Source organism: Lasiosphaeria miniovina (assembly GCF_030549165.1).
Source record: "Lasiosphaeria miniovina strain SMH2392-1A chromosome Unknown B0T26scaffold_3, whole genome shotgun sequence".
NCBI lineage: Eukaryota > Fungi > Ascomycota > Sordariomycetes > Sordariales > Lasiosphaeriaceae > Lasiosphaeria > Lasiosphaeria miniovina.
The window spans coordinates 4,295,393-4,353,234 of NW_026848222.1; the positions used below are offsets into that span (position 1 = coordinate 4,295,393).

Sequence of the window (57,842 nt, forward strand, 5' to 3'; positions counted from 1 at the left end):
AAAAAGGGGGAGGAAATCGAGCGACGTGCTCGTAGAGCCGGGTACCAGCCAGAGAGACATGAAGGAGAGAGGGAACCAAAAGGGAGAAGAGAAGAGAGAGAGAAAGAGTATACAAAGGAAATAGAAAGCCACGACCCCGGTAAAACTCCTCTGCTCGCCGCCTTCAATGACTCCTTCCCTCCCCGTCGTGTGTGAGACCCCCATGTGATGCATGCTTGCCCTCCCGTCATGTCATGCCATGCCCCTGTAACATATCAACCCAACCCCCCTTCAGCGCCAGAGTTCATGAACAAACAATAGGAAACGAAGGAGCGAGAAGGGAAAGAAAACTTGACCATAGTGCGAGATGTACGTACAAACATCCGCTTCATGGGGCAGGAGACAGAGAGATAGCCTACCACGGCCACTGATTTCCGTCTCTCTTCCAAATCTAGAAAACAAGTAGAACCCTACTGCATAGTTCACATCCCAACGTGCTCCTCACATCGCTGCCCCAAGTCTCTTGCTCTCCCACCCGCTAAACCAAAGAGCCAGCCAGATATTCGGGAGCCGGCCGCGCTCGGGGGGGCGGAAGTTCAGCCCTCGTCGTAAGATTCATAGTGATAATATGCTGATCCCCCTCCAAAAAAACAAAAGCCAACCCCCAACCCCAAGAATACCGAAATACGGAAAAAAGACAAGAAAAAGACAAGAAAAAGATTCAAAAAAAATATGACCAACAGAACTAGACAACGTTGCAGAGCAGCTCGGCCTCGAGGATGAACTTGCCCTCCTTGTACTTCTCGGCGTTCTCAAACGCCTTGTCGTACTTCCAGCCGACAATTTCCTTGCACTCGCGGCACTTGATGTCGCGCACAATGTGCCGACCCGTCGTCATGTGGCGCTCGTCGGGGTCGAGCGCGTCGACGTTGACGACGTTATTGAACAGGTATGCCTTGCCATGCTGACCACGGAAGTTCTGCCCGCTGTCTGTTAGTTGTCTTTCTCCGACATAGAATCCCCTCTATATGACATTCAAACGCAACGCAACGTACCCGGCTTATAATGTCCAGGTGGTTCGCTAGGTGCGCCTTGCAGTTCTTGCACCCGTATATCTTGTTCCCGTCCAGGTACGTGTTGTACTTGAGACCCATAGCTGCTGTTGCTGCTACTGCTGCTTCTGCTTCTGCCGCCCGTGGCGATTCCAGCTCTAGCTCAAGCCCTGGTTCTTGTTCTTGCCCGGGCTCTGCTGCTGCTGCTCTCCGCCGCCTCGCACCGTGCGTGCCGCCCTCGAACTGGTGCGGGATGAGGCGGGAAAGTAGCCGGGGTTTGTGAGGCTTTTTCAGCCGCAACTTGGAATGGTATACGAGGGACGCCTACTGCGACTCGGGTGTACGTGTGTGTGTGTGCTCTTCGTACGTGCGTTATGTGTTTGTCACTGGTTCGTTCGGTCGCTCGATAGTCTAGACAGCCGTGGCACCGGTCGTGCGAGGACGATATGGTATAGACTGTCGTGTGGTAGATGGTCGGATACGGTTCGTCGGCTTTGTGGTATACGGTACGGCGGCACGGAGAGTAGGATGGAAGGCGGGGATGGGGGACAGGCAGCAAGGCAGGCTGCCAGTAAAAAGAAGCAAGATACGTAGAGACAAGGCAGAAAGGCACGGGATCGAGAATCGGGGATGCTTCGGCGGGCACCTGCTTCGCTCTGTTCAAGGGGCTGGCCTCCCCTTGGAACTCTAAAACTTAAAGATAAGGTATGGGCGGTACCTACGTCTCCAGGAAAGGCACCAAAGACATGCAGTGGAGGTCGCGGGGAGCTGGCCGAAAAGCCGCAGGACAGGAACCGGAAGTGGCATACAATTAGGTGGGTGCTTCTATCAGTAAAGGTGCAATCGACCTTTTCTCTGCTTGCTTGCTTGCTTCAGCGTCTGTCTTGTCGGGCCTTTATTGAAAGTTACTATAAGGAGGCACGGAGCTGACGCCAGCTCGGGACAGAAGAGAAAGCTTGATCGGTCGAGCGGTCAACTTGGGTCCTGTTAATGGGCTGGGCCAGGGTACTGGGCGATGACGGATGGGGGTGTGAGGCAGGGTTAGGTTAGGTCCGCGGCGGGCGACTGAGGTCGGGTGGAGGCGGATGACCGTGCCAACAACTGCAGTGGCAGGCATGGGGAAGGCCGCCTGGACCACGCCTCCCATTATGATTGGCCCGGCGTTGAAGGGTGGGGGCAGGTGAGGCTGCGAGCAATCAGCTGAGCCAAGGCCAGGAGTGCATTCAACAACCTTAGCCAGCCGTCTAATTCCTCAACCCAACAAAGCCCGCAATCTCAGGACGGTTACCAAGTCGACAATGCGCTTCTATCGGACGTGCAAAACAAAACATGACCGGTTCCATAGGGCGATTCTGTCATGACCAGGTTGCAGTGACTAGTAAAGAAAGGGACAAGGTATCCATAACTTAACGGAATACGGATAAGGTGTGGCGGCGGGGTGTCTTACTCTACAGTCAGTTGGTGGTCCACTTGGCCACTGTGGGCAAGGCAATGAGGTGATGTTCCACGTGCTTCTCAACTTCCGATACCGTTTGTTAATAAAGAAAGAACAAGAGCTTACGCGTTTATCTGGAGAGCATTAAAGCTGAATCCTATGATCGCCAGCTGATGTTGTTTTGGTTGGCTTGAAACAGCACAGGATAAATGAAAATGATTTTTATCCATTTGTTTGGATTTGACAACAATCACGCGTCTATTCCGAGATGCCGGACGCCTCGTTCAGAACAGCTCAAAACATGTACAAGAAGTGCTCCAGTTTCCCCAGATCTCCCCAAAAACAGTTGACAGCATGGCCAGATATGTACGCCGCCGGCCTGTGCAACGCGAGGGGGCGGCATGAATATATACACACGAAAAACACGCCGACGTCTTTATGCAACGCCAAACCAGATCAAATTCAGAATGTCAACTCTACCATCTACCATGAAAACGCCTCTTCGACAAAGTCGACGCTGCCCTGGTATTGCCGGTTTCTTGCCGCGCTACGCACGTCGTCGGAGAGCGCGCCAGGGCCGCACACGGTCACGGCGAGCGTGCCTATTTGGTTCTCCACCTCCATGCCGAGCAGCCTATCGATATTGGGACGTCCCGGGAACATCTGGACCGTGGAGCTGGGGCTGTGGATCTCCTTGGTCGACCGCGGCCGGCTGACGAAGAGCATGATGCGAAGCACCTCGCGGCGCTTCTCCATGGCCAGAATCTCCGTCATCCACGGCCTGATCCATTCCAGGTGCTCGGGGGTCTGAATGATCCAGACCAAAACAATTTTCCGCGTCGCCGCCGTGCCGTTGCTGTAGCCCGCAACCAGGTCGCGCACATGCGGCACAGCTTGCGTGATGCCGATACCCCCCGCAAATAGCATGACCGTGCCGTACGAGTGCAGCCGGTGCGAACCCCTATATGGACCCTCGACAAAACACTTTGTCGAAAACTTGCCGTCCACACTGGCGGATGCCTTGGTGTAAAGAGCACCAGTGAATCCAGTCCGGCCGCGGATGATGAAGGACACGGTGGTTTTCTTCACGGATAGCACGTCTTGTCGGTCCATAGGGAGCTTCTCGCCGCTAGCCGCATCAGTCTCGTCGCTCCAGGCGACGGTGAACGGGTGCGATTGCCAGTAGCCAACCGAAGGCATGTAGAGGTAGGCGTGTTGTCCCGGCTTAAACTCCCACGGGCGTGCCATCGTTACCGTTACGCGGCAAGCGCCGCCAGGAAGGGCCTCGACCAATGTCCGGGTGCCGCCTGCACCAATATTGCGGTACCCGAGACGGATGAGACGGGCAACACGGTCAACAACCCAGAGAACAATGACTGGAAAGAGGTATCGAATTTGCGGCAGCTTCTTAATGTCCAAATGATAGTATACCCCAATGATCGAGAGGATGGCGAGAGCGATATGGGCTAGCTTGAATGTCTCGTAGTATGAGTGCCTAAAGATGCTCGCCGCCTGTATGCTGATGGCGATGAACGCGCAGGTTGCGACGAACCCCCACATCAAGTATGGAGTGCCGAGGGTCTTCTGGAAAGCGGCGTTCCATCCACCGTTTGCGGCATTGCTGACGAGATAGGCAAGAGTGTGAGCGACGGATTCGAGCATGACGATGCGACCCAGCCATCGGTGGAGGAGGTTGAAGGTATCAAACGAGATACCAATCAAGTTAATGAGCGGGTTGTTCCTGCCGGCCATGAGGAACAACGGGATCATATTGACAATAGCCAGCACGCCCGTCCGGTTCCTGACGAGGGCCGCGACTGTCCTCATGGGGCCCGAAAAGTCAATGGTGATGACGCAGAAGGCGACGTTGGTGGCGAGGTAGCCAACGAGGAACACGAACTGGAGGCGCGAGGGCAGGGTGCCGACATTCAGAGCAGAGCTGAGCTGGAACTCACGATTATGCCGTTTCCTGAACAGAGGCGCATACTGGATATTCCGCTTAAACCAGGCAAACCTATGCGAGGGTATCGCAAAATATCGCTGAGTATCGTTGTTTAGGGACGACACGGTCCGGATGTATCTGGCAAGCACCGTGGTGAATCTCCAAACGAGGAGTGCCGCAGATATGGAGCCCAGGACAACGAGGAGGTAGTTGGAGAGCATGATGTTCACAACATCGGGGTCCACGCTCGCCTTTGCCCCAGCAGCGGCCCCTGCTGCAGCTCCTCCCGTCGCTGCGCCCGCACCCGCCGTACCATTCCCGCCGACGGTCGAGTTCGATGGGGAAGACATGCTAGCCCCTGTGGAGAGAAAGAAAAGAAAGAGCGAGACCGCAGTGTGCGGTGGTTCGTGGGTCGACTGCAACAAAAATCGACGATGCCGGCACGTCTCAGATCCAGATCCAAGTCATGTGTCGTGGTTGGTGGCAGATGCGCTGGTGTGTTGCAGTAGACAGCTGAAATGAGTGTTGTGCGTAATGGTGCTCCTATTCGCCCTCCGAGTCCAGCGCGGAGTGTCGATAAGAGACCGCTCGATATGTCTTGTCCAAGTCGGGCAAATCCTCGATCCTGGGTTCAGGTGTGTTTAGATCGTCCAGATCGTCGGGTTTACTGATGGATCGAGAAGAAAAATATCGTCCAGCGGATGAGTTCTTGCCGTCGAAGTTCTTGCCGTGGGGGTCTGTATTTCTTTTTACCAGTTTGTGGAGTTGTTGTTGCACAGTTACTGGTAGGACACGGAAGGAATGAGAAGTAGATGTTGAAACCCTGGCGGGGTGTTCAGAAATGGAAATGGTGAATAAACAGAAGTTTAAAGGACTGACGTGAAAGCACGGCGAAGGTGCAGGGAGGACGATGGAATGGAAAAGAGGCTCGTCGACCAAACTGAAAGAGGACTTGGTCAAACAAGAAAGAAGAGGCCTGGGAGGCTGGGTAATATGAGTGACTCCCTTACCTGAGTATTATCCTGGGTCAGATACGCACGTTAGGCGGGAGGAGGTACGGACCTGCAAGTACCTATTTCGCACCTCGGAATGGGCCCAAGGAGGGAGGTGGAGTGGAGATGAGCGCCCCTCCTTAGCTCCCGGCTTACATTACGCCACCAAACAGTGCTCGGGTGGCGCCCAGGGGGTCCCCAGCGCCCCCAGGCCCCTCCCCTCAACCCCTCCCCTATAATCCCGGGGCAGCTGCCCCTTTTCGACCGAACGGAAAATTGGCCCACTCGACATGAGATGCGTGGCTTGCTTCTGTCTTGCTTCCTGACGGCGCCGCGTCACTCAAACTGCTTGCATGCAGGCAACTTGGGCAGCTCTGCTCATCGTCCAGTACCTTACTGAGCACGTAGTCCCTGGCTAGACAACCCCAAGGCCTGATTACCACCGTCTCTGGCTCCGTTTGTGGCGGATAGAGCGGCTAGCGGCGACAACCTTGGGTAGCCAGGTCAAGGGCAGCACGAAGCACCTAAACCGTTGCACCTAACCGCCTGGGGCTTCATGCCCGGAATGCACATAGGATCCGGGATACAGTCCGCACCCAAGAGAGACATGGAATACAGTATCTACTTCTACCTCTGCCTCCGCAGGAAACCCTTCACAGAGCCGAGAAATGCTTGGAATACGTAAGCATGTGGATCGCCAACCTACTGAATGCCTCGGAGAGTCGGTTCCAGGATCGATGGCGGTCTGGTTCACCGTTCTCGCTGCCCGTTGAAGACCAGCAAAATGCCATGCGGGTCGTCCTTGCGAACCACGGCAATACGGCGCAGTGACGCCGGGAAGTCCCCGGCTCTATTTTGCTGTTCGCGTCTTGGAAGCTTGCAGTCAGTGCCGGCGAGAAACCTGGCCAGTCGTCTGGCTTGCAGCGGGCCACTCCACGCGGCCATATGAGATAATGGCGAATCGCTGGCGCGGAAACGGATCTCATCGCCAAGACTCGAGAGGCTTTTCTGTCGAATCGAGGGGCAACTGATGAGCTCCACGCACGGGCAGAGCTCTGAAACGACGCACCTTTCGGGGCATCAGGGGCCCCTCCCCTTGGCAGATCTTAGCGCATCCCAACCGCCCATCCACAATATCCACAAATGCTTGGCTGTCCTCAGCCACTCGAGCCCAGAAGGACGCCCAGAATCTCCCCCACCGCCTAGGATCGGCCGCCGCCCTACCAATCACCGCGCTCGCCGGGCCTGCTGCTACCCTTCAAAAGTTCAAATTCTCCTGGGGCACAGCAGGAAGCCACTCATCAAAATCGAATAGGGGTTTTCAGGTTCTTTGCCCGAGGAAAAGTCGGAAAGATATGCCGCCTCACGACGACACGACAGGCCTAAAATTACAGGGCGCAAAGGTAGCGAAAATTGGAATACAAAAGACAAATACCTTCTCAACTGCCCGGGGGGATTATTACTGACACCAAGATTTGAACCTGCCGAGTCCCGACTGGTGGAAGATGACTTGATCTTCTTTCTTTCCCCTCGCAGTTTCGCATGTCACGTCCGCTGCTCTTTTTGGACCGTCGTTACAATTCTTCCATTTTGCTTCTTCTGGCCAGGGCGACGCGTGTTTGCCAGGGCCAGGCGTCGGCGATCATTCCTCGTGCGACCACACCCGCACCACACCGGCCTGTCCTGTCTGTGGTCGGACTGGAAATCGGACGATCTAAGGGAACGGGGGGGGGGCTGGCAATGGCAAGCAAAGGTAGCCAGCCATTGCACGGGGGTAGGTATTTTCTGGTTTCTCGGTGCCACACCAGACGTCCCTAACCAAGGTAAGGTATCATTGTGTAGACTGGCAGACTGGCAGACTGGCTACCAGGCAAGGCATCGCGTGCCTCGTAGTGCACATCACCAGCGCCCCCCCCCCACTCTGCTCGTCAATGCAGCGGGTACGGCGAGGTTCGATGTGACCTCCGCAATTCATGAACGAGGCACAGCGAGCGAGGTGAGGTTTGGTAGCCGTTTACCTTTTTCCTTGATGATCCTCCGGCAGAGGGGTTGTCTAGTTCGGGCCCGATGATGGATGCTAGCAGCGAGAAGAGGACCACGACTACAAACGAGAGTGGGGTATAAGCCTACCGACCGACGGCATATCCATCCATGGAAACCCATCATGTTGGAGATTCTCTGCATTGAAACAGAGCCGCAAATAGCCAGAAATGCGCTGCGAAGCCAAGTGGGACTTCTCCGACACGAACACACCTACCCCTAACTCCCCCCACCTTGCCGGCGTGCGGGTGCTCGGCAATGAATTGGAGATTTCCAAACAGAGTCTGGAGTTGGAGAAGGCAGCGTGCGTGCTTGCTCCCCGGAATCAGACGAGATCAGATAACCGCCTGACCCCCCGAAATGTGTCGACGGCGTTGAAACGGTTCGCTGTCCGCCCATCCGTCTGCCTGTCCGTCTGTCTGTCCAGAATTCACATGAACATGCGCAGAGAAAGAAGTACGTGACCATGTCTTGCGTCATCGTATCGGTTTCCGAAACCCCCTCAGCTGTGTGCAAGCTTACGACATATGCCAACCACCTGGCCAGTGTTTGGCTAAAAGAATGGGACCGCGTTTGGGGATGGAAGTGGGCAAGTCGAAGCCGCTGACTACACCCTCTGAGAGTTGTGATGGTTGACGCGCTGTGCTTTCCCCGGTTGAGACGCGTAAGTGAAGAAGGAAAATCCAACACGCACGTGTACTCGCACAGCCCCTTCTCCTTTTTGTGGAGAGCAAGCCAATGGCATGTCGAAAGAAAACAGCACTCTCCCACAGTCAACTCGATAGACAGCAACGCGGCAGCCAGATACCGCCCCGTCCAGAGTCGCCGACTGAGAGTCCCCACCGGGACTGTAGTTAAGTCCTGCAAAAACAAACATGCGTAAGACACTAGATTCCTCGCAGGGTTACATTTGTATGGACTTCCTTTTTTCTTCCAACTATCTACCAGGTAGTAGACCAAGAGCCACCCACTACCCACCACTAGTTCGGTATCAAATGGCGGTGGGTATCAGATGAAGGTGGAGATGGAGATGGAGATATTGGGGGTGGGGATGGGAGCAAACATCACCACGCGACCACTGCATGATGGACAAGTGAACTAATTCATTCCTTGGAGGGCAACTCCACGCGAAGGAGGTAGCAGCAGCGAGGCCGTTTCATCGTTCGCCAGCTTGGCTTTGCTACGTACGTACGTATCTATCTACCGGTACCTTGGCTACCACCTATCTACATACGCCCTGCATTGAGGGAGGGCATGTCGTGCCGGCGATGGTGATGGGGATGATGACGATCCCAGGTAGGAATGTGCTCTTTCCTGGACGTTGTTCACCTCGTGCAGGTTTCTGAATTAGGTGGTGGGATGATAGGAGAAGATCCCTTTTCTCTATTCTTTCTTTCTTCCTCCCTTACGGTTATTTCTTTTCCATTTGCCACCGGCCAAATCCAAGTAAAATCCATTGGCTGTATGGCATAACGGTAGTGCCGTCTATTGGAACTCACAAATAGTCATACACCTTGAAAGTGGTTGCGGAGGAACGTAGTTCAAAAAGGTCTGACACTTGGTTCGAGTCCAAGTGCGGTCGAGGATTTTAACCAATGACATATCGCCAGGATGCGATGTACAACTCTCGTCCATCGAGTTGTAGCTGCCGGGCGTTCTTACACCTTGGCCTTGATAAGGCTCCATGCGCTCGCTAGTGGATAGCGTTAACAGCCTGGCGGTTTCCTTTTTGCATGTACCTGTTCGGGTATAAGTTAGCGATTCTACGGTGTAAGATCAATGACGATAGTAATAATATTGCAATTTTCGCCCATTACATGCTTGTCGCTGTTTCTTCTTGCTGGTGTATGTAGTTTGAAGAGATGTGCAGTTTGTCCCATACACTATGGCCTGTTATGCTATCTATCTTCCTTATCTACCACACCATACCTCGGGTACCTAGTCAAGGTAAAGCAGTCTTCTTAGCAGTGGCACGTAGCATATTGACTGCTCCAAATCTACTACCTTGTGATTGCCACCGGTCTTCCGCGCCAACAATGCCGTCCGGCCGCCTGCCGGAGTCACCCTGAACCCGACCCGGAAATGCGGGAGACAACAGGCCGGGACTTGTCTCAGAACGGACCACACACGCGCGTGCACACACTCGCAAAGTACATTCTATGTAGGTAGATTGGCAGAATAACAAGTAAGTATTCCGTAAATCAACATTTCTTCCTATATGTACAATGCATTATACATGTATTTTATTCCCGACACTCCCCCATACTTAAACCTTCCTCTCCTCGCCTAGGTAGCAAATGCAAATAAACGTGGCGGGAAAACAGGGGCGAGAATGAATATGCTTTGGAATAGCATACTGTAGGTATCAGTAACTGGAACTACTGTCCTTCGTTTCTGTCCTTCATTTCTGCCCTTCCTTCTTCTCCTCCCCACAGCACGCTGCCCATGGCATAATCCATGTACTGACTCCATGCATCTTCTTTTCAATGGGAATCCCCGCATACGCACGACATGACACGACCGTTCATGCGTGCTAGTGTTTGGCCGACAGGCAGGCCACGCGTTTTGTCGCTATTATTTCTTTTCCGTGGATCGAGGGAATATGTCGATGGCGCTACATAGCTCGGCAAGGCAGGAGGATGGGTAGGTAGGTAGGTATGCGATGTAGGTGTATGCAAGTTTTCTGTCCTTCCCCATGGTGCTCTGGGTTCTCTCAATACTACTGCTATACGTGCGGGCAACTGTGTTATTGTTGCGATGCTAAAGGGGCTAGGAAAATCATGCTCCTTGCTGTCATGCTATGCGGGAAAAGGGTGCGGCGGGCTAGTAGACGAGACTGAGCTCGTCGTCGCTGGACTCATAGTGGCTACTCGTGGCGTTGTTGCTGAGGCTAACGCTGCTATTCCTGCTACGATGGCAATGCAGTGGTTTGGCAATGGTGGCTGTGTGAGTGTTGGTAGTGGACAGTCGGCCCCTCCTCGGCGCGAGGGACAGCAGCGAGCCCGACGACGTGGAAGCACGCAGGGAAACCCTCTTGCTGCTGCTGCTGCTGCTGCTGCTGCTCGCGGGCCGCTTGCTGTCCTTGGTGCGGCCGGGGGGTTCGTGGAAGGAGAGCTCGTCTTCGTCCTCGTCCTCGTCTTCGTCGGGGCTGATTTCATCTTCGCTGAAAGGGAGTGGCTGATCATGTCTCCGCTGCTGCTGCCGCCGCCGCCGCTGCCGACTAGGACCGTAGTTTGCCGCTGCCCGTGACGAAGAGAACAGCGTAGATGCTAGGTTTGCCTGGTCCGGGGCAGAGACGATGGACGTTTCAGTGCCCGGCGACGACGACTGGGATGGGCTGTCGTCGTTGTCGTCGTCGTCGTCGTCGGCCTCCGAGTTGATACTGCTGCTAGTAGTATCGCTCTCGGCCTTGCTTTCGGCCTCGGCCTCTGCCTCGCTATCCGGCGTCTGACGACGCGTCCGTGACGTGGTCCTGGTCCCGAGTCTCAGGACGCGCGTCACGGCCGCGGGGAGCTGGCTGCTGCCAACAGCTGCACGAACTGGAAGACTCCTGGTTTTGGCCAGCTGCCTGGTGAGCGGCCGTGCTGGGCCGACAGGGCTGGCGACGGCAACCCACTCGCTGATGCCGTCGTCCCAGTGGAACCCGGCGGACCATGTCTCCCTTTTCTCGTTGCCGCCTGTCGTGCTCTGCCTCGTCCCGGCGCCGTCTCCAGGGGCGCCGGACAGGGCCTGGGCCTGGGCCTGGGCCTTGAGGCTCTCGGCAAAGGCGAGGTGGCGCAGGTTGCCCGTGTGCTCGGCGAGGTAGAAGGCGCCGTCGACGCGCATGTTGGCCAGCGCGTTGGCGGGCAGGCGCAGCGTGGCCAGCCTGTCGCAGAGCTGCGCGAGGTGGTCGTTGGGCGAGCTGCTGCTGCTGCTGCTGGCCGTGCCGGTGCCGCGGCTGCAGCAGTGCGCGAGCGCGCTGGCGAGCCCCACGGTGGCGTCGTATCGCCGCATCACGCTGTCGTTGCCCCGACAGTCCACCACGCCCTTCCACCCCCCCTCGACCACGGCCGCCGGGCCCGAGTCGGCCGAAGCCCCGGGCTCAAAGCACAGAACCTCGAACAGACTCATGATGTACGTGCCGAGGTCTTGGGCGGCGGCTCCCGCTGTGCGTCGGCTCTGCAGTCTGTCACTGCACGTACGTATGATGCACCACACTCGGCTACTGATAACATCATGCCTGCCTCCTGGCCCGCCCTCGGCGCCCTCTGTACCGCCCTCGGCGCCCTCTGTACCGCCATCGCCACCACCACCGTCCCGTCGGCCAAGCAGGACCATGGACCCGAGCGCGGCGGCCCACGCAACCAGAAGCTTCTGGGCCTTGTCGCCGGGCTCTCCCCCAAAAGTTCCCCTACGGTGCCTGGCCGACGCCAGCCGGCAGAGCTGCTCGAGCGTTCTGGCGACGAAGTCGGCTGCGTGCTGGCAAGGCTGGCGGTCGGCGACGCGCCGCACCGCCGCCGAAAACAGCGCCCGGAAGTGGCCGGTCAGGATCCAGTCGGCGGGCAGCAGGCCGCTGGACAGCAGGGCCGCGAGCCTGCCGAGCAGCAGCGGTTGCCCACTCTCGGCATCGTCTTCTTCCTCCAGCGCCCGGAGAGCGCGCAGCGGCTCGAGGTCGGGCGACGCGAACAGGTTCTCATGCGGGCTGGACGGGCGCGGATACTGACGCAAGACAAAAGCATCAACAAGACCGGCAAGCTCGGCGCGCGGCACGGCGTGCTCAAGACGGCACAGGCGCAGCAGCGCGGCCGCAGCATCGTCGTCGAACAGGCCCTCGGCGACGGCCTCGGCGACGACGCGCAGGCCGTGGGCGCGCACGACCAAACATAAATGGCGCCAGCCGTCGGCGACGCCCAGCGCCTCGAGGTCCGAGTAGACGTCGAACGACAGGTCGGGTTTGTGTAGGGTTGACTGCGAGCCGTGCTTGGCCTCGGCGTCGTGCCGCTCCCACGCCTCCAGCGCCGCCACGTACTCGGGCACCCGCCGCAGGCACATGGCCAGCAGCGACCGCGGCCCCGCCACGCGCGCGTTGCGCTGCCGGCTCGTCGCCCGCAGTAGGGCGTCCAGCGCGCCCACGGCTCGGCTAGTCGGGTCCGACGACGCTTTGTACCGCTGGTGGTGCTGTTGCTGTTGCTGTTGCTGTTGCTCAGCGGCCGGGGCGGCAGCAGCGGTACACTTTCGCCCCGCCTCGTTGCACGCCGTATCTATCCCGGGCTGCTGCTGCTGCCTGGGCGTTGGCGACGAGAGCTGGTGGTTTCGCACGCGGCGCAGGAAGGGCGTCGGCAGCACGGCGTCCTGGGCAGCCGGCCTGTTACCGGCCAGACGGCGCTGCCGCCGCAGCGGGGGCGTGCACACGGCGTCGTCGGTGTCGTGACGCGCTGCTGTTGCTGCTGCTGCTGCTGCTCTGCGGGATGGTTTGCTGGAGTATTTGTGGCGGATCTTCTTCCTGTTGTCGGGCAGGCCGGGCTCGGCGTCTGGGTGGTGCCTCTTGTTGCCCGGGACGCTCGTTGATGTTGATGTTGATATTGTTGCGGGGCCAGAAGATGTTGTGAGCAATGCGCCGTCGGGGCCGGTCGCATGGCTGCGCATCCTCTCCTTTCTCAGCGCCGCGACGTGTGCGAGCAGCGGCCGGAGCAGGCGGTGGCATCTCGTCGCCGTCCACGGCTGGGCCTGTGGCAGTGTTGGGTGTGTTGACTTGGGGCCAGTGCTCCGTCCGGTTGGCGGCAACGACTGCTGATCCATTGCCGCGAGGAGTAAGTAATCTGAAGGGCAGTGTGTGCAATATGCTATGATGGGCGACGGGACAAAGCTGTCAGGCCAGGGCTCATGAGAATGGCGACATGAATGAAGAGAAGAAAAAGGCAAAGAAAACTGACAAAAAAGGAGGCAAAATCGGGTTATGCCATGTCTTGTATCATGCATGCAATAATTATTGAAAAAGCCGTGGACGTTAGCACCGTGTCGTTGAAAAAAAAAAAAAAAAAAAAGTCACCGTCGTCGTCGTCGCTGTAATGAGATGTGTTACGAATTCCATGTTTTCTTTGTTGGATGTTTACCTGGCGTTGACACTTTGGGCCTAGCCGCCTGCATGGTGGGGAGTCAGACCCATGTAACCCACAGCTTGTCTGGGGCGTCTCGCTCGGATTGGTCGGCTTCTGGGCTTCAAGGCGGCCCCCCGATTCGCTCCGACCTAGGTCCCCGTCAAGGTGCTTGACTCGCCAATGGGCCGGCTGTTCCCGCGCGAAAATCTGCGGGCATCGTAAAAAAAAAGTTGGCAAGGTGCTGCACGAAGATCTGAAAAAAATTTATAGAGTCACCGGATGCCCTGAGTCCGCCCGCCAGCCATTGCCCATACCTACTACCCTCGCAGTCGTTCCCTTTCCCGTGTTCGACAAGATAACGAGTGCGTGCTACGGATTAACTATTAATTACTCATCTAATTGGGCGTTTCTTTTCTGTCCGTTCACTTTTATCTCTACCCCGTACTTCCTGTTCATTCTCCAATAACACGCGGTTTTTTTGGGGGGTTTTTCTTTGGTTTTTTTTTGCCCGGAGTGTCCATCACCAAGAGAAAAAAGCACAATGGCTACGACATCTTCAACAAACGGCACCAATGCCACACCTGGTACGTTGCATGCTGCAACGTCTCTTCTCCCATGGCCCTACCCCGTGTCGACTGACCTAGCTCCCGCCAAACAGCCAGCCCGGCAGCCGATGCCCCCATAAGTCAGGACTTGTCCGCTGAGACGGCAACGACAAAGCAGTCGCCAGACGACGGCGCGGAACAGGTCGAAGATGGTGCGTACTCCTCGGGAGGTCCAAGTCCCGTGTCGTGCAGCAGGAAGACGCTGTCTAACATGAATCTCGACCACCAGACGTCCCCTTCGTCGTTACAATCGTCCTCCCCCACGACCCCAAAACATTTGAGCTGCCCGTACGTGATTCGCTCCCTCCCAGCAAGCCCACCCACCGGCTTGCTGGGAAAGGCCGAGAGAACCCCAAGACCGGGCCATATGTTCTAAGAAAGCGCAGGTATCTTCTTTGGAACCCATCCACGAAATTCGCCAATCGATAATCGAGCACCCTATTGCCGTCCAGTACTCGTGCTTCCACCTCGAACACAAGGGCGAGCGACTCAACGACTTTCTTCAGGTCTCCGAGGTCAATGGCCTCGTCCACGGCTCGGAGCTACATGTTGTCGAGGACCCATACACAGAGAAGGAGGCCCGCATCCACCTGATCCGCATCAGGGAGCTTATCGGAGCCGCCGGAGACCGCACCGACACCATCCAGGGCATTCTCGCTGGCACCTCCGTTTTCGACGACGTCGTGCCCGAACACCTCCTGTCTCTGGGACCCGACACTGACGCCGACGCTGAGGCTAAGGCCGCTGAGTATGACTTCAACGCCGCCCCTTCGCTGTCGATCCTGCTCCCCCGAGATACAGAGCCAGCACCCAAATCCGTCAAGGGCATCTCGCTGTCCCCGTGGAACCCCCCGCCCGCTCCCCTGCGCCAGAGGGGCCACCTGCTCTACCTCCTGGTCCTGACCAACGAGGGCGAGCAGTTCCAAATCACTGCACATGTCGGCGGCTTTTTCGTCAGCAAGTCAACCAATGCCAAGTTTGATCCCTTCCTCAAGGCTGGCCCCAAGGGAACGTCGGCGCACTCCCTCTTCACCCTGCTCGGCAAGATATCGCCGTCGTTTGCCGCATCCTACGCCGAGTTCCAGGAATTCACCAACCGCAAAGACCCCCTAGCCACTTTTCAGGTTGGCAACACGTTCCCCTCGGCCCCGTGGCTGGTTCCGTCTTCTTCTTCGCCGCTGTGTGCCCACAGCGCCGACCCCACCCGGGTCCAGGAGACCTTTCTGCTGGGCGGTGCCGAGAACACAGATACACTGAGGGACTGGAACGAGGAATTCCAGTCGGCCAAGGAACTGCCCAAGGACACGATACAGGACCGCCTCTTCAGAGAACGTTTACTCTGCAAGCTCTATGCCGACTACAACGACGCTGCTACGCGCGGAGCCGTTCTGGTTGCTCGTGGCGAGGTCGCGCCCCTCAACCCCACCGAGGGTCGGGACGCCCAGATCTTTGTTTACAACAACGTCTTCTTTTCGTTTGGTGCCGACGGTGTCGGTACCTTCACCACCGAGGGCGGTGACGAGGCGGCCAGAGTTGCTACGGGCAAGGATGTCCTCGGCGTCAAGCTCGTCAACCAGCTTGACATTGAAGGATTGTACACGCCGGGAACCGTCGTCGTTGACTACCTAGGCAAGCGCATCGTCGGCCAGAGCATCGTGCCCGGAATATTCAAGCAGCCCGAGCCTGGCGAGAACCAGATCCACTACGGCGCCGTCGATGGCAAGGAGAACGTCGCCGCCGATGAGCGATTTGCGTCTACCTTTGCCAAGGTCGCACAGGCCCTGAGGGTCAAGAAGCACGCCGTGTGGGACAAGGAAAACAAGCGCTTCGATCTTGAAGCCAGCGTTGAAATGAAGGGTCTGCTTGGTACCGACGGCAGGAAGTACGTGCTGGATCTATACCGCATCACGCCCCTAGACATCGCCTGGATGGAGGAGACCGCTATTGAGGGCGCCGAATACCCCCACCGTATGACGGTGCTGCGTCCCGAGCTGGTCGAAGCCCTGGGCAAGCAGAAAGCTCGCGAATACGTCGAGGCCGAGCTTGTAAAGCGCGGAAGCCTCAAGAAGACCACCAACGGCAACGCAGAGCTGAAGGATGCTGAGGCGGACCAAGAAGCCGAGGCGGAAAAGATTGCGACGAACGGCGAGACCAAAGCCGAAGATACAGAGATGTCGGTCGACAAGACTGAATCCGACGTCAAGGCAGAGGTCGAAGAGGAAGCCGAGAAGACGGACCGCATCGACATGGCCGAATTCAATTTCACGCTGAATCCCGACGTGTTCAGTGGCCAGCTTCCCCAGACCGACGAGGAGAAGGCCGAGCTGAAAGAAGACGAGGAGAATGTCCGGGCTGCCTGCGCGTACCTCCGCGATGGCGTTATCCCGCAGCTCCTGTACGACCTGAAAGAGTCAGACATTGGCTTCCCCATGGACGGCCGGTCGCTCACTCGCCTGCTGCACCGCCGCGGCATCAACATGCGCTACCTCGGAAAGCTTGCCACCCTTGGCGCCGATAACAGCCGTGTCGAGTGTCTTTCCAAGCTCTGTGTACGCGAGATGATTGCGAGGTCCTTTAAGCATGTCGCCGCAAAGTACCTGAAATATCTGCCGCTGCCACTGACGTCTCCCTGCTTTTCCCACCTCTTCAACTGCCTTCTCGGGTCTCGGCTGAATCCCAAGCCAGTGCCCGACGTCGATGAGTCCCTCCCGAGTCTTTTCGCCCATGTAGATCTCGCTTTTGAGAAGGTCACGCCCGAGAGCTTGCGGGAAGACATCGAACACGAGACCCTTCGCCGGTACAGATATACGCTCGAGGACGGCTGGTGGAGCCAGATTATGCCCCTCCAGATGCTTCGCGAGGTCTCGCTGAAGCTGGGACTCCAGCTGCAGACGAAGAACTTTGTCTTTGCTCCCGAGGCCGGCGAGCCCGCGCCCGCGCCCGCTGCCAGTGCCCAGGCCCAAGCCCCGACCCCGGCAGAGCCGGCCAAGAAGAGCAAGAAGAAGAAGGCGCGCGATGGGTCGCCCTCTAGCATCGCGTCGTTCACGGTCGCGCCGCACACCTTCAGCCCTGAAGATTTTGTTAACGTCGTGCCCCTCATCAAGGACTCGTGCCCCCGCAGCGCTCTGGCCGAGGAGGCCTTGGAAGCCGGCCGCCTGTCCATCTATCAGAACAACAGGAAGGTCGGTGAGGATCTCCTGCTCGAGTCGCTATCACTGCACGAGCAGATTTATGGTCTCGTCCATCCCGAGCTTGCCCAGATGTACCACACGCTCTCTCAGCTGTACTACCAGCTCGACCAGAAGGAAGTGGCCGTGGAGCTCGCCAGGAAAGCCGCCATTGTTGCCGAGCGGACCGTTGGTCTGGACTCGGCCGAGGCCGTCTTGAACTACCTCAGCCTCAGCCTGTTCCTGCACCAGCGCGGCGAGAGCAGGGTCGCGCTCGTCTACGCCAAGCATGCGATTGACTTGTGGAAGATCATCTACGGATCCGACCACCCCGACACCATCACCACCATCAACAACTATGCCGTCATGCTCCAGAGCGTCAAGGCCTACCACGAGTCGCGCCGGTGGTTTGAAGAGTCGCTCCGCGTCTGCGAGCTGGTCTTTGGCAGGCAGACGGTCAACTCGGCCACCCTACTGTTCCAGCTGGCCCAGGCCCTTGCGCTCGACCAAGACTCCAAGGGCGCCGTCACCCGCATGCGCGAGAGCTACAACATCTTCCTGTCCGCTCTGGGTCCCGAGGATAAGAACACCAAGGAGGCGGAGCACTGGCTGGAGCAGCTGACACACAACGCCGTGTCGATCGCCAAGCAGGCCAAGAATGTCCAGGCACGTAGCGCCAAGGCTGGCTTCCGCATTGGCTCGCTGGCGACGGGCGCCGGGCAGGAGCTTCCTGGAAAGATAACGCCGCCCGCTTCTATGGACAGCCGCAGCATCGACGATCTTATCAAGTTCATCGAGGGGGGCGACAAGAAGAAGGCCAGCGGCGGTGGCAGCAAGAAGAACACGGGACGCAGCAACCCCAAGGCCAGGCGGACTAGCGGAGCCGTCAAGACTAGCCCTTAGTCTGCCTGCTTCCATGTTTTCGTTCTCGTTGTTTACAAACCCCTCAGGGGGTCGGAGCCAGCCTTCCCTTCCCAGCGGACCCGGCAGGCAGTCAGACGCCTCTTACTACGCCACTCAAGCTACAAAAAAAGAAAAAAGGAAGAAAAAACCCCAATCGCTATACCACGGGTGGGTATGAAGAGCCTCTTTTGAACCGCCTGTCTGGCAAGAGGCGTATAACAAACAGCTGTACCGGCGGCCCTTTCTCCTCTCTCCAGACTGTGTGTAATTATTTTGTAAAAAAGAAACCGGGGAAATGGGCATTGTATGTACATAGAAATAGAGGCGTTTGACGAGAGACAAAATTTGGAGGGGACGAGTCCGAAATAGACGGGTCTGAGAGGGTGAAGAAACACTTTTTTACACGTTCACAGCACAGTACATATATATATATATATATATATATATATGTGTGTGTGTGTGTGTTTGAGTGTATGCCTACCTGTCTGTCTGTCTGTCTGTCTACTGGTGCCGGGTTTTGGGTTTGGCTTGGTTTCGTTTCCTTGTATAAAGCAGCGGCATTGTTTTTGTTAAAATCTCATCTCACCTCACCTCACCTCACCTCATATTTGATTCGATTTTATTTTATTTGAGTTGCCACCAGAATTCGAACCGCGGGTGGGTTTGGTGGGTTGTTGTCGCATGGTGGCCCCCCGAGGTATAGAAATATAAGAGAAAACAGGCGGACGAGGAGAGATTGTTGTGTCTGTCTATCTTGTTGATACACGAAAAAGCAAATCTTCACTCTGCCATTCGCTAGCTGCCTTGCCTACCTAGGCTGTAAAAATATGTACATAGATAGATACAGTTATACATTAGGGATGTCAATTCGCTTTTTTTACCTCCCTCGGCGAGCGAGAAACCTGTAGGGGAGGCGTAAGAAATTGAGATCTCTCTTCTCTTTGTTCCGTGCGTTTGCCACCTGATAAATTTTGCACATGAATACAAGCAAATGTAAGTCGGGAAGCTACCCAAGTGTTGTTGTTTTTGTTTGAGCGAGCGTTACCTTGTTTCTCAATCTGGGTTTCGGTAAATTTACCGCCCCCCTTTTTTTCTAGTGAAGGCCGAGTTCTACCTACCTAGGTAGTCTCCTGGGTAGTGAAAGAAAAAGGGGATAAAGAAAAGGGAAGAGCAAAGTACTAAAGGGAGAGGGCTTCACACAAAGGAAGTCGGCCAGGCGAGGTAGAATCACCCAATGTAGAATAGTGATTACAAACTCCGCAGCGAGGAAAAACTTCCCTATTTTCAACCCCCTCCTTTCCGTAATTATCACAGTCCTCGGGAGGGAGGATCAACGCGCGTGTCGGTTCTGAGTTTTTTTCCTCCCTTACGGAAACTGTTCCCCTTTGTTTGTCGTCGGCTGGTGGCTGGGCTAGGCTGGGCTTCCAGGTTGGCTTTGCGGGCTTTGCGGGCGGGTCTGTGCCTCGCTCCTCTACACAGACCTGGACCCTGGAACTTGATTGTCTCGCCGAGTCTGGAAGAATTTCTAGTGCGCTAGAAAGTAAAACAATAGAATAGCCTAGGCTAGCTAAAACCCCTAAAAGAAATATAAATAAGAAAGTAACCGACCCAGCAAGGGCTCTATCTCGGTGCACTAGATAGTGGATTATCGAAGTGGGAATTCCAGGGACAGAGCTTCCTCACATCCCCTCCCCCTCGATGCGCAAGCAAGGTACCTAGGGTACTGGCCCGGGGAGGGAACTAGGGTAGGTATGGTAGACAGGAAGCAAACTGATTGACTGATTGATTGATTGATTGATTGATTGACTGACTGATTGCCAGTCTGGCTGCATTGAGGAGAGATGCGAGGTGCGTATACTCCGTCCCCCTTGGAATTGGTGTCTCCGAAGGAAGGGAAAAGCAATCAAGTGGACAGCCAGGCGCACGGAATATGCCGATTTGTTGAGATGGCTGGTGTCTTCTATCTCTAGAATAATACCCCAAAAGTCCCGTGACTTACGATTGCCGAGAAGTTCCCTTTGCCAAAGCAAGCAGGGCTCTGGCCGCGAATACCCCCCCTCAATAGATAAATATTCGGACCAGAGCGAAAAAAAAAATGGCAAGGTTGGGCGGCTTTTAAACGCTTTTCTTTCTTCTTTGGTTTATTCCTGCCCGCCCAATTCTTTGAATGACGACAAAGCTTGACCACGGGCAGCGCCCCCGGCACGTGCACCCCACCTTAACCCCCCACAATTCAACAATCGGAGAGCCGCAATTGGGCAACATATGTGCGGCTTACCTGCGCGTGCCTTTGAGTCGGGGCGACGCGAAAATCTTCGAGTAGAGAAAGCGTCGTGTGGTCAATTAAACAAATCACCATCTTAAGTTCGTTCTGCACTCTTCTTCCAAACTCGCGGATTGTCTGCCCTCCACCAGTCCCCCTTGACCCAAAGTCCACAAAGGAAAAAAAACAGGGCATTTTGGCCGCCACCACTCGAGCGCTCCCAGGTTTTTCCCAGCTCTCTGGTGTTTTTTTTTCTCAAGCCCGCCAACCAGCGCCTGGCCGCTGCAAAAGTTGACCACGCTTGCTCGCTCGCTGAAACTGTCAATTGAATGCGCCGCATCTCTGGCCTCCCTGCCTGCACTAGGAACTGCGGTAGCTGCGGGCATTCTAAATTCTTACCACCACGCACCACCCACGCCAACACCCCTCCCTCGTTACCCATCCTCACCCCTTCCAACCTGCGAATACATCTTGATGATCTAGCGACGTCCTGCGCCCAACCAGCGCCGCACAGCCGTTCGTCAAAATGCCTACACCCCAGACGCGAGCGCAGCGTCCTCGTCGAGAGCTACGCAGCGATGCCATCGCAGAGCCCTCGTCGCCGTCGCGCCCCCAGAAGCGTCGCAAGAAGGTAAGGGGCCAGACTAAGTCGCCAAGCTTTTATTGACTTTGCGATCGCCCTCCTTTCCTTTGCCTTCCAACCCCCTCCCCTCCCCGCTCCCGCCCGTCCCCTTCCTGTTATTGCCCGCCCCTCCCCAATCGATACAATCGCATTGAATTTCCATTCGCAGTTCCCGGCTAACCCCGCCTGCTTGTCTGGATAGAATGACGATGCGCCCGTCGAGCCCGAGGAGGAGAATTCGTCGCTTGTCGCAGATCAGTCCGGCGTCAACGAAGAGGACGAAGACCAGCTTGTCACGCGCGTAACGCACCATCTCGCCGCGCCCGTGGACGCCGCGCAGGCCAGCAGCGATCATGCCAACAGCATGCACGAGTCCCACAAGGAGGGCGTGCAGGCCTACGCCAAAATCGCCGCCCAGGACTGGACCTACTATGTCAAGGCCCTCACTGTCAACATCGGCCGCTCCTCGGAGCCCGCAGCCCAGAAGCGGCCTGACCAGGATGGCGACGCCGACCCTGCTGTGCACATCGACCTCGGACCCAGCAAGATGATTTCGCGTCAGCATGCGGCTGTCTACTTCAACCACGACGTAGAGGAGTGGTGGCTGGTGGTCAAGGGTCGCAACTCGCTCAAGGTGGACGGCACGCTTTGGAAGTCGGGCCAGAAGGGCCCTTTGCGGAGCGGCGAGGTCATTGAAATTGCCGGCACCGAGATGATGTTCGTCCTGCCCATCGACCTCAGCCCGCTGCATATCCACGAGAGGTACCTCGAACGGGCGGGTCTTGCAAAGCCCGGCTCTCCCTCGTCGTCTCGCCCGCCTCGCCGTCCGCTGCCGTCGTCGGGCGAGGCTCAGGCACTGCAGTCTAGTCCTCAGGTCAAATCCTCTCGTAACCAGGGCTCTGGCCCTCAGAAGACTCTGGCTCCGGCCCCGCCTGATTATAAACGCCCTGGCACGCCTCCATCCGCTCGGAGCCGAGCTGCTGCTCCCCAAACCTCGCCGGCCGTTGAGCAGACACCGTTGATGATGATGACTGGTAACCACGATGCCGACCTGAGCTTGGATGAGAACAAGCACATGAAGCCGCAGTATAGCTATGCGCAGATGATAACCCAGGCCATCACTCACACGCAGGACGAGAAGCTTAATCTCAACGGCATCTACAATTTCATCACCAGCAGATACTCGTATTATCGCCATCAACCTCCGTCGGGCTGGCAGGTATGTTTCTTGCGCGAGCGCATTGCTAACCCGATCAGTGCTGATATCCCTCAGAATTCCATTCGGCATAACCTCTCACTCAATAAGTCGTTTGAGAAGGTTGCGCGCTCTACAGACGAGCCCGGGAAGGGCATGAAGTGGCAGCTCGTGGCCGAGACGCGCGAGGATATGATCCGCAGCGCCTACCGGGGCGGCCGCGGCGGCCATCGAGGCTCGTCCAACCCGTCGTCGCCAAGCCAGCTGAACTACATCACACAGGGCCCGAGAGACATGGCGGCTAGAGATTCCGTCTCAGCGCGCAAGCGCAAGGTGTCGCCTTCTGGCTCGCCCCAACCGCGCTCGGCGCCGGCAATTAGAGGCTCGCACCAGACGCCCGTACGTAGCTCTCGCAAGCCCCTCCCCGACGAAGCGGGAACGGGAGCCGACGGTAGCCCTCTACCTCGCCTCCGCAAGAACAACGCCTCGAGCACGCTAGGGGCCTCGGAGAATAACAACGTGCCTGGTTCCCCGACGTTGACGTCGTCATACCTACAAGAAGACGGTGCGTCCTTTGTCACGCCGGCACCACACCGAGTTCATCTCAAGCTCGCTCCCCCCAGCACGGCCCAACGGCCCAGCCAGCACATGCCGACCAGCTCTCCCGCTCCGTTCTGGAAATATGCCGACATTGGTAGTACGCCGCTAAAGCCCACTCAGTTCGACCTAAGCCCGTCGAAGCCGCACGGGGCCCTGCCGCCCCAGAGCAGCAGCCCAGCTCCAGCGCGGAGCAAATCGCCAGTAGCGAGCCCGACGCGGCCCAGCCGCGCCGTAGTGGACGACCCCCCAAGCCCAACCGCCGAGATTGAGGAGGACCAGGGCTTTGATCTAACCAAGTATGCACCTAGCCAGTCCCTAATGCCGTGTGATGTCTCTCGCTAACAATTTACCAGGGGTTTTCAGAGCATTGGCAGCTACCATGCCCCGGTCGGGCACGGCAAGCAGGTTCAGCCGCCGGCGACAAACGGAGATATCGTCACCTAAGTGGCGGCATGTTCATTTTCCGGATACAGAGCCACCCTTTTCTCTTACTATCTCGGAAGGAGACTCTTTGTATCACGTGTGCGACTGTTGTATCAATAGAGGGATGAGGATGCTCGCGGCTCTGGAGGGACGCCATCTAGCACACTTGATCTTTGGCCGGGGCCGATTTTTTTTTCTCGTTCTTTTCTTTTTTTGCAAAAAGTCCAACCGCTCTTCTGAGGTTTTTGCTAGATACCTAGATACTATGTTCGTATACAATATGGTATGTGGCACACGGAAAGCGGCTAGTCGGTCTGTTTCCACGTTTTGTCGTGCAGAGATGACAGGGCGGCGGAGGCGGCGACAGCGATTGACGACGACCACGACCACGACCACGACGACCAAAACGATGCCACGGTGGAAATACCAGTAACCAACCAACCACCATGGGCTGTGTCTTTCGCTTCTCCTTGTCCTTTGGGCGAGGCTAACGGATGCAAAGCAAAGGGAACGAGGAAGGGAGAAGAAAATTTTCTTTTTTCTTTTTTCTTATTTGGATGGAGGCGTTTGGGAGAGGGTTCCATGGATTCCGATGGATGAATAGATGCGGATGCGAATCTACACCTTTTTTTTTCTTCTCATTATTTAGTTTAGCACTTGGGCGGGGGCTGCTGGGACCACTGGATTGGACTTGCCAGGTCAGGTTAGGCCAGACAGACAAAGAGGCGGAGAGGCAGATGGTGGGCGAGAAAAGGGGGGAGACCAGAGAAGACTAACTCACTTCGTCTCCGCCGTCTGCTATTTACTCCACCAACTGCGCAGTCTTTTCCAGTGGCTGGTATGGGCAACAACAGCGGGGAAGGGATAATGAGTGGGCGGTTCGTCTTGGTCTTGGGCGTTTGGTTCTGGCGGCGGTATCATCATTATCAGCTTCTTTGCTTTTGCCTTTTTTTCAGCTAGTTTGCTAGTTTCTTAGGTCTTCTGTTCCCTCCCCATGTTATTACTATCTACCTACCTTACCTACCTACCTTCCTATTTTCACAACCTACTCATTATTACCCGTTAGCTATGTAATGGGACAGCGCATCGTCATCACTTCATGTTGGTGGGAATTCTGTGTTGTTGTTGCTGCTAGGAGAGATTTGAACCGAGCTTTGTCTTCTTTGCTTGTTGCTCCTGAGATTAATCTCTTCTTTAACTCCTTTGTACAGTACAATACAGTACAATGACTATACCGTGGTGTTTACTGCAAGTGTCTGAGTGAACGGTGAGTGGCAACCTAGACAAGAAGTCGGCGGTTTTTTAAATAAGGGGCTATCTCCTGTCGACTGTCTCGTTTCTGCTTTACAGGTCTGTATATACGCAAGCGATCCAGTCATGGCTGGGGAAGAAGTTGAGACATCATTTTGTTAACTAGGATCGTCTCTTTTGAACGCGATTCCAACGACGTTTTGTTCCCCCTTTTGTTTTATTTTGACACAACCTGATCGGTCTCAAGCCCAAATATAGAGATGATATGCAGTGTGGCGTATGCGTTAAGGTGCCTACCGTGAAACCCTCCTAGGCATTACAGGACGTGCCGACACTATAGCCCACCAGTCCTAAGCCATTTCATGAAATTTAACTCCTAAGCAAAGAAGAGCCTTTACCACATTTGATCACGAACCTGGCCCCGAGAGAGGACTGGAATAGGATTCGGCACGCTATATGACAGGCCGAAGGCTCATACGCACGTCTCGAGCTGATGATACACACACATTTAGAACCCGTCCTTTTCTTCCACAACCCTCACAGATTATAGTAGTATAATGAGGCAGCCTCATGCAGTGCCTATTATTCTTCAAAAATATAATCCCCGCTCCCAAGACTCCATATATCTAGCCCTGCCTGCCCCAATGGTAGTTCACAGACTTGTATTTTGGTCGACAACCCTTTTATACACTAAAGATAACCCCATTGGCACTCACAACCCCTATTCGAACAAAACACCATGAACAAAAAAAAGATAACAGTCAGATGATTACAATGTAGAAACAGAAACTGCTTTTCTACCCCTGCCATGCCCCAGCTTCAAAGAAGAGACACCAAAAGTCCCACGGCTGAGGCCTGTTTCGCAATTGTCGAGTTGCGGAAGGGGCCAGCCCAGGAGACGTCGTATAGGTCCTTGCTGTTGCGGTCGCTGGACCAGGCTGTCTGGGCGTTCTGCGTCAGGTAGGCCGTGTAGGGGCTGTCGCTGAGCACGCTGTTGAGCTCGGCGAGGTTGTAGGCAAATATGCCTTTGAAGATTTGCTGATCATTGTTGCACGTGTCGGCAGCCTCGCAGGGCTCGGTGAGAACTCCGTCCTGTGTCATGGCTCCGCTCGAGAGTACGGCGTCGGCGATCTTGCGCGCCTCCACGACGTACGACTGGTTTTGCGTAGCGATGTAGAGTTCTTTTGCGGGAAGGGGGGTTAGCCGTCTAGTAAATGGATTGTTTTGTGCTCTGTTGCTGTAGTATATCGGGGGAAAGGAGCCGACTAACACAAAACAAGGGAGGCATACCAACTGACGCCCCAAGGACGACGCCCTGGTTATATGTCCAAATGGGAAGGGCGTTGTTGTAACAGACGCCGGCGCTATTCTCAGCGAGTCCGTCGTTAATCAGGTTGTCACCATTGATCATGCCCGAGGCCATGAACCAGTTGTACGCCGTCTCCGCCTTTGCGAGGTATTCGGTGTCGCCGGGAATGCGGTTGTGGAGCGAGGCGGCGAGCTTCATGTAGAGCTCGTTGGCAATGGCGTTCTTGTACGTCTCAGCGCGAATGTCGACATACATGCCGCCCCCGCAGTTTGTGTTGGTCCAGTACGAGTACATGTAGGCTTCGTCTAGGATGGATATATTAAGGTACTGCTGGTCCTTGGTGATGTCAAACATCCGGATCATGGCGAGAGCCCACCAGCCCGTGTCGTCGGTTGAGTCGGCGCGGAAATAGCCGTCTCCCTCGGGCCACCAGGGGAGAGGCTCCTTCTGCTTCTCGATGATGTGCTTGGCCTGGTGCAGATAGTCACGGCTGCCTGTCCTGTACATGTACTCGAGGAGATCTTGGAGAGCGACTCCGCTCAGCCACCACGCGTCCGTCACTGTCCATCGGCCAGCGGTTTTGTTATAAAAGCTCTTGTTCATGGACTCGATGGCCGCCTTGGATGCCTCGGAGGCATTCAACCCAGCTCTTGCGCCCAGGAAGTCCCTAGAACAAAGCGAGGCGGCATCTGAAGCGTCATGGCCATCTAATCGAGCCTGGAGGGGGCTTTGGGCATGGGCATGGGCATGGGCGACTAGACCTTGGAAGCCCCAGATGGCTAAAAGGCCACCGACACTGGCGGCGAGACTCGTTCTCATCTCGAGAAGGCCGACAAGAACCCCGGCCGAGAGGAAAGAAAGAAATGATAGAAAACCAATCGTGGCCAGACCATCGCTTGACGCGGTACTGGCGCGAGTTTTGTACAAGACACAGAGAGAAGTCCAAGGGCAGCGGCAAGGCAGTTGTAATGAAATGCATCCATAGCCATGGCCATAGCCAAAGCCAAAGCCAAAGCCAAAGCCAAGGTCACGGTCACGGTGTCCAAGGCCCGGATATCACTTGTAAATGCACACGCGAATGCAAATGCAAATGCAAATGCAATGGCAATGCAATGGCAATGCATCAACAATCGCAGCCGTAGTAGAGCCAGCCTAGAGCAGTAGAGTACCGGACCTGCCCTACGGTAGGAGCGATGGCCGGCCAGCCATGCCAGCCACGAGCCACGCCGGGTCTGCTGTCCCACAGCCTTTCGCCTTTCGTCTTTCGCCTTTCGGTCAGGCAGACGGCTCCGGAAGGGGATGAATAAGGTGTTTTGCATGAAGTTCGCACCTCCGTTTCTCAGGCGATCGCAATATAAACTCCGAAGGCGGCATAAGAGGCAAGCTCTATAGGCATTGCAAAAGGCAAGCGACGCGGCATCGTGACTAGGGCAGTCAGCCAGTCGTTCAGTCCGCCACTGCCAGTCCGCCGGGCTCAAGTTGGACCGTGACCCATGTGAAGACTGTAAGAAAAGACCAAAAAAAAACAGTGGTAGAAGCTTTTTTGGTGCCGGACTCAATCCAAACCTTAACCCCAAGAACGGGAAAGCATGTTCACGGCTGGTGGGAAGGCGCGCGTGGCCTGACAGGTAACGTGGGAAGCAGCCGCCAGCAGCGGACCTGCCGGAAACTGAGGGACCCTGAAAGCTGTAGAACAGAAGGAGCCAAGCGGTGCAATGGTGCGGTGCCTCGCGACTGCCTCTCTCTCGAGATTAGGGTAGGTTGTCCTCTGAGAGTCTTGACTCCTGGCCGTCAGGCCATTTGGGAGTTCTCTCCATGAACTGAAGACTCAATGGAGTGAATGAGACGGGGAACGAACGAGGTCGCGGGATATCACCACCTATCGGGCCGTGTCATCGAACGATCCAAATCCAAATAGCCTTGTAGCCCATTTCAATTGTTGCCATCCCCCACGCGGAAATGAAAGCAAACCCAAGACTGAACTTGAGTTAGTCAGCTGAGGACTAGGAGTCTCTTTTGAAGCCCCGCGACTGCAATCCCAAGACTCACTCACTTCCTTCCTTTGCCCCACGGGGCCCTAGGCAAGGTATTAATCCCTTTCACCGCCCGATCCGACACAATGAGATTGTTTTAATATATTTCCCGTCGCGCAGGCTCGGGTGTGGCACGCGCACGATGCGATGCGCGCACGCCCTCGCGCCGCCGCGACGGCAAGACGCAGGTCCTGGGCTTGGGGGACGAACGGGTTCCGGAAACATGGTGGGGGGCCCCAATCTTAGAGTCCTGCGGGTTTGCCTGTGGGTGGGTAGCATGGTTTGCCTTTGCCTACGTTTCTAGAGCACACACCTTTTTTTAACTTAACCCCTCCCTCAAAGACTCAAAAGGCAGCGCAATTTCGGGTCCAAGAACCTGCAGAAAGGCTGTGGAACAAAGTTGGAACGTGGGAACAGACCAAATTCACGACACGGAGTGCGTACCTACATACATACCGGGGTACGACAATAATGAAACTACTCGCGCCGCCCCGAGCTACGATTCGTAAGCATCTTGGACTCGGGCTTTTACAAGTCTGCGACAAGTCTTCATATCTGTCCGTCAGCGTCAGCCACGCAGCCCGGGGCTGCCGGGGGAAAATCAAAAGAGAAAGGGGTCTCGATCTGACAACTGATATTTGGGACGAATTCCGTAGCACTTCTAAATTCAGGCTACCCCGTACAAACATGGATGACTTTACCTAACCACCGTCATTGCAGGACGAGATTCTTGAAACAGGATTCGACTCAATATCACCTACAAATATCATGCCCCCAAGTCCAACCAGGCTTCAGGCCCAAGGCATACATAATGTATCCTGTTTTGGCACTCTGCACACACGTGCTGTGAACGTGCAAGATCATAAGTAAGCGCAACAAGTTAATTTTCTAGGACAGGTTAGGTATATTGTCTAGCGCCGTTGCGCCCTTGTTGTCGTCATACCTACGGATAATGCCCTCCTCCCCAAACAAGAGCTTTGCCCGAGGACCCACTGTCGCCGCGCGCGGGTTGGTGATCTGGGCTCTCCAAGGCAAGGCGCGTCTACACGCGTATTGCAACGCTGGCAGAGATGGATTTTCTTTTTGAAGAAACTCGTAAAATCCAGGTTCTTGCGACTTTGCAGCCACACTGTGATTGCCAGAAATTCATGCTCGCTGCAGTCGACGTGCTCGGCTTCCCTGGTTTCAGCACTCGAGCGCTGCAAGGACAGAGGGCAAGACTCGACTTGCATTCCTGGTTCATAGACGACGCCTCGGTCGCAGAACGGCGTCTCCTTTCGAGGGACCGGAGACTCCCTGGGGCCGATCCTTATGCAAGCCTGCCCGTTCAGCTGCTGCGCCTGAGGCTCGGTGGCGCTCTGTGCGTCCACTTTTTTGACGTGGCCGAACCTGCGACGGCCCCCTTTTTTTTTTTGACAAGGGGCGCCGCCAGCCAGCCAATCCGTCCGCCACGCCCAAGACGTCATGCGATGCTGCTTTTTAAATGTGTGCTGGCTGACTGGCTGGCTTCCGTCGTTCACTCTCCCAGCTTCTGTACCGCGAGTCCAAGATCAACCGCAATTTATTCGGACCTCGCGGATACATCGAAGAGACGGAGGAAAACAAAGAATAAGCGAAAATGACGGACGGCAATTATCAATGCGGTGAAATGGACTGGCCGTGTCGAGGTTCGCTCGCACGGCATAAACGACAGCATGCAAGATGCTGTTCAACCGCGCGCTGGTCCCGAAAAGCCGCCCACCTCTACTCCGTACTGGGTAGGGCGGATGTGCTTTCTGTGGTGGCCCAGTCCGTCTAGCTGCCCACCCGGCGCTGTGGCGAGTCATCACGAACCCGTCGGCGATCTCTGCTAGCCAGTGACGGTGCAGCCTAGAGCGCAGTGTGCGTGTTAGTGCTGGGCCAGTCGATTTGGCTCCCCCTGTCATATTAAAATCTGGGCTTGGCTTGCCTTTAACCAGTTAACCAGTGGCTGTTTCAGCCGGCCTGGGGCCAGGGGTCGAGGACGATCATCCAATTTGAGCCTTGCCGGGGTTTGCTGGCGCGGTGCAGTGCCATCACCAGCCAGAGAGAAGAATAATAAAAAAGTAGAAAACCGAATGGGAACTCGGTCGCGTCGGGAGCCCCTAGTTGCCTCCTCCTGCCTTGCAAAAGCTGCCCATTCACGCCCCCCACCAGGACATGCTGTCATCCCCTTTATACCTCCTTATGCCCACCCACCTGTAACCACCACTATCTCCCGCTGGTAGCACTTTGCCTTGCCGTACCCTGTCGGAACACGCCTCTACAGCGCACCGGATTGCTTGGATTCGGTGCCCGTCGTGTCGTGTCGTGCCGTGTCGCAAGAGAGTGTTGGCGACTCCTCCAGACATCCCAGCAACCGACCTCTCCGCCGCCAACTCGCCATCCGTATGTGCGACGCTGGGAGCGGGTCTCGTGTCGGCCCCTGAAGAGAGAGGAAAGTACGCGTACAGTACAGGGACGGCGCTGTCGTCCCGGGCCGCAGGGGCAGCCGGACTGCGCAATAGCAGCCGGCCCTAACGGTGTATATCATATCTACTAGCCCCATTCAGCCGGCGAGTCGGGATCGAGGGAAAACATGATGGGCTCGGCGACTCTCCAGACCCCTATTTCCGGGCGGTCTCGTTTCTCAAAGGCACTGCCAACCCCTCCTCCTGGTGGACCTGGATTTGGGCCTGGACCTGGTCCTGGACCTTCCTTTTCAGCACGGGGTGCGAGTCTGTCACAGTCACAGCTCCAGTCGCGCTTGCCTCCTCCACCTGCTGCTGCTGCTTCTGCTGCTGCTTCTGCTACTGCTTCTGCTACTGCTTCTGCTGCTCCAAGTTGGGCAGGTACTACCCAAAAGCTCCTGCCGGATATCGATACCGGCCCTCCCCTCCCACCGCCAAAAGAGTTTGAAAGGGAAATCAGCATGGCGTGGGAAACAGCTTCCATGGCCGCAGCCAAACCTCCCAGCTCGCCGCTCCCGCCCTTGCCGAACAAGTTCGGCGGGCTGCCGTCCATGGCGATCCCACGGCGTCCCGTTGGCAGTCGGGTTCCAGCTCCAACTCCAGCTCCAGCTTCAGCTCCAGCTCCAGCTCCCTCTCAAGCTCCAGTTCCGGCCCAAGCTCCGGCCCAAGCTCCGGCTCAAGCTCCGGCTCCAGCTCCGGCTCCAGCTGCCGATCCTGCCGATCCAGTACGGCTGCCAGCTTACTCTCCTCTAGTCCTATTCCCGGGGCCTCCATCAGCGTCTCTCGACTCCTTACCATCACCTTCTGCCTCCCTCTCGAGCCTCCTGTCAGCATACTCGAACCACTCCTCAGAGTCAACGCCGAGATCGTCGACAAACTCGGCCAACGACATTAGCGGAATCCAAGGATCTTATACTATCGCGTCTCCGAAGCACCAAGTCAAGGACAGGGGCATTAGGTCCGAGGGGTCTGTGGCTTCTGAGCCTTGGCTCAAGCTTTCGTCCGGTCAAGATGCGCAGAAGCAAGCACCAAATATTTCGTGGACGCCTGCAGAAAATAGGGAAAGCCTGCCGCCGCCGCCGCCGCCCCTGAAGGATATCCTTCGCAAGCCTCTTCGGCTGCAGTCGCCGCCGCCTGCTCAGCCGTCGCAAAACAAGACCGAGGCGTCGCCGACCAGCACCTCTCCCCAGCAAGACCAGCTCTGGAGGCGGAGGTCGCTCAAGGGCGATAAGAGCCTGGCCGTCCCAGAACTTAAGCTCATATCCAGTCACGGCTCCACTGCAGCGTCTGCCCAAAATTCGTCACAGGGCGACCCAACCAGCGCGCAGCGTCAGCAGTCGCCACCCCAGCAGCCTGACACGGCCGACATCGTCTTCCCTGCCCCTCCTGCCAGGCCCAGAGTCCCGCTCCCTAGAAGCACCAATGCTGGGCTCCCCGGACGAAACATCCGTCCTGTGACGTCTCGTCAGCAACCCCCTCCGCAGGAGGAGAAAGAAGAAAATATGGGTCAAAAACTATCGAAACTCGGAAAACCCCGCGACAACGAAGAGGCACCCGCCAAACCTCTCCCCAACCCCATTGTACCTCGATCTGTCCCACGACTTCCAACACCCGAGTACGAGACGACTGATGTAAAACGGTTAGTGGTAGAAACGGTGGTCTCGCCCATATCGCCCGCCTCGTCCCCCGAATTGCCAGACGGGCCAAAACAGGCCGGCCCCGTCGCGAGTCAAGATGGCAACAATGGGGGCAACCAAGCGCCTGTGCTGAAACCAAGCAACTTGGCCTCGCTGCGCATGCCGGTTGGCCTACCGTCTTCTCCTTCGGCTCACCTAGATCGCACTCACAAGCAGCCGCAGTTTGCAGCGCGGACTTCTTCTCGAAGCATGGGTACACCCGCTACGGCGATGCGCGCGGAAGCAGCCGCGTCTTCAACCTCACGGGCCCCGCCGAGGGAACAGCAGTTCAAACCCTCGTCCCAGGTGGTCAGAGCCATATCCGAAAGCGGGTCTACCGCATCTGACGATACAGTTAAGCCGAGGCCAACTGCTGCCAGCAACAATACCGAGACGGATGCGCCGCCCACCCCGCGTGTTGCCTCGCGTGGAGGCGGCACGCAAGACGAGGAAATGACGGACAATCCCGGTGCGGCGCTGTTCCCGAGAAATTGGTATAAGCCGCAGCCGGCAGATGTAGTATTGGATGCCCAGCCGCTGTTGGATAGGCACTTTAGATGCCTGACGAATCATCGATACATGACGGTCAATAGGCAGAGGGTTAACCCGATATCCTGCAGGACATGCGGGCACAAGGATCGGAATGCCGAGTGCTTCATCTGCAGCGCATGCCACCTGAACGTCTGCCCGAGCTGTAACGGCAGTCTGCGAATGTTTAGAGGAGACCTGAACCGAGTTTTGCAGAATATCGAGAACAAGCGTACCTCGGAGGCGCAAGAGAGTGCAGCAAGCAACGGGGCAAGCAACGGAGGTCCTGACAGCGAGACAGTCACGGCCCCAGCGGCGGAGCAGCCCGGTGCGGTTGGCGCATAAACGGCCCAAAAGCGAGTTCGGAGCGCAGAGCATGTTTGTCTGATGGACAAGGAAGAGACAAGATGCTCTTGGTATTAGAAGGAAGTGATGTTGCAAAGCTTTCCCGGATGGGCGTTGTGTTAATAGAGGGGTGGCGTTATACAGATTATTGTCACGGAGATACGATACCATATACTCGAACCTGGGCATGGCATGGTATGGCATGCCTGGTGGTTGGATGAGGAGGATTTGTTTTGTCAAAGCGTCTGACGTCGGTTTACGACGGTTGTAGTGACAATAGACGGGCCATGATGGACAAAGGCAATGCAAAAATAAAAGCGACGTCATTGCTCATGTTATCAAGACACTAACACCGCGTACCTGGTTCTGACATTTTGTGAGCCTCCAAAGTAGGGATATCTACGGATTAGGAACATCTGGGTTGCGTGAACAGTCTTGCTCGTTGGGATTGATTTTGAATGGGTGAGGTTTTTTTAAGAAATAGCTTGACGTGGAGTTTGGCTGAGGCACGGCTAGGCGCAGCGAAGCTTGACGCGTCGCGTAAAGAAGGCTCTGGTGTTCCGTCAATTGAGGCGATGTGACACGCCGAGTGGGCTGCACCAATTCAGTGCATCGACCCCCAGCGACCCCCGCGAACCCGATCCCCGGGCCAGCCCCTCGGCTGATGCACCCGCTGCAGGGCAGGCTAGGCCAGGCCGCGCAGTGGGGGAGAGGATCGACAACACAGCACCCGGCCTGGCCTGGCAACCTTGACGCCGAGTGTTAGCGGACAAATCAACAGCACCTCAGCGGTCTAGAACAGTTCACTCACCACCACAACAAGCCTCCAACTTATAAAACAGCCGACGCATAGAGAAACGAAGGGCGATTGATCTTGCCTCGATAGCTGGGAATTTGCAATGTCGTCGTCTGGCGGCGCTCTGACGCGGTCGCGATCTCTGCGCAAGCCAACAATCACGAGCAGGCCAGACGCCGAATCGACGGCATCGGCATTGCCATCGCCCGCCGACGACAGCAATGGCGATGGCCAGCTGCGCAACGTCTCGCCGAGCAGGCTGCCCGTCAAGGGCATGGGCGCTGTCTCTAGCCGCCCGCCGCCAACAAGGACAGCTGCCGCAGTGGGAGTGGCGGCGCGGAGCAACACATCGAGGCCTCTGTCGGGCGTGTTTGGCCGAATGACAGCCTCGTCGACTCGCAGCCGCGCCCCTGAGAATGAGACACCCCCGTCTTCGGGCCCCGACACAGCAGCAGCAGCAGCAGCAGCAGCAGCAGCAACAACAACAACAACAAGCCGCCCGCCTCGCACAACGCGCCCGGTGCCCACACAGCGGCCGACGTCGTCTTCGGGCGTGCCAGCCGCATCTGCCACTCGGACCCGTGTCGCCTCGTCCCACAGCCGCACAAAGTCGACGTCGACATCGATATCGACATCGACGTCAACCTCGGTCACCTCCCTCACGGGCGCCACCACGCTGCGGCCTCCGTCCGCAACATCCCACGTCTCAGCGCCGCTTGCCACGGCCGGCACAGACAGGAGCAGGCCACCCCTGACCAGCAACACGCGCGCTAGCGGCACGCTCCACCGCCGCCAGGTCTCGGCGACCTCCAACTCGTCGTACGCGTCGTCCACCACCACCGCCACCAGCGCCTCCGCCGCCACGACGGCAACCACGGGGGCGCTCTCGGACCACCGCGCCAACACCAGCGCGGCGGCCGCCGCCAGCAGCAGCAGCAGCAGCAGCAGCAGCAACCCCACGGCGCGGCCCGCGTTCACGACCCTGCAGCAGCACTACTCGCCGGCCAAGTCGCTGGCGCCGAAGCCGCTGACGGCGTCGTTCCTAGCGCCGCCGTCGCCGTCCAAGCTGCCGGCCAACGTGGCCGCGTCCGCCGAGACGAGCCGCCTGCAGACGGAGCTGCTGCAGCTGCACCTGCTGCACCGCTCCGCCGGGCCCGTCGCCGCCCAGTGGCGCGCCAGCGCCCGCCACAAGCTCGCCGCCCGCTTCGACCGCCTCGTGCGTGCCGCCGACGACGTGGCCCGCCTCGACGCCGGCGCCGCCGAGAGGCGCAACGTGCGCGCCTTGCTAGCCTGGCAGGGACACGGGCACGGGCATGCAGCTGCCGATTTCCCACCAAGCCTGTTAGGGGTAGGAGCAGCATCTGCAGAGAATACGGGAGCAACGCTGCTGGAGCACAAGGTCCAGACGCTCGACGCCGTGCTCACGGGGCTCTGGGCCGTCGCCGAGCCCGGCGGCCGCTACGCGCGCGCCGTGCGCCGCTTCGAGCGCTGGGCCGAGCGCGTCGACGCCCTCGCCGAGCTGCGCCGCGCGCTGGCGAGCAACAGCGAGAACCACCCCGCAGCGGCTGCTGCTGCTGCTGCTGTTGTTGCGTCGACGGGTGATGATAATGGCAGTGGCGGTGGTGAGGACGAGCTCTCTGTGCTCGCCGGCGAGCTCGATGCCGCGTGGAAGGACGAGTGCGCGGGCCTCGTGCGCCGCCTCGACGAGTGGCACCGCATGCTGCGTGGCGAGCTGGCGGGTCATGACGATGATGGGCTTTTATCAACTGCGGAGCAAGAAGGCGACGAAGGAAACGACGAGAGCGGTGGTGAAGGAAGCAGCCTGCACAGGATCCTCACCGCCTGCCGCGTGCTTGTCGCCGACATGCTCGCCGAGCTGCACGCCATGGACCGCATCGAGCGCGACGCTGTCGCTGCCGAGAATGCCTGGGTCCGTGCCATGAATAGGGACGGCGAGGACGATTCGCCTCCGGCGCCGGCGAGGGCGGGTGCGCTTTGGCGCGTGCTCTAGAGGGGATAGAGGACAAACTTTCTCTTTCGAAACGGAGTCTTTTGGGGGGGGCTGTGAAAGGCTGGTCTGTTGTGTAATGTGTAGAGGATTGTATGTATGTATGTATGTATGTATGCGTGTAGAATAATGACTGCGGGTTTGGTGCTTGCTTGCTTGCTTGCTTGGTAGGGCGCGAATGGACGATACGTATCTGTTTCCTGAAAGAGCCCGTGGTTGTCTTTATTTAGAGGTTGTAGTCTTTCCTCGGCATGTCCTGAGTGGATTTGAACGCGCCATAAAAGACACAGCTCGGGCAGATGGGGGAGATGGCAGTGGGTTGAACGGACGTAGGAGACAAGGGTGGGAGAGGACACAGCCGGTTCCATGCTCAAAAAGGGGGGGAGGGGGAAACAAGACAGTTAAAATGGCCATGGCAGCAAACAAACACGAGGCACGGAACTGGGCAACTTCACATCACATCACATCACATCCGTGGAAATAAGCTTCCGAGGTTACTGAGACAGTTAAACCTCGGTACGTACCTTGGGGTATTCCACACACCTACCTTACCTAGGTAAACACCTGTCCTTACCCTACCTTACCTACATAAGGTACTCAATATGGTGTTATGTCTTTCGATGCAAGCCACGCCCGGCTGACTGGCTAGCGGTTTCACACAGACCTCAAGCACATTCACCCACAAACCTACCTACCTTAGGTCAAGGTTTACTGTCAAACCGAGATACACAACATGAGAGCCCCCTTTTTTAATCGAGTTCCCTAGACTACGACCTCCATCAAGTACCCGGTGCCCTACCTGGCCTACCCGCACAGCATGAGATATGACAAGAAGACAGCTTGTTCGGCCGCTATGACTCTGTCGGTGACGTTCAATTGTTTGAACTTTTTTGCTGTATCGTGCGTGGCAAATGGTCAACTGTGTTCATTTCAGTATGTGCGTAGGTAGTGATGGGCATAAGCCAGCAATTTCACTTTTGTAATAGATGTTACTGTGGATATCCCTCCTCGAGTACCTAGACGAAAGAAAATAAAAGAAATATGACAAGGCAAGACAGTTACGTACCCAAGGTAGTTACATCCCACGAGGAGCCTACTTAGGTACTTAATTACTCACATGCTCGCTCACTCGGCATGCGGGCATATACACCTACCCCAGTAGGGATGTCTAGCAAGCAAGCAAATGATGAAGTGGATAGATCACGCAGGTACGATAGGTAGATATATCAACAATAACGATATGGATATACGCGTGAACTTTTGATTCATAAAAAAGTGGGGGGCGCGGGCAGTGATGCGATTCAACAGCCAACGGAGCAGCCCCAAACCATCTAGCCACCCATCCGGATTCCCAACCCTCCACAAGAGCAACAACAAGAAAGAAATATAAACATGGCATGTCGGACATGAAATTCATAGCAATAATACGCAGCAGAGACGACGACCGACAGACTTGACTGTACCACCCATTTATCTCAGCTCGGTCCTGCGCAGCTCCCTCATAATAAATAAAGCAAAATAAAATAAACACTAGAGAGAGATATGAGACAGGGTGAACAAGCGAAGAGGAGCGAAGAGCGAAGAGGTATCTTGAGATGTTGCGTACGTCAGGTAGGTCTCAGGTAGGTAAGGTAAGGTAATTACTATATACAGGAAGAAGCGACCAGAATAATAAAGGACGGGAACGAAGAAAATAAGACATTATCAATGCCCACGAAAAGAAAAAAGACAATAAAAGAATAATCCCCCCGAGCAACATATATTTAATTATATACGTTCATTCGTTCGCATCCGGGGCGTGCCTTCTCCAACCTCGTTAGTTTTTTCTTCTTTATCATTGTCATCACAGCAAACAGCCACGCAAGTCCTGGCCGCCTGGCTACCCAATCCGGGGCAGGACAGGGTACAGCGATCTTTCAGGGGCGGGGGCGGCCGAGGGCGTGGGCGGGGAGGGCGTTGTCCTGGCGCGGTCGGCGTCGAGCACCATGGGGTCGATGCGGCTAGTGTCCTGCTCGTCCACGTAGTCGCGGTGCTCGAGGCGGTGGCGGATGCCGTTGCGCAGGTACTCGATGACGCGCATGTGCTGCAGCCAGTCGTCGTACGACTCGCCCTCGCCGCTCTCCGACTCGTCGGACGGGGAGCTGACCGAGGACATGGCGGACGGTTCCGCCGAGGCCTTGGGGGTGGCGGCGCGGTCGACGGCGGCGCGGGCGCCGCTGGCGCTCTGGAGCATGCCGCCCGAGAGGCGGCGCTCGTTGTGGGTGAAGTTGGACCCGAGGCCCGAGGTGGACGGGTAGGGCAGGCCGGGGCGGCTGGGCAGGCTCGGGTACGCGACGGTGGAGCTGTGGCGCGACGAGGGCGACATGCCGGCCGACGAGGCGCCGGGGGAGTGGCCCGACGTGTACGACATGGTGCTGGACGGCGGGGTGACGGCAGGGCTGCCGCCCGACGAGTGGGTCGGGGCACTCAGGGGAGAGGCGACCTGGGCGGCGGTGGCGGCGGCGGCGGCGTAGGGGTCGATGGTGGGGCGGGTGGCATAGGCCGGGGACTGGTGGCGCATGTCGGCGGGGGCGTAGTGGGAGCTGGGCGAGCCCGTGTTTTCGTAGACGGTGGCCTGCATCTGCTCGAGAATGGCGTCGATCTGGTGCAGGTCGTCCTTGGTGCGCAGGTTGGGCATGGGCGGCAGGTAGTAGTGCTGGGTCAGGGGCCCGTGGGAGGCGCCGCCGCCGATAGCGAGGGTGTGGGGGGCCTGGGGCATGTACTCGGTAGCCAGGCCGCCCGACTGGATGCCGAGGCTGGCGTGGATGGGCATCAGCGAGCGGCCGACCTGGGCGTACGAGTGGGGGTCGACCTGGCGGCGCTTGACGCTGCCGAAGAACTCGTTGAGGTCCTCGAAGCCGCGGCGGCGCGAGTCAAAGGACGGGGCCGAGGCCTGGTGGCCCATGAAGTCGCCGCGGGAGCCGCCCATGGGCTGCTGCTGCTGGTAGTAGAGGGGGGCATGGTAAGCCTGGGCAGGGTGCTGCTGGCCGTGATAATAGCTAGCCTGGCCGTTCTGGTGGGGCTGGCCAAAGGGGCCCGGGTTAGTACCGCGGATGTGGCCATTGTGGTCATAGAAGCTGGGGGGAGCTAGAAAGAGAGGCACGTCAGCCCCAGAGATAAGAGAAAAGAGGAAGGGAAAGAGCCAAAAACGGGCTACGCACGTTTGTTGCCGGGGTGACGGTAGGCCTGGTTCATGCCGCCATTCTGGTCCTGGGGAGAGCGGCCAACGAGGACCGAGTCGTCGGCGTGCGTCTTGACATGCTTCTTCAAGTCCTGGGGCCGCTTGAACGATTTGCCACAGAGGTCGCACTTATGCGGCTTCAGCGGAACGTGCACGCGGATGTGCGACGTGATGTGGTCGCGCTTGACCGTCGTCGTGCGGCAGCCGTTCCAGTTGCACGTCAGGTTGAGGTTGTTGGTGCTTTTGCGGCCCACATGCTTTTCGCAGATGTGGTCCTGTTGGGTGTCAGTTCTGAGTCTGAGTCTGAATAAAAAGCACGGATAACTTTGGTCGAGTCTGTTGCTTTTTCTTTCTTTTTCTTTTGAGAAACAACTCAAACCGCGAATAAAACCACTTTGAATTTTTTTTTTAAAAAATAGAATAGGGAAAAGAGGCAGCATACGTAGAGAACCTCGGCCGTTGGGAAGCGTTCGCTGCAGTCCTGCCAACGGCACACTAGCGTCTCGTCCTGGCCGGTGCTCGACGACGAGCTCGCCGTGGCGGCAGCTGAGGGCGCGGGCGTGACATCATTGGACGCCTCGCTCGACGAGGCCGACACGGCCTGCGCAGCTGCCGCGTTGGCTTCGTCTTGTTGCGTTGACGACATGGCGTGGGCCCAGTAAAAAGAACAAACCAATCGGTGTTTGCTTTTCTCCGGATTCCGATGTGGCGGCTGACCGACCAAAAAACTTGTCTCCCGTGCGTTGTGCGGAAAAAAAAGAAGCCGAAAAAGAGACCAAGACAGGCCTGGGCGCGCCCCACCAACAATTGAGCGTTTGTTGCTGTGGCTGGGCGGTGGGCGGGTTCGGGTTCGGGGAGAGACGCTGTTCTGGGCGAATCGTGTGCGAGAGCAGCCAGAACAGGAAGGCTTTCTCCTGCACACTCACTCACACACACCCAAAGACTTGGCGTGCAGATTGGCCGGGGTGGGCGATAAGAACCCTCGTCGCGGAAGAGTTGGAGGAGAAAAGGAGCAAAAAAACTTTTACCAAGAGTTGAGAGGAAAAAGTTTGAATAGATTTCTGCTCAACGTGGTGCGAGCTTGTTTGAGAGAGGAGGGAAAAGGCTTGACCGATCAACGTCTGGAAGGAACAGCGGGCCATTATGTCTTTATTACGGCCTTCTCGCTCTTGGCGATACATGGCGGAAAGACTTGGCAAACTCTCTTGGCAGTCGGGGCTCTCGGGTGCCAAGTAGCCATCATTGGCTGATGGCGGAAAGCCCTGGCCCGGCCGCTGTACCTGCTGTTAGCCTACGCCTAGGACGCCGTTTGCCTGGCTGCGGCTGGCCGCGCTGCTCGTTTGTGCCTGCACACACACACCCGAGACGACCGTTCAGCCTAACAGCGCACTAACAGCCACGACAGTCACGCCAAGACCGCCAAGAAATGCCAAGCCTACGCCAAGTCTTGGTATTGCGAGGAATTGCTTGGCGTTCCCTCAGTTGCCTCCCTCATTCGCGCCTCCTGGTCAGACGCTTTTCCCACACTTGGCTGCTCATGCCTTCCTCCCCCACCCCCGCCTTTTTCTATTTGGTCTCTCTGAGGTGAATGAGCGGTATTGCGGCCGTATCGTGCAATACGTACTAACGAGGCACATGCGTTTATCCTGCCGCGGCAGGCAAGACACAGCTCGTCGCCTGTGTTTTTTTTCTTATTAGGAGAGAGGGTTTTGGAGCGCGTGGTGGAGGGGTGGGTGATGGGGCCACTATAACAGGAGCCATCCATCTCCTTCTTTTAGGCCTAGCTAGCCATCAGGCGATGGAGGGGGGCGCAGCTGGAGAAACTAGAAAGAGCGGTTTGTGAACCCGTCGACGGACAAACGGTCCTACGGATACTCGAGGCGGTAATTGCAACCGTGGGAGGGCGCTATCGATAGCCGTGTTTGGTACTTACCTTACTCAACCTTACCTAGCACAGAGAATTTCACGCGAAATAGCACAGCACAGAGAGAGAGAGAGCAAAAGGCGCCAAGACTCAACGGACACAAAGGCCTAACACGGAGTGTGTACCCCTACCACCCCTTGTTGTCGTTGGGCAAACGACCTCCGAACAAGTCGCGGCCTCGACACTGAGGAGAAGAGAGATTGACATGGCCAAGCTTTCCCGCTAGAGCCAAGAGATCAACCCCCCCTCCGCGCGCCAAGGTGCCTTGGCGAACCCGTCGTCTTACCCCGATACAAGCCAAGCAAAGCAAAAGCCAAGGGGCCAAGCAAAGCCACGGGGCCAAGCCAAAAGCCAAGCAGCCAAGACAGAGCCAAGACCAAGTGGGCGCCATCAGCCTGGGCCCGGCACAACTGTATCACGCTGCACAGCCCCCCTCTCTCCTCCCAACTAACAGACTGCACTGTACTGTAGCGGCACCCGCTCGATTGGGAGACCGACGGAGTGATGTGACAACCCTAGGAAGAGAGCCCCCCCTTGGTGACGTGCTCAGAGGACAGACAGACACACACAGAGAGTGAGAGAGAGAACGAAACCGAGTCAGTCAAGTGATCAAAAAAAATCCAATTCAGTTCAATTCAATTGAGCCGACCCGATCGAGCACGTGCCGGCTTTTATTATTAATTGTTTCAGTCCAATCCAATCCCCCCCTTGCTGCAAAACTGACTGACTGGCTGCCATTGAGAACGAAAGCGAAAGCGACATCACGCCGGCATGTTCCACTATTGCCACCGCATCGCATCTTTAGGAGGCTTTATATACTATTTCGTCTGCTCAACGAGGGGCTTCCACGGTTAGATTTATCACAAAAGTGACATAATTTATACCCGTCACCACGCGCTTTATTTGCAAAAAAAAAGAGAGAAAAAAGGCCACGACAAGTTCCACTTGGTACTTCATTCTACTACCAAACGTCAACGCTTCAGAGGAGAGAAGAGACAACAAGAAAAAGGCAATAAACAAGGGGCATCTATCTTCCAGTACACGTGTTACTTTAATAATTAATAATATCTGTAGAGAGAGAGAGAGAGAGAGAGAGTTCTCTGCTCTAAATTACACGTGAAGTTAGGTACTCCGTACTCCGTACTGTCCATCAAGGTAAATCAATTCCACCCAGGAATCCCATGTCGTCATGGAATCCGTTCTTGGCTCGTTCTTGGCTCGTTCTTGGCCCTGCTCTTGGCCTTGTCATGGCTAGGCACGGCGCCGTCCGAGCGAGCGACCTTAGAGCGCAGCGAGACAAGACTGCCTCAAAATACCAAGAATCTTGGCCTCCGTCTTTCTTAAATCCTCCCTCCCTTCGTCCGCTCTGGGCACCAAGACCTCCCAAGACAGCGGAAAACCTTGGCAACCGTCGGGACAAGACAAGACGACCACTCATGTGTCTGACGCAATTCCCACCGCCTTGGCTGAACTTTAATTCTTAATCAAGGAAAAACGTCCAATAAGCCTGTGCAGGCAGGATAATATTCCCGCTGCGATTGCTACTATCCGGGAAAGGGGGTTGGCCTTGTTGTGATTTGCGATTGACCCATCTCTCAGTATTGCAAGTCCGGAGTCACCTGGAAGTTGCACACGCACTTGCACTCGGGAACAGGACACTCCTCATGCCGCGCAAACCATTGCCGCGCATGGTCGAGGTGCATGGCGTGCCTGCAGGTGATACAGAACGTCGGGAACCGCGACGCCACGCGCGTGTCCGCATTTCTGGCCAGCTCGGGCCGGTCGCTTCGCGGCATCGTCACAACTTCGAGGCAGACCACGCACCGCGGGAAGTGGCGCTTGCAGTTGGGACAACTGATTCCAGCCGATACCATCTTGGAAACGAACGGGTTCGTTTGCTGTGCTTCCCTGACCGCGCTAGCTGCCCCCGAGCCCCCGCCCAGCATGAAGCTGGATAGCGTCACCGTCGACGAAATGGGACTGGTGTCTCCGCTACTGTACGTCGTCTTGACGTCTTCCTCGCAGAAGTAGCAGCGTATCACAAACTGGCGCGGCGGTGGTTCGACTGTCGGCCGTCCATTGTGCTTGCTGAGCCTCGTCGACTCGACGTCAAACTTGGCCCGCGGGTACGCAGCGCGGTGCCGTTGGAGGTAGTTGCGGTAGGCGTTGCGGAAGGCCGTCGCGCGGATGTCGTCGATGAAGCGCGGCGCGCAGTACGAGAGCACGAGGGTGGCTGTTTGGAAATCGCGGAATTTCTGCACATAGCGCGCGAATATGTCCACCAGCGGGTCCGTAATGCCCGTAAGTATAATGCCTTCAATGTTCCCCGTGATAATCAAGTCGAACACTTCGTCCTCAAGCCAGGCCGTCAGCTCCTCGTCGGGAAGGGTGCGGATCGCGACAAAGGCACGGTCGCGCATGGGCAGGGACCGTTGGTTGACAATCGTGGCCCAGTCTCCAGTGGCGATGATGGATGATATAGCGCGGAGATAGGGGTCCGTCTTGGAGGCCACCTTCTCGTCGAAATCGAGCGCCTCTTTGGCATCCTTGTTGCCATTTTTGCCAATGAGCTGGAGCGCGAGCGAGACGAATAACAGACTCTGGTGCTCTGAACTGCCTCTTTTCAAAACTTGAACGGCCTCCTTTGTGTTGCCCCTAAACATGGCATGTGCGGCCACCATAGTGTACCAAGTCGAGTCTCTCTTGAGACTCGAGACCGAGTTAGCTTGTTCGAATTCAGAGTCGTAGGAGCGACCCCAGTTGCAAATTTCCAGGCAGATTTCCCGGTGGTGGGGGCGCTTCGTCTCGACCCCGTCAAACTTTGGAATTCCGAGTTTCTTGTTGATCGAATTCAAGCAACGCTCCCACCCAGCAGCACCAGGAGCTGATGCGTGGTCCGACAACCTAGCATACGATTTACTCCCTATCGTGTGTGAGCCAACCGTTGAATGTCTGAGAGAGGCTCGATATGACCATACCCAAGTCGTTGATCCATATTGTATACACGCCCATCCAGCTCAGGTCCAGTGGGTGCGACATCATCCCGCCGTCAGAGGCTGCTTCTTCAGCGCCTGTTTGGAAGATGCTGTCAGCCACTTCAACAAGATCGAAAACAAGATAGACTCACCAGAAATCCAGGCCCAGACATCTCTGACCCAGGGATCGTCCGCCACGATTTGCTGATTCTTTTCACAGTTGAATCGGTACCCCTCCTTTGCGCGGAGGAGCATAGTGTGATCTATGGTGGCCTGCGCTTGATTTGACAAGAGACTCATGTCAACAATTTCTGTGAGCAGCTGCTCGCGGCGCTCTAACTGAGATGGCGGGTCTTCGGATATGTCTGGATTCTGCGATCCTTCTCTAGACGTCAATCTTAGCGCTCCCAGTTTTTCCGCGACAGAAGCTGCTTGTATGAACGCCGCAGGAAGATTGGCATTTCTCGCCGCCTCTCCAGGCTGGAGATCCTCTTCAGTAATACTGGACGCCAAGGCCTCCTCTACCAGATCACCTATGTCGGCCTTGTTGGGGCCAAACAGCGGTACGTCGGCCAACGCCTTTTCAGTAAGCAGCGGGCCATAAATTCTGTGAGAGTACGCCGGCTCGAAAAGCATAGGCGCGTGGTATGAAGCGCCAGCTGCAGCCGTGTCAACTCATTCCATGTAGATTGGACTCGGTGGGATTTACCTTCTAAGCCACGATATGAGAGTTTCCAGGAATTGAGGTTAAATGGATATTCCGAGGTGAAGGACGGTTTTTCTAGCACATCAAGTGCACCGTTGGCCCGGAGCACCAACAACCTCGGCTGAGGGACTGGGGAGCTGAGAGTAATCCAGTCGAACGATACGATCTTATCCATCTTATGACTCGGATCAGCATGTAGAGGGTCCAGCTCATATGATCTCCTAATCTCCAACAGCTCGGGGCCGTCTCCGACGTGGGTAGGTACATTCTGGACGGGGATGGGGATGGGGGCGGGATCCTCCTTCGCATCGGTAGGTTTGCTGTCGGGTTCATCGTCCTTGGGCTCGTGCCTCGTGGATAGAATCCTCAGCTGGCCAGTGCGCGAGAGAACGGCCAACATGCCGGCATGGTCGCGGCAGAAGCGGAGGGAGCGGATGCAGGAGCTTTTGCTGTCGGCCGAGTCCGGATCCGCCTCCATCTCCACTGCCTGGTTGAGACGCAGGGCGCCGCCCCAGGGGAGGCCATCTTTATCCAGAGCATCGGTATAGGCCGGCGACGTGTCATGGCGGTGGATGGCTCGACGATCCCACACCATAACTCCTGGTTGGTCCAAGGCTGACGACGCGAAATAGTTCTGGTCTGCGTAGTCAATGGCGAGGTTGTTGCAGCACTTGGTCGGGAACTGTATGACGGCGCCGTGTGCTTGGTCTTGGGCAGACTGTTAGTCTACACAGAGCAGGGCTGCAGCATCAGACATTATTTAAGTGAGGGCCTTACCTCTCAAGTCGTGTATGCGGAGGCCTTGGCTTTTGATGCCAGCGACCAAGACATTAGGGTTGTCCTCGAAGAACTTGACGCTTGATACCGAGACACTGGGCTCTAGACGTTCGGAGGGATGCGAGAAGGACTCAATGTCCGAGGGAAAGCCCCGGATAGCCGAGTCGATAGTGGACAGGCGGTTGACGTCCCAGACGTAGAGGCAGTTGTCGCTGCGCACCCTGTCCAGGGCAACGGCCAGCTGGCCCCTCGTGTTGAAGGCGACGGCGTGGCAGGTGCGCGAGATCTTCAGGCCGAGCTCGAGATAGGCGTTGGAGCTGTCGTCGACGCGGAGGAGATTGACGACGCCCGTTGACGTGCCCACGGCGACTAGGCCGAGGACCGACGGCGACCAGTCATACGTAGTGAGCGGGGGGAGGTCATCGTGCTTGGCCACCTTCTTGTAGTCGAACCGCCCGCGCCGCGCACGGCCCGTGGGCTCGTAGATTTCCACAATGCGGTGCTGCAAGTTGATGTGGAGGAACGAGTCGTGCGCCGCGTTTGGCGACCACTTGATCAGCCCAGGCTCGGGACGGTCCATGGCGACAGGAGGCCTGAAGGAGGAGCAACAGCAATGGATAACAGTAGTGGAGCAGCGCAGCCAGCTTAAAGTTCAGTGCCTGCCAAAAGGGCGTTAATACTGTTCCAATCTGGAAGTCCCAACCGTGCAAACCCTCCTAGGTTGAATGAGGAAGTCAGGTCGTCTTACGCCGTCGCGAGGAAGCCACGGCCAAGGCTGGATACCTCCACCACCAAATAAACGAAAGACTTGGACAGCAAAAGAGGGCTCTCGTAGCCCAGAGCCATTGGGGTGCTTTCACGGATACTGTATCTATCGGACATACATCTCGCTTATACATGTGGCAGGATGTTGTTGACAATGGTGAAGCAGGGGCGAAAGGTGAATGCGATCATGAGAGTGGCGAACAGTACACAACCCTAACCCTAGTGTAGTTGGTCAATGCGGGGCAATCGACACAGAGGGCGGGAAGCAAAAGCTCAAGCGCAAAGCAACTTACCTACAAGGGTCCTTGACCACACCTACAAAAATTTGGGCCTTATCAAACCGACAGACGGCCAAGAACTCTCACTTTTGGCACTGCCCTCAGCCAACCAGCCAGAAGATGGATCGCTCGCTGGCAAAAAAAAATGAGCCATCTATACATCCCTCAAGACTAGGCACGAAGAGATCCCACGCCGAATTGGAGGAGTCTGGCAGCGCATTCCCCAAAAATGGCCATCGCAACCGGCCTGGCGCCCCAAAGCACCATGCGAAGCGGGCAAAGGTGGTTGACGACAACATGAGCTCGATCAAAAAACGTGCCCGAGCAATCGAGAGGCTTTTCGCGCGAGACGCGTCAAACATCCCTGCCGACGTACAAAAAGACCTGGAGCGGGAGTTGGCGGCCCACAAGCAGCGCATCGCCGAGGACCGAGAGAGGAAACACAGGAGCCAGATGATAGGCAAATATCACATGGTTCGGTTCTTTGGTACGCCGCTGTCCGGGCTGTCCGGCCGGTTATGTCATGCTGTTTCTGGCTGTTGCGCAGTGCTAGCTAACACCCTTCACTTTGCAGAGCGACAAAAGGCAACGAGGCTGGCAAAGCAGCTCAGGCGGAAATTAACACAAACCGAGGACCCCGACGAGATATCCAAGCTAAAGGCTCATCTTCACATCGCCGAGGTGGACGTGGACTATGCCATCTACTATCCGTTTCTGGAGCGCTACCTCAGCCTGTATGCCGCACCAGCTGCCGAGGCAAAGGACGACGAGAAGCCCACGGCAGTGCATGCGCTGGATACTCCTCGACCGCCCATGTGGTATGAAATCGAGAAGACCAGGGGATACGGCAAGGCCGCTCTCGAGAAGATCCAAAACAGACGCTCGGAACAAGACGCATCACCAAAGCCTTCGTCACGACCAGCCAAGGCTGTATCTGCTGTGGGGAAGCAGCAGCCTGCTGCTGGTGCAGGCCCCTCGTCAGCGCGGAAGGCGATTGGGCCCGACACGTCGGCGATGAACCGGAGGGAGAGAAGAGCTGCGATGCGGAACGACAAGGCCTCTGGCAAGGCAGCCGATGGCGACGATAGTGGCAGTGAAGGAGGCGGATTCTTCGAGGAAGACTAATCCGCCTACGGGACCCGCTGCTGAGGCTCGGGCTGATGTAGCGAGGACAAAGGCCTAGCAAGTAGCTAGGCTAAACATGATACCCAATTACGATTTCGACAACGACAGAGGCTCACAGGAGAGGACCTGACGTCTCGGAATGTCCGGACGACAAGTTAACCTGGTTGACCATTTTCGTCTTGACTATGTGTAAGTAGGAATAGGGGCATTGTGACGGTGCAAGGGCACACAGGGAAGGGAGCTCTTGGCTATTGGGACAGGAGCGCGGACTGGAGGAAAGGTGTTCGAGGCAAACTCAAACTGCATGTTCTGCTTGTTGTACAGACATTACCGTGCATGAGGCTGGTAGATGCTACTGGCCAGCCAATCCCGCTGGCTGCCTTTCGGGCTTGGGACGAGTGAGGCCTACAGCGTCCACCTTAATTCGGACGGCGCGGATAGCCTACCCAGGTAATACCCACTGAGCCGATGACGGCCAGGCTCTAAGTGTTTCCACATGGTCGGCCTATTTATGGGTGACTTGAGCTCGCTCTCGACATCGGATGATGTGCAGATCTGAATTATGTAAAGCAGCACCGCTGTTCTTGTTTATTTGTTGGCGTCCAAGATACCTCATTACAGCGCCTTACCAAGTAATCTGGACGGATTACAGGTCGCCAAATTGTTGTCCGCCGCAGCCCCGCCCTCACAGGCTTGAGCAGCTCCAGTGCCCTGTCTTCAGCTCATACTTATTACACAGTCATTCTCATAGCAACCCGACCTGGTCCATGATGCAGCCTAAACGCAAATGGGCCCCCATATTTCCACCCCAGCACCACTTTGCACCACGAACTCCTAAGCGCCAGAAGAGCAACCGGACAGCCGACGGATCTATATCTACAATGGCGGCTGCCTCTTCTGGGTCTCCTCTTCCTGCCGTCGACAAGGGCAAGGACACGGACACGGACATGGACTACGAGCCCGTCGACTACCGGGACCTGAAGGCCTGGATCGCCGAGCAGGAGGCCCTGCCCCAGCCGGCGCCCCTGACCGAAATCCAGAAAGAGGCCATTGCCAAACTCCGGGCGTCGCTGGGAGGCTGGCCCGAGCCGGAGCTTGGCGATACAAACTGGGTGGGTCTGCTGCACCGTAAGTATTCCTGTTCTGATACCCATATATATATATACCTATATCACAAATGCATGAGACACTACCTCTTTTTTTTTTTTGCCCTTGTGCTAGGATACCGAGACGCGCACCAAGCCGGAGGCGCCGTAGTGCTCTTCGCCGACGAGCCTGCCCCCCAATTCAAGTGGGTGTGCCACTGCACGTTCAGGGGCACCGCAGCCAGCGAGCCGCAGCAGTTTCCCGGCCCGGACGGCGGGCTTCTCGCCGCCGCCGATGGTAGTGGTGGTGGCGCGCTCGTAGCCCCGAGCTTCGCCCGCAAGAAGGACGCCAAGCAGTACGCGGCCAAGTCCTGCGTCGAGTGGCTAATGGCCGAGAACCGCATGCCGTCTGATGGTTTGAGTGTCGTGTTTCCCAAGACGAAGACCGCGGCTGTTTCTTCTCTGCCGCCGCCGCCGCCGCCCCATCCGCCGGACCCCGTCTCTGAGGGAGGAGCGTTGGTGACCAAAGACGGCGACGCTATCTGGGCGCCGGCAGCGATAACAACAGCAACGAAGAAACAGAAGAACAAGTCTGCCGCTTCCCCTGCCGCCGTGGCGGGGAATAACGGCAGCAACGCACTCATGCCAGACAGCCCGTCGCCGCCGCCGCCGCCCCTTGCCAGCCTGGACGACGACAACACCAACGACACCATCGCTGCGCCGCTATCGCCAACGCCCGGACAGCCGCCCAAGAAGCCAGCCCCCACCAACACCGCCAGAAGCACCGCACCTACAACCATCGACGTTCACGACCCCTCCGTGCCGACCGAAGCGCGCGTAGTAGAGATGTGCCGGCGTCTCGGCATGGCGGTGCCGCGGTACGTGGTGGCACAGGCAGAAGAGAACGCGACCTTTTTTTCGGCACGGCCCAACTTTGGCGCCGCCGACGCCGTCGTGCTGCCCGACGGCCTCGGGGTCGTGCGCAATATCTACTCGCGCCGCGCGGCCAGAGAGGCGGCGGCGGCGGACGTGCTCGCTTACCTCCTGCGCGTCGAGCGCGAGCGTGTTGCTGAGGCCGAGGCGCTGATTGCTGAGTTGAGAGCGGCTGTGGGTGTTAATTGAGTGAGTGTGTGAGTGCATGAGGGGGGTGTTTTGTTGTTTTGTTATTTTTGGTGGGTGGTGGAGGGGGAACCATTTGATACTGGGTTAGATCAGACAGTTCAAGCAAACAAATGTCTGGCAAATCGATGGTCATGTCGTATACACGGTGTATGTAGCCATGTGAACTGTAAACGGACTATATGTGCTGGGCTAGTGATTGCGTTCCCAAAGGAACACCACTATGTTATTGTAGTTTCCTCATGCGCCTCGCTAAACTCACTACAAGTCTGAGAAGCACAGGGACGGGACAGGACATAATCACGCCGCGGCACCACCACCACCACCAGCCTTCTTGCCGAGCCTGCCGCCTCTCCCCCCACCACCTCTCCCGCCGGCGCCGCCAGCCTTACCCTTGCCCCTTGGCGGCTGCGCCTTGACCCAGTCGGGCAGGTCGACGACGTGCTGGCCGTCCTTCCACAGCAGGCCGACGCCCTGCGCGCGTCCGCGCACCTCGCGGAAGAAGCGCGCGGGCACGAGCCCGTCGGCGTCGCCCTCGGTCAGCACGACGCCGTTGTCGCTCATCCACCACTTGATGCCGGCCTCGCGCATGCTGGCCGCCACGTCGACGTACACGAGCACCTCGGCGTCGCGCCGCATCCCGCTCACCACCGCGGGCCCCTCGGACTCGTCCTCGGGCGGCAGCCCCGTGCTGCAGTGCACGTGGTTGCGCCCCATCGGCCGCAGCCCGCCACTCGCCACGATGGCCGGCCAGAAGGCGAAGTACGTGCCGTGCACGACCGTCTCGGGCACCGGCACGCTACCAGGCGGCAGTTCTGTCTCTGGTGATGCCTCGTTAGCTGAGGGGGGTGCTGCCGCGTCAGGACTCGGGGTTACAGGCAGGGCAATGGGCCGCAGCAGCTTCTCGCTGTCGAGCTTGATGCTGTGGCCCTGGTTGGCGCGGATCAGCCAGTGCGCCGGGTCCGTGGTGGCCTCGTCCAGGGCCGGGTTCGTCACCGGGTCCGGCTTGAGCGCGAACCGCTGCTTGTCACTGTCACGCACGGCCGCGGCGATCTCGGCGAAGGTGGGCTTAAGCGAGCCGACGGGGCCCCATTTGAGCTGCGCGCACGGTGGGGGGTTAGTTAGTGTTGGGGTTTTGAGCAGAGGTTGAGAGGTATGTGTGTGAATGTCTTCAAGCAAAGAAGAGAAATGAAAAATAACAAAGGAGAGCGGGCAGCCAATGTCGGATTCATTTCATTTTCAAGGTCAATGTTTCCACCTGTCTGCCCCTCACCCATGACTTCACCCTGGATTTTACATTTGCTTGGGACAGAAAAATGAACTCACCACTTTAGTTAACGGCGCAAAGCCCTCGCTGTCGAGTTGGATTCCCGCGCTTGCGGCCTGATGGCGGAGAAGCTTTGAGAGGGCGTGAGAGAGGGCGACTTCGCGAGACTTTCCGCTGCCGCCGCCTTGCCCCCTGCCTCTGCCTCTACGACCTGTCCTGGAGGCCCTGCCTCCGCGGGACAGGGCTATGTCCTCGAGCCGTTCGGTCGCGTCTTGGTCCATGCCTCTGTTAGTCTTTGAGTGCAATCGGGTAGTGCTACTGGATTTGTGTTTGGTGGTGAGAGTGGTGGCCGGCGCAATGGGCTGGCGGTGGGTGCTTCGAAACGGTGGCAGCGGCGCTGTCTTTGTCGGCTACCAGAACTGGGGAATATTGCGTCCAACTGTTGCACTGCGAGCAATCTTGCCAAACAGGCGTTTAGGCATGCATATACCGAAATAAAGTGCGGGCAGTTGGTTTGTCGATACACAAGAAGGAATGTCAAGTGCTCGGGGAGTGAGGACGTCGTCTTACAATCGAAACCGCTTCAGGCCTCTCATGCTGAACTGAGGTGGGCTGGGCAGTTTCCGGTTTGCCTTTATGCATTCGTTACCGACCGTTACGGGCAGGCACCTTAGCCTTTGCTTCGGCGTGAGTCACTACCTACCTCTTACGCGAACCATTGTAACTACAGGATAAGCGCGAGAAGACAACTAGGTTTCCATTAAAGTACGTATAGTCGGTGACTGGTTTTCAAGACTCAATATTGAAAGTGTGCAATTATCAAGCTATCCGTATCGCAGGGCGAATGAAGTGTGAACGTGTCAAAGTGTGTAAGTATGCCCAGTACAATACGAGATACGGTACTAGTAAACCACGGCATGTAACGTCAGCGGCAGCGCAATGATGGGGTGGGCTTAACTCGAACGAGACAGCCTAGCGTAGCCCGTTGCTTGGGTCGCGGCTTCAGCCCAGCTTGAAACCAACGTCATGGCTCAATGCTAGAAGCCACACTCCGAATCCTTTCATAAGGCATCTTCAACTGCCTGCGGCAATCTCGACTGCATCCCCACATCCCGTCCCCGTCTTCCCCGTCGACCCGGGCTACGATTGCGACGCGACAGAACCGAACAATCGAACGAACGAACGAACAAACGAATGAACAAACGAGCAATTGCAACAAGACCAACCGAAGGACGCTCCAACTGCCGCGCTCGCCAACCATGAATGGGCCCGAGTAAGGCAAGGGTAGTCATATACTCAATCCGTACTGGGCAATCGACCTGCACCCGGTCGGCTGTCGCGGCTGTGCGCCGTCTTCCGTCCTCCGTACGCCGCACGCACTTCGACATCGAACCGACATCGAGCCGACACCAACTGATACCCACCACCTGCAAGAAGCATACCTGCTCTTCTGCCGACAACATCTGATAATCCTCAACATGGCCGAGCCAGCGCCGCCCCCGCCGGCCGTCGTCGCCCATGGGAAACCAACCTCGTCGACGGCGGCAGCGACAGCGACAGCGACAGCCACAGCCGCCGCCCCACTGACGCCGGCAGCGACCACCGCGACAGTAGCAACGGCGGCGGCGGCTGCGGCAACGACAGCGACAGCGCCCGGAGCATCCGGCCCAGGAGCCGCCAACCCTCATCCCCCGCCCCCACCGTCCTCGTCGGCACCGGCGCAGCCTCCTGTCGCCGGCCCCGCCATGCCCGTCGCTCTCGGCGAGGCCGCTCTCGACACGCCCACCTTCCGCGCGTCGGCCGTGCACTTCGCCGACCAGCTCGACGCCATGGAGCGCTGGCTCGACGCCTACATGCGCAGCTCTTCCAAGCTGGCCCACGACGTGCTGGCCCTCGAGGACACCATCAACACATACCTGGGCAAGCTGACTCTCCCGCCCGCCAACGCCGCCACCCTCGCCGACGCCCTCCTCGATGCCGACTACACCATGCTGGCCCTGCGCCGCTCCAGCGACGGCGCCCGCGAGTGGTGGGGCGCCTTCCTGGCTGCTGCCCGCCGCCTCGAGCCCGTCGGCGTCGAGCCCATCCGCCTTTTCGTCAACGGCGAGCTGCGCGCCTTCAAGGACACGCGCCGCGCCCTCGACGCCACCCAGAAGACTTTCGACACCACCCTCGCCCGCTACGTCGGCCAGAGCAAGACCAAGGAGCCCAGCTCCCTGCGCGAAGACGCCTTCGCCGTCTTCGAGACTCGCAAGGCCTACCTCAAGGCCAGCCTCGACTTTTGCCACATGGCTCCCCAGCTGCGCCTCTCCCTCGACAAGCTCCTGGTGCGCGTCTGCGCCGACCTGCACCGCGATATCACGAGGCGGTCGCGCGACACGGCCGGCACCACCCGCGGCGAGGAGCTCGAGCGCATCCGTGGCTGGTCTAAGGAGATGGAGGCGTCCGAGCCCGTCTTCCGCCGCGAGCTGCAGGCCGCCCGCCGCGACATTGGCGAGAGCACGCTGGCCGTCTGGAAGCCCTCGCGCGAGCTCGAGGACTACAGCATATCCACCGTGCCCTACCTAGGCTCGAGGGGCCCCGTGAGCGTCCAGGCCAAGGACCAGGTGGCCGTCATCTCGGAGAAGCAGGGCTGGCTGTTCCTGCGCGTCCTGTCAGGGAAGCCCGTCAGGACCACCTGGGTCCGCCGCTGGTACTACTGCCGCGACGGTATCTTTGGCTGGCTCGTCCAGGGCCCCCAGGGCGTCCTGCAGGGCGACGAGATTGGAGTGCTACTGTGCAGCGCCAAGCCCGCCGTCCAGGAGGAGCGCCGCTTCTGCTTCGAGGTCAAGACCAAGACCCAGACCATCCTCCTGCAGGCCGAGACACAGGCCCAGCTGATCGAGTGGCTCGAGGTCTTTGAGTTCGCCAAGAAGAAGGCCTTCGAAACGAGCATAGCCCGAGACCAGATCGCCACCGTAGCCGGCCTCGATCCCGCATTCACCATCACGCACCCCTCCATCCCCGAGTTCTCGGCCATGTCGCTGGAGGGCCTGGAAGAGGCGGGCAGCGCGCTCGAGAGAGCAGGCACCCTGCCCGTTCCCGGGCCCGACGGGACCGTGGTATCACGGTCCAGCTTCGACGTTGGCTCCTCTGCGGCTGTGGCTCGACGTCCCCTGTCCACTCTCGGACGCGAGGAGGGCGAGAGCGGCCGAGACCACGCTGCCCGCATCATGCAGAAGCTCGACCTACACCGCAAGTCGGCCTTTGCCAGCTCGTCCGAGGCCATCTCGCCCGGCGGTGGTATTGCTAACCTGATTACGGCCAGTGCCAACCTACTCCCTGGCTACGCCGTCAGCCCCTCTCCTGTTTCCGGGCAAGCCCCTCCCCTCCGCCTGCCGAACCCCCTAGCCGCTCAGGCCATGGACAACCACCAGGGGAGCCTGGCTCCAGTAACGCTAGCTAGGCCGCCAGTCTCTACAAATCTTAGCAAGGCAGCCGTCCTAGTGAGCGCCGGCACAGGCGCCGGCCGCAGCCTGCCCAGCGCGGTTCTGGCCAACTACTGGGGCAGCAGCCCCTGGGTGTCCATGTTCAGTACCGGGCCAGCGCAATCCCGGAACTTTTCCTCGGGCGACGCTCCGTTCCTAGCCACCTCTCAACCGCGAACCACATCCACGGCAGCAACCGCGACTACCCTTGTTGGTTTGCACAGGAAGACAGCGAGCGTAGACGCCAAGATTATGGATGCCAAGTCGCTGGAAAAGGTCATGGCCGATGTGTTTCCTCCCAACTATCCGGCCGCACTCAAAGCGCAGTATCCCCAGTTCCGGCTGATTTTCCCGTCGGTGCCGCCCGACGAGAAGCCGGTGCTAATCTTCAACGCCGCCTGGCTAAGCTCGTCTGGGGACTCGCGGCAGGGCCAGAACGAGAGCATGGCCGGCAATGGCCGCATCTTTGTCACGCCTGACAACATGTACTTCTACGGGCATCAAATGGGCCTCGTTATCTCCTACAGCATCAACCTCGAGGCCATAACCGAGGTCACGGCGGCGCCGGGCAAGGACTGTGATTTCATCTACCTCCACCTGATCCAGGACATGAGCGAGAGCGGCCTCTCGCGCGTCACGGTCAAGGTCTTCTTGGAGGACTTCAACCTCCTCTACGCGCGCCTCAACCTGCTCGTCGACGACCTGCAGGCGGAGGAGCCGATGGATCTGTCGGGCATCGTCGAGGCCTTGGTCAACCTGGACAAGCCGCAGTACGAGAGGAGGAGCCCCAGCGTGGAAAGCTGGGAGGAGGTGTCGGCCAACACGCCCATCGACGACGGCACTCCGTCGGGGCGGCCCGTCATGAGACGAGTCGAGGATCTGAAATACCGCCTGTCTAGGGGAGGGCACGGTAAGCCGGTCCCCAAACTGCAGCTGCCGGCCCACCCCGTCTCGTACGAGCCCGAGGGCATGGGCAAGTGCGTGGCCGAGAGGCATTTCGAGGTTAGCGCCAAGGCGTGCTTCCACGTCTTGTTTGGCGACAAGAGCTTCATCTTCCCCAAGCTCTACTTTGAGCGGCAGGCCAAGCAGATCTCGCAGGGGCCCTGGGAGCTCCAGGACCACGGCCGCATGAAGCGGCAGTTCCGGTTCAAGGTCGACTACGTCGACATGCTGGGGCGGCCCAAGCCCGGCGACGTAACCGACTCGCAGTCGATCGACATCTTCAACGACCACATTACGTACGTGGTGACGCACATCAAGACGCCGTGGCACCTCCCGCAGTCGCACGCCTTCAAGCTCGTGGCCAAGGTGGTGATTACGCACGTGGCAAAGTCAAAGTGCAAGCTGGCCATCTTCACCAAGGTCGACTGGTCCAAGGCGCCGGCCTTCGCCAAGAGCATGGTGCAGCGGCAGGCGCTCGGCGACGCGACCAACGACGCCGAGGAGCTGGCCGAGGTGGCGACGGACCAGGTGCGCAAGCTTGGCCCCAACAGCCGGACCAAGCGCGCCATCCAGGTCTACGGCAACATTGGCCACCAGACGCAGGCCGTCATCTTCACCCCCGACACGGCGGCCGAGGCCGGCAAGAAGGCCATGGTCCGCCCGCGCACCCTGACCGACATGCTGCTCGAGACGGGCCGCTCGCTCATGGAGAGCGCCATCACGTCCGTCATGATGTGGGCCTTTGCCGGGCTCAAGCGCATCTTCACCGTCTTCACCGCCCACCGCGTCATCCTGCTGCTGCTGGCCCTGAGCGCCGCCTACAACGTCGTCGTCGTGTCGAGGGCGAGCTCGACCTGGTGGGCCGAGCGCCGCGCCGCCAACTACATGGACCGCATCGGCGTCAGGCCGAACCTAATGATGAGCAAGGCCATCCGCCTGGTCGACCTGGAAGAGGCGGCGCGCGGGGCCTCGGTCTCGCTGTCGACGCCCTCCAACAGCCAATGGTAATTATCAGCCTCTGAGCAAGCTTTAGGTCTAGACAAGCCGCTAATGACAAGTAACAGCTACGACAACTTCCAGGCCATCGCTAACATGACGGACCTTGACGGGCCGTACCACGACGCCGGCACGGCCTTCTCGTCGGCCAGCAGCAAGGCCGCCGCGCGCCGGCTGCAGCGCACGCGCCAGCGCCTCGGCGGCTACCGCCACGACCTGCTCGTCGCCATGCGCATCATCAACGGCATCGAGGTCGAGATGCTCCAGTCTGAGTGGGAGAACTGGCTCGCCGACGAGAACTTGCGCTGCGAGCAGGTCCGCCAGATGCTCCTGCGCAATGCCGCCAACGACGGCGGCAGTAAGCCAGGGGATGGAGGCGAGCAGCAACAGCAGCGCGTGTTGGCGGAAGAGCAAGACGGCCAGAGGACGGCGATCCCGGGCAGTGGCAAGGCCGACGACGGCAAGGCCGTCAAGCGCCGCGAGGGCCTGCGCAGGTGGCACGACGACTACTGCGGCAGCTGCGAGGCCGACCAGCGCGCGCTGCTGACGGGCCGCACATCGTTGGTTATGTGATTTTGGTTGGCTATGGGATTGAACCTCGAAACTGGAAACTGGAAGCTGGAAATTACTTGGAAACCGCCGTTTCCAATAATAATAATATGTATACGTATTATATATATATATATATGATTTGGCTTGGCTTGGCTTGGTTTAGCACGGATGGAGAGTGCAGCTCCTGGTTGGATACCTACCTACCTTACCTACCTATAGATGAAGACGAGGATAGAGGGAGGGGGAGAGATGCCGTTTGTATAATAACATGGATGAGCTGGCTGGATGGCTGGTAAGGTCTGGCTGGCGAGGTCGAGGCATCAAGACGCGGTTGCGATTCTAATTACCTCAGGTACTACGGACAGTATAATTCGACTACGATACCCACCACCTGGCAGCCCGTTCTGTCTGTCTAGTACGTACTGTGCTTGCTGTACATAACGTACCCATGTATGTGCGTTTTGTTTGCGTTTTTGCTCTGCTTTGTACTTGCCTCTTGCTCAAATCAGCGCTTGACTGCCTACCTACCTAGCTTGGATACTTACCTATGCAAGTAAGGTAGATAGATAGATCGATAGAACAGCGGGCATGGGTTAGATGGAACAGACAGATAGGTCTTTCTCTCTTATCTCATCTGTCATATCCGAAAGCTAGGTGGCCGACGGACGCATGCAATATTGTACTGTATGTATGTACCTACGAGTAATTAGCAAATGCATGCCACGTAATGTAGGTACCTGCCTCAGTTGTTTTTCATCTTCTTCTTTTTGCCTCCCTGGTGCAGCCAGCAAAGGTGACGAAAGTGTCAGCCATAAGTTTGGTCCATGGAGCCTGTGTGTCATTGGTAGAGCTTTTGGCCTGGAGTAGCTAGGTAGGTAGCTAGCTAGCTAGCGAACTAGGTATGTAGGTAGGTAGGTAGCTCAAGGGCTTTTGTG

The 57,842-nt window shown here is 57.5% G+C and overlaps 15 protein-coding genes and 1 non-coding gene across 16 annotated transcripts; 10 read left to right on the forward strand and 6 right to left on the reverse strand.

The window, feature by feature from the left end:
- Positions 1-724: 724 nt before the first annotated feature.
- Positions 725-1,133, reverse strand: B0T26DRAFT_644026 (yippee; the record flags this gene model as incomplete). The annotated part of the gene is made up of 2 exons (XM_060437590.1): positions 725-958; positions 1,035-1,133. 2 exons carry the CDS (start codon positions 1,131-1,133, stop codon positions 725-727), a joined length of 333 nt encoding a protein of 110 aa, XP_060298798.1.
- Positions 1,134-1,235: 102 nt separating this feature from the next.
- B0T26DRAFT_238421 (uncharacterized protein) lies at positions 1,236-1,775 on the forward strand. The gene has a single exon (XM_060433926.1). It carries the CDS (start codon positions 1,338-1,340, stop codon positions 1,623-1,625), a length of 288 nt encoding a protein of 95 aa, XP_060298799.1. The 5' UTR covers positions 1,236-1,337; the 3' UTR covers positions 1,626-1,775.
- Positions 1,776-2,949: 1,174 nt separating this feature from the next.
- Positions 2,950-4,629, reverse strand: B0T26DRAFT_641047 (ferric reductase like transmembrane component-domain-containing protein; the record flags this gene model as incomplete). The annotated part of the gene is made up of 1 exon (XM_060437288.1): positions 2,950-4,629. The coding sequence occupies one exon, from the start codon at positions 4,627-4,629 to the stop codon at positions 2,950-2,952; it is 1,680 nt and encodes a 559-aa protein (XP_060298800.1).
- Positions 4,630-8,898: 4,269 nt separating this feature from the next.
- B0T26DRAFT_t94 lies at positions 8,899-9,022 on the forward strand. Its single transcript has one exon. It is a non-coding gene; the product is annotated as a tRNA-Ser (tRNA).
- A 4,769-nt stretch (positions 9,023-13,791) lies between these two features.
- Positions 13,792-18,641, forward strand: B0T26DRAFT_704403 (clustered mitochondria-domain-containing protein). The gene is made up of 4 exons (XM_060441714.1): positions 13,792-14,101; positions 14,176-14,274; positions 14,352-14,410; positions 14,509-18,641. The coding sequence occupies exons 1-4, from the start codon at positions 14,059-14,061 to the stop codon at positions 18,190-18,192; spliced, it is 3,885 nt and encodes a 1,294-aa protein (XP_060298801.1). The 5' UTR covers positions 13,792-14,058; the 3' UTR covers positions 18,193-18,641.
- Positions 18,642-20,816: 2,175 nt separating this feature from the next.
- Positions 20,817-23,553, forward strand: B0T26DRAFT_238595 (fork head domain-containing protein). The gene is made up of 4 exons (XM_060433927.1): positions 20,817-21,086; positions 21,280-22,296; positions 22,351-23,168; positions 23,226-23,553. The coding sequence occupies exons 1-4, from the start codon at positions 20,982-20,984 to the stop codon at positions 23,314-23,316; spliced, it is 2,031 nt and encodes a 676-aa protein (XP_060298802.1). The 5' UTR covers positions 20,817-20,981; the 3' UTR covers positions 23,317-23,553.
- A 1,812-nt stretch (positions 23,554-25,365) lies between these two features.
- Positions 25,366-26,674, reverse strand: B0T26DRAFT_642421 (putative glycosyl hydrolase; the record flags this gene model as incomplete). The annotated part of the gene is made up of 2 exons (XM_060437439.1): positions 25,366-25,727; positions 25,837-26,674. 2 exons carry the CDS (start codon positions 26,672-26,674, stop codon positions 25,366-25,368), a joined length of 1,200 nt encoding a protein of 399 aa, XP_060298803.1.
- A 2,794-nt stretch (positions 26,675-29,468) lies between these two features.
- B0T26DRAFT_238780 (uncharacterized protein) lies at positions 29,469-29,775 on the forward strand. The gene has a single exon (XM_060433928.1). The coding sequence runs from the start codon at positions 29,583-29,585 to the stop codon at positions 29,739-29,741; it is 159 nt and encodes a 52-aa protein (XP_060298804.1). The 5' UTR covers positions 29,469-29,582; the 3' UTR covers positions 29,742-29,775.
- A 1,042-nt stretch (positions 29,776-30,817) lies between these two features.
- Positions 30,818-32,905, forward strand: B0T26DRAFT_674525 (uncharacterized protein; the record flags this gene model as incomplete). Its single annotated transcript, XM_060439723.1, has 3 exons — positions 30,818-30,940; positions 30,984-31,081; positions 31,177-32,905. The coding sequence occupies 3 exons, from the start codon at positions 30,818-30,820 to the stop codon at positions 32,903-32,905; spliced, it is 1,950 nt and encodes a 649-aa protein (XP_060298805.1).
- Positions 32,906-33,642: 737 nt separating this feature from the next.
- On the forward strand, positions 33,643-35,800 carry B0T26DRAFT_238814 (uncharacterized protein). Its single transcript, XM_060433929.1, has 2 exons — positions 33,643-34,173; positions 34,629-35,800. The coding sequence occupies exons 1-2, from the start codon at positions 34,118-34,120 to the stop codon at positions 35,710-35,712; spliced, it is 1,140 nt and encodes a 379-aa protein (XP_060298806.1). The 5' UTR covers positions 33,643-34,117; the 3' UTR covers positions 35,713-35,800.
- A 1,788-nt stretch (positions 35,801-37,588) lies between these two features.
- On the reverse strand, positions 37,589-39,575 carry B0T26DRAFT_642263 (uncharacterized protein; the record flags this gene model as incomplete). Its single annotated transcript, XM_060437424.1, has 3 exons — positions 37,589-38,835; positions 38,928-39,204; positions 39,372-39,575. 3 exons carry the CDS (start codon positions 39,573-39,575, stop codon positions 37,589-37,591), a joined length of 1,728 nt encoding a protein of 575 aa, XP_060298807.1.
- Positions 39,576-42,448: 2,873 nt separating this feature from the next.
- Positions 42,449-45,891, reverse strand: B0T26DRAFT_750228 (uncharacterized protein; the record flags this gene model as incomplete). The annotated part of the gene is made up of 5 exons (XM_060445197.1): positions 42,449-43,776; positions 43,832-43,924; positions 43,981-44,487; positions 44,538-45,242; positions 45,312-45,891. 5 exons carry the CDS (start codon positions 45,889-45,891, stop codon positions 42,449-42,451), a joined length of 3,213 nt encoding a protein of 1,070 aa, XP_060298808.1.
- A 372-nt stretch (positions 45,892-46,263) lies between these two features.
- On the forward strand, positions 46,264-47,479 carry B0T26DRAFT_739982 (uncharacterized protein; the record flags this gene model as incomplete). The annotated part of the gene is made up of 3 exons (XM_060443787.1): positions 46,264-46,279; positions 46,530-46,841; positions 46,929-47,479. The coding sequence occupies 3 exons, from the start codon at positions 46,264-46,266 to the stop codon at positions 47,477-47,479; spliced, it is 879 nt and encodes a 292-aa protein (XP_060298809.1).
- Positions 47,480-47,750: 271 nt separating this feature from the next.
- B0T26DRAFT_239088 (uncharacterized protein) lies at positions 47,751-49,834 on the forward strand. The gene has a single exon (XM_060433930.1). The coding sequence runs from the start codon at positions 48,022-48,024 to the stop codon at positions 49,684-49,686; it is 1,665 nt and encodes a 554-aa protein (XP_060298810.1). The 5' UTR covers positions 47,751-48,021; the 3' UTR covers positions 49,687-49,834.
- A 242-nt stretch (positions 49,835-50,076) lies between these two features.
- Positions 50,077-51,213, reverse strand: B0T26DRAFT_603098 (KptA family-domain-containing protein; the record flags this gene model as incomplete). Its single annotated transcript, XM_060435776.1, has 3 exons — positions 50,077-50,514; positions 50,560-50,781; positions 51,010-51,213. Coding segments are annotated over 3 exons (864 nt in total), but the record flags the coding sequence as incomplete, so codon positions are not given.
- A 1,475-nt stretch (positions 51,214-52,688) lies between these two features.
- Positions 52,689-56,928, forward strand: B0T26DRAFT_852082 (uncharacterized protein; the record flags this gene model as incomplete). The annotated part of the gene is made up of 2 exons (XM_060447650.1): positions 52,689-56,363; positions 56,424-56,928. The coding sequence occupies exons 1-2, from the start codon at positions 52,696-52,698 to the stop codon at positions 56,926-56,928; spliced, it is 4,173 nt and encodes a 1,390-aa protein (XP_060298812.1). The 5' UTR covers positions 52,689-52,695.
- Between the last annotated feature and the right edge of the window lie 914 nt (positions 56,929-57,842).

Coding starts and splice junctions, on each gene's coding strand:
- B0T26DRAFT_238421 (XM_060433926.1), top strand. CDS start 1,338: ATGGTATACGAGGGACGCCTACTGCGACTCGGGTGTACGTGTGTGTGT.
- B0T26DRAFT_704403 (XM_060441714.1), top strand. CDS start 14,059: ATGGCTACGACATCTTCAACAAACGGCACCAATGCCACACCTG. Junction 14,275..14,351: donor CGCGGAACAGGTCGAAGATG/GTGCGTACTCCT, acceptor CTCGACCACCAG/ACGTCCCCTTCGTCGTTACA. Junction 14,411..14,508: donor CCAAAACATTTGAGCTGCCC/GTACGTGATTCG, acceptor AAGAAAGCGCAG/GTATCTTCTTTGGAACCCAT.
- B0T26DRAFT_238595 (XM_060433927.1), top strand. CDS start 20,982: ATGCCTACACCCCAGACGCGAGCGCAGCGTCCTCGTCGAGAGCTACGC. Junction 22,297..22,350: donor AACCTCCGTCGGGCTGGCAG/GTATGTTTCTTG, acceptor GATATCCCTCAG/AATTCCATTCGGCATAACCT. Junction 23,169..23,225: donor CAGGGCTTTGATCTAACCAA/GTATGCACCTAG, acceptor ACAATTTACCAG/GGGTTTTCAGAGCATTGGCA.
- B0T26DRAFT_238780 (XM_060433928.1), top strand. CDS start 29,583: ATGCAAGATGCTGTTCAACCGCGCGCTGGTCCCGAAAAGCCGCCCACC.
- B0T26DRAFT_238814 (XM_060433929.1), top strand. CDS start 34,118: ATGAGACACCCCCGTCTTCGGGCCCCGACACAGCAGCAGCAGCAGCAG. Junction 34,174..34,628: donor CAGCAGCAGCAGCAGCAGCA/GCAGCAACAACA, acceptor GGCCGCCGCCAG/CAGCAGCAGCAGCAGCAGCA.
- B0T26DRAFT_239088 (XM_060433930.1), top strand. CDS start 48,022: ATGATGTGCAGATCTGAATTATGTAAAGCAGCACCGCTGTTCTTGTTT.